Genomic DNA, 72,089 nt, shown 5'->3' with positions numbered 1-72,089 from the left:
AGCAAATCATGGGACTATCAGCTGATCTGTTGTTCTCCCTTCATTCTGCCCTGTCACATCTCTCAGATTATTTTTCCATTCACTCAAATTCCGACAGAAGCCTGGACAACAAATTCTCTCATTGAATAATAATCACTAGGGAAGACTGGCTTTCAAATAATCATTTCCAAAAGTGTTTATCTTTTTTTTAAATTCTTTTTCAGATTATTTTCCCATTTAGGTTATTACAGAATACTGAACCGAGTTCCCTATGCTATACAGTAGGTCCTTGTTGATTATCTATTTTAAATATAGTGGTGTGTACATGTCAATCCCAAACTCCCAATCTATCTCTCCACCCCACATTTCCGCCCTGGTAACCATAAGTTAGTTCTCTAAGTCTGTGAGTCTGTTTCTGTTTTGTAAATAAGTTCATTTGTACATTTTTTTTAGATTTCACATATAAGTGATATCATATGATATTTGTCTTTGTCTGACTTTCCTCACTTAGTATGATAATCTCCAGGTCCATCCATGTTGCTGCCAATGGCATTATTTCCTTCTTTTTACTGGCTGAGTAATATTTCATTGTATATATGTACCACATCTTCTTTATCCATTCATCTGTCAATGAACATCTCAGTTGCTTCCATGTCTTGGCTATTGTAAACAATGCTGCAATGAATACTGGGGTTCATGTATCCTTTCAAACAATGTTCTTCTCTGGGTATTTGCCCAGGAGTGGGATTGCTGGATCATAACACAGCTCTAGTTTTAGTTTTTTAAGGAACCTCCTTACTGTTCTCCATAGTGGCTGTACCAATTTACATTTCCACCAACAGTGCAGGAGGATTTTTCAGGGGTACAGCAAAGTGAAATTTCAATCTTTTACATGTAACTGTCCAGTTTTCCCAGCACCACTTGTTGAAAAGATTGTGTTTTCCATTGTATATTCTTGCCTCTTTTGTTGTAGATTAATCAGCCATAGTACGTGAGTTTATTTCTATCCTGTTCCATTGATCTATGTGTCTGTTTTTGTGTCAGTACCATACTGTTTTGATAACTGTTGCTTTGTAGTATAGTCTGAAGTCAGGGGGCCTAATTCCTGCAGCTCAGTTTTTCTTTCTCAGAGTTGCTTTGGCTATTTGGGGTCTTTTGCATTTCCATACAAATTTTAAAATTATTTGTCCTAGTTCTGTGAAAAATGCCATTGGTAATTTGATAGGGATTGCATTGAACCTGTAGATTGCCTTGGGTAGTCTAGTCATTTTAACAGTATTGATTCTTCCAATCCAAGATCATGGTATATCTTTCCATCTGTTTGTGTCATCTTCAGTTTCATCATCAGCATCTTATAGTTCTCAGAGTAAAGGTCTTTTGCGTCTTTGGGATTTTCTATGTATAGTATCATGTCATCTGTAAACAGTGACAGTTTTACTTCTTTTCCAAGTTGGATTACTTTTATTTCTTTTTCTTCTGTGTTGCTGTGGCTACAACTTCTAAAATGTTGAATAAAACTGGTGGCATCATTGTCTTGTCCCTGATCTTAAAGGAAATACTTTCACCTTTTCACCTTTGAGTATGAGGTTTGTTGTGGGTTTGTCATATGTAGTCTTTATTATGTTGAGGTGTCTTATCCCTACACCCATGTTCTGGGGAGTTTTTATCATAAATAGATGTTGAATTTTATCAAAAGCTTTTTCTTTGTCTATTAAAATGATCATATGGTTTTTATCCTTCAGTTTGTTCATGTAGTGTATCACAATGATTGATTTGCAGATGTTGAAAAATACTTGCATCCCTGGGATAAATCCCGTTTTATCATGGTGTATGATCATTTTTAATGTATTGTAGGATTTGGTTTACTAGTATTCTGTTGAGTATTTTTGCGTCTATATTCATCAGTAATATTGGCCTGTAATTTTCTTTTCTTTGTGGTATCTTTGTCTGGTTTTGGTATCAGGGTGACAGTAGCCTCATAGAATGAGTTTAGAAGTGTTCCTCCCTCTACAATTTTTGGAATAGTTTCAGAAGGATAGGTTTTAACTCTTCACTAAATGTTGGGAGAATTTACCTGTGAAGCTCTCTCATCCTGGACTTCTGTTTGTTGTGACTTTTCGAATTACTGATTCAATTTCAGTACTGGTAACTTGTCTGTTCATATTTGGTATTTCTTCCACTATTATTGTGTAATTGTCAGTTTCTCCTTTTATGTCTGTTAACATTAGCCTTATATATTGAGGTGCTCCAATGTTGAGTGCATATATAATTGTTATATCTTCTTCTTGGATTGATCCCTTGATCATTATGTAGTGTCTTTCTTTGTCTCTTGTAACAGTCTTTATTTTAAAGTCTGTTTTGTCTGATATAAGTATTGCTACTGCAGCTTTCTTCTGATTGACATTTGCATGGATTACCTTTTTCCATCTCCTCACTTTCAGTCTGTATGTATCTCTAGATCTGAAGTGGGTCTCTTGCAGACAGCAAATATGCCAGTCTTGTTTTTGTGTCCGTTCAGGCAGTCTATGTCTTTCGGTTGAAGCATTTAGTCCATTTACTTTTAAGATAATTATAGATATGTATGTATGTATTACCATTTTGTTAACTGTTTTGGAGTTGTTTTTGTAGGTCTTTATTTTTCCTTGCCTCTTTTGTTCTCTTCAATTTTGATTTGATGAATATCTGCAGTGTTGTGTTGAGATTCCTTTTTCTTTTGTGTGTGTGTATTCATTATAGTTTTTGGTTTGTGGTTACCAAGAGATTTTTGGTATAGAATGCTGTATGTGTGTGTGTGTGTGTGTGTGTATGTGTATAGAGTGCTGTATATATGTGTGTGTGTGTGTGTGTGTGTGTATGTGTATAGAGTGCTGTATATATGTGTGTGTGTGTGTGTGTGTGTGTGTGTGTAAAATTGTTTTAAGTTGCTGATCTCTTAATTTCAAATGCATTTTAAATATCTTGCATTTGTACTGTCCTCCTCTCATGAATACTGGTTTTGATATCATATCTTTATATCTAATTGTTTTATGTATCCCTTAACTTCTTATTGTGGATAAAGATGATTTTATTACTTTTGTCTTTTAACCTACCTATTAGATTTTTTATTGATGATTTCCTACCTTTACTGGGTTTTTTTGCCTTTAATGATGGGCTTTTGCATTTTGTTATTTTATAGTTTCTAGTTGTGGCCTTTTCTTTTCTGCCTAGAGTTATTCCTTTAGCATTTGTTGTAAAGCTGGTTTGGTGTTGCTGACTTCTTTCTTTTAGCTTTTGCTTCTCTGTAAAGCTTTTGATTTCTCCATCAAATCTGAACAAGAGCCTCGCTAGGTAAAGTATTCTTGATTGCAGATTTTTCCTCTTTCATCACTTGAAATATATTATGTCACTTCCTTCTGGCCTGAAGAGTTTCTGCTGAAAAAATCAGCCAATAGCCTTATGGGAATTCCCTTGTACATTATTTGTTGCTTTTCTCTTGTTGCTTTTAATATTTTCTCTTCACCTTTGTCAATTTGATTACTATGTGTCTTGGCGTGTTCCTCCTTGGGTTAATCCTGCATGGGACTCTGTGTTTCTTCCTTTCCCATGTTAGGGAAGTTTTCAGCTATTTCTGTCTTGAAATATTTTCTCAGGCCCTTTCTCTCTCTCTTCTCCTTCTGGGACCTGTATAATGTGAATGTTAGTGCATTTGATGTTGTCCCAGAGGTCTCTTAAACTGTCCTCATTTCTTTTCATTCTTTTTTCTTTATTCTGTTCCATAGTAGTGATTTCCACCACTCTGTCTTCCAGCTCACTGATTCCTCTTCTGCCACATTTATTCTGATATTGATTCCTTCTAGTGTATTTTTCATTTCAGTTATTGTATTCTTCAACCCTTGGTTGTTGTTTATATTTTCTAACACTTTGTTAAAAACTTCTTGTAACTTCTTGCTCTGTGCAGCCATTCGTCTCCCAAGTTATTGAATCATATTTATGATCATTACTCTGAAATCTTTCTCACGTAGATTGACAATCTCCATGTCACTTTTTCTTCTTCTGGGGTTTTATCTTCTTCTTCTGTCTGGAACATATTCCTTTGCCATCTCATTTTTCTAAATTTCTATTTGTATTTTTATGAATGTGGTAGGTCAGTTACATATCTCGACCTTGGAGAAGTGACCCTCTGTAGGGGATGTTCTATGTGTCCCAACAGGACAGTCCCCTCTCGTCACCCAAGGGCCAGGGACCAGCTGGTCCCACGATAGGTTCTGACCTATGTTTGTGGACTCAGTTCCACAGGCTGTGGGCTCATAGTTTTCTTGCTTCTGGTGTCTGCCCCCTGGTAGGTGAGACTTGTTAGAGGCTTGTAAAGGCTTCCTGGCATTAGTGGCCAGTGCCTGCCCACTGGGAGGTGGAGCTTGGTCTAGGCCCTCTAGTGGGCAGGGCCATGCTAAGGGGAATGTCTAGAGGGGCTGTTTGCTCAGGAAGTTTTCAAGTAGCTTGTCTACTGATGGGTGGGGCAGTGTTCCTGCCCTGTTGGTTGTTTGGCTTGAGGTGTCCCAGCACTGGAGCCTACAGCCTCTTGAGTGGGGCCAGGTCTTGGTACTAGTGACCCCAGCAAGATGTCTGCCTCCAGCGCGAGTTCATGTAGATGAGTACTCCCCGATAGCTCTGCCACCAGTGTCTGTGTCTCCAGGGTGAGCCACAGCTGCCCCCCACCTCCTGAGGAGACACTCCAAGACCAGCAGGTTGTTCTTGTGCAGGCACCTGTGAAATCACTCCTTTTTCCCTGGTCCCAGTGCTTGCAAGACCTTCTGTATGCCGTCTAAGAGTGGAGTCTCTGTTTCTCCCAGTCCTGTGTAGCTCTTACAATCAAGCCCCTCTGGCCTTCAAAGCCAAATGCTCTGGGGGCTCCTCCTCCCAGTGCTAGACCACTAGGCTTGGGAGCCTGACTTGGGGCTCAGAACTCTCACTCCTGTGGGAGAACTTCTGTGATATAATTAATCTCCAGCTTGTGAGTTGCCCACCCAGATGGTATGGGGTTTGATTATATCACAAGTGTGCCCCTCCTACCATATTGTTGTGGTTTCTTTATGTCTTTGGATGTAGAATATATTTTTTGGTAGGTTCCAGTCTTTCTTTTTTATCAATGGTTGTTCAGCAGTTAGATGTGATTTTGGTGTGCTCATCAGAGGAGGTGAGCTCAAGGTCCTTCTACACCTCTTGGAGACAAGGTCCATGTTGTCTCTTCTCCTGTTCCTCTTTACTTTAAGGTCATAAAAATTTTTTTTTAATTTGAATTAAAAAGTATTTTAAACATTCAGCACAATAAATTTTCCTCAGTGTTCTTTGCTTTCTGGAAACTTTTTTGACAAGGGAGACAAAAAAACAAAACAAAAATAACAGATCTTGCTATGAAACATTCTTGTTGAGATATTATCATTTATAGAATTAATACCATACAACATAACTTACTTATTCTAAAATATCTCAGCTATGTTCATGTACATACTCATAGAAAGTAGTTTAATATACAGTTAAATAAAGATGAGCATTATAGGAATTTGATCTTTGATGGAAAGATTGAAGAAAATACAGTTTATCATAAATATATGAAAATAGATAACCAGTATGACTGATGTACAATACAATACAACTGCAAAAAGTTATTTCTGATCAAGGTGGGACTCAGGAGCATGTGAGAAGAATTGCACTACCATAGTGAGTGTTCTTTGGCTGTGACAGGCACACCTACCACAATACATATCAGAGCTAGGTAGAAAATGGAAGGTGTGGTCACCAATAATGATTTCATTGAAAAATTATAAACCCTTTAAAACAAAATACATACCATTGTAATTTTAGATTAAGATGGAGTATGTTAGACAACAATAACTATGGCAATAAATTAAGTCAGAAAAGTAGGGCAATAGGAGTTCTATGGAGAATAATTGGAAAATCTTTACTGAGAAGATCATATTTGGTAAAGATTTGTAGTATTCCAGATGGAGGGGACAGAAGAGCAAGTGTAAAGACCTTAGCAGGGATACCTGACTAATTAAAAAAAGGAAGGAGGTCGGGATTCCTAGAGCAGAGGGAATGAATGGGGAATAGTTAAGGTGAGATCAGAGAGATAAAAGAAAGATGTATCATAGGGGTTCCATTGAAAGAGCTTTGATTGTCATTATGAGGAAATTAGATACCACTGGAAGATTTTGAGAGGAGGAGAGACAAGATACATCTTTCAGGTAAATAGGTAAGAGTAACCTTGTGAGATGTGTAACCCAGGTGAAAGATAGGGTTGCAATCTGAGGCACCAATTAGAGTGCTCTTAGAGGAGATGGTTAGAAAGATTCAGGGACTTTTGAAGAAACAGCTAGCTGTGTTTGCAGATGAATTGCATGTGGGGTGTAACAATAAGAGGAATACAAAATGACTTAAAGTTTCTTGCTCAGACCAGTGGTTGAATTCTATCTTTGATTAACTATGGAGAGGAAGGCTGTAGGAGGAGCAGGTTTGGTGGGACATGGGAGAGATAAATCCCAGAAGTATGGTTTTCAATATATTATATTTCATGAAGAATATTTTAAGTGGGCTTAATGATAATGAATGAAATTAAACTTGAGATTCTCTTTAAAGAATCATGTATTTTCAGGGACTTCATTTTAGCATTAGGGCTGCCTTAAATGTATATACTTTCCTATATCAAAGATCACACTTTTCTAATTTATGGGTTTCCTATATCACCTGAAAATATAAATATACTTTGCTGGATATTTTAGACAATGATTTCATATTATCTACATTAGTTTTCTATTGCTGCATGACATAAAGACAATACAGGCATAAAACAACACTCATTAATTATCTCACAGTTTTCATGGATCATGAGTCCAGGCCTTGGTTAACTGGATCTTCTGCTCAAGGTCTCACAAGGCTGCATTAAATGTGTTGGCCATGTTTTCAATCTCATTTAGAAGATCTTACTGTTCTTGGAACAGTCTATTTCCAAGCTCATTCATGGTCTTGGCAGGATTCAGTTCCTTGAGGTTGTAGGACTGTTTTCTTTTTATCAGTCAGCAAGCAACCACTCGCAGCTCTTAGAGGCTGCCCACCGTTACTTGGCATGTGCCCCCCATAGTCAGTTCCCAACACAAATATTGCTTTCTTTCAGGCCAGCTGGAGCACATCTGATGCTTCACCTTCTTTCAAAGGCTCCTCTAATTAAACCTGGACCACGATAATCTCCATTTTGATTAACTCACTCCACTGATTAGTAACCTAATCACAGGAGTGATAGTCCCTCATATTCACAGGTAATGCCCACATTCAAGGGAAGGTGATCACATAGGAGTTACACACAGGAGCTGTAATCTTAGTGGTCTTCTTAGAATCCTGACTCCCACATCTACCTTAAAAGTCCTCATCTTCTTAATGATAGTACCTGTAGAATAATGCTACTGGTAACATCAATGTATCACATGAGTCTATGGATCATGATTTCCTTCATTTGATTCAATCCATCTGCAATATTTCTGTTGGTATTAAGCAGTGATTCAATAAATATACTTAGTAATGGGATTGAGTAAAATAGGCAATTATTAGACATCAGAGAAAAACTTGATCTTTGTATAATTTCCATTGCTGAATAACATTAAGTAACATTTAGGACATAATGCATCATTGGTTCAAACTTTTCCTTGAAAGAAAGTTAAAATCAGGAAATAATTTTTTTTATTGAAATCCAATATGCACTTATATTTTTCCTATAACCTAAAATTAATGAGCATATGAAATTTTGATAAATGGCCTATTAAAACAGAAAAATTTATAGAAAGAATGAATGACAGCCAGTACTTGAACAAGCAGATGTTTTCTTTTCATATTATACCTCAGACTTTCATCAGACACTCCTAATTATAGTCAGTACACTGGTATTCCTGCAATTCAAACCATTAGCCTTCATCTGAAGCAATAATGTCTGCACAAGGTACATTGTCACTACAGTGCTCTTTCTGTGTGAAAGCGGACGCTTGCTTGCAGAATGAAAAGACTGTTGAATGGAGTTAGGGTTCGTTTTCTGTTCCAGTACAAAAAATAAAAATCCTAATTCTCCCTCCCCAACAGCTCAGAATGAGGCATAAGCTATTTAGCCATTTTCAAGGAGAAACACAAATCTCTTAATTACAGCATCAGTAATGATGTATTGCTGAGAAATAGTTTGGCTAAAAATGAAGAGAAATACAAAAAGAATTAGAGGAATAATTAAGCAGTTCCAAAAGGAATGATGTGTAATTATAATGTACAATTAGTTCAAGACTATTCTTCACAAAAAAAAAAAAAAAAAGGAAAATGGCATGCCCAAGTATCAGATGCTTTGTTTACAATGTAGTTTTGGTTTTCTTAATTACCACTTAAGTGGCAGATTTTCCATTTAGGGTTATAAGAGCAAATAATCACTAGTTCCTCTCAATTCTATAATGTAAGCTTAATAAGATGGTATAATACTGCATATCACAGTTTATTTCTACTAGATAAGTCTAAATAAAAGCTTAAGCAGAAAAATTACTTGATTCATGTCTTCTCTAAATTAACCCTTTAAATGCTATAAGGAAAGAATGATGACAATGAGATCAAGGCATATTTAGAAAGTTTTCTAGCTAAAAAATGTATATATCTATTCTGATAGTACCCATAGAGGAAAAAATTTTAATATATGTAAATGACAAAATATCTTCTCTATGATGAACCTGATGCAACCTATTTAGTATATTTTTTCATGAAATGGAAATAGTTTCATTTGTAATAGGTTTCTTTCAACGTGTTCAAGGCGAAATTCTTTCAGACACATTTACCTCAAATATCACAAACCAATTCCTCAGATAATAAAGTATATTTGGAAAATACAAAGTAGAATTTAGAACTTAAAGGGACCTCAAGAATCATCTAAGACCATTCTTTCATTTAAATTATGAGCTTAGTTAGCCTCTAAATATGTTGAGTAATTCTTTTTTACATTTATTTATTTATAATTGAAGTATAGTTGATTTATAATATGTTAGTTTCAGGCATATAGTACACTGATTCAGATATATATATATTTTATATATATATATAATTAATTTATATATATACATTCTTCTTCAGATTCTTTTCCCTTATAGGTTATTACAACATATTGAGTATAGTTCCCTGTGCTATAAAGTGGATCCTTGTTGGTTACCTATTTTATATATAGTAGTGTGTATGTGTTAATTTCAAACTCCTAATTTATCCTTCCCCCCACCTTTCCCCTTTGGTAACCGTAAGTTTGTTTTCTATGTCTGTGGTTCTCTTTCTGTTTCGTAAGTAAATTCATTTGTATCTTTTTATTAAGATTCCACATATATGTGATATCATATGATATTTGTCTTTCTCTGCGTGGCTTATTTCACTTAGTATGATAAATTCTAAGTCCATCCATGTTGCTGCAAATGGCATTATTTCATTCTTTTTTATGGCTAAGTAATATTCCAGTGTGTGTGTGTGTGTGTGTGTGTGTGTGTGTGTGTGTATATATATATATATATATATGTATATATATATATATATATACACCACATCTTCATACCACATCTTTGTTATCCATTCACCTGTCGATGGACCTTTAGGTTGCTTCCATGTCTTGGCTATTGTAAATAGTGCTGCAATGAACAATGGGGTGCATTTATCTTTTTGAAGTATAGTTTTCTCTGGATATATGCCAAGGAATGGGATTGCAGGATCCTAAACTCTAATTTTTAGTTTTTTAAGGAACCTCCATACTATTTTCCATAGTGATGGTACCGTTCCCACCAACAGTGTAGGAGGGTTCCTTTTTCCCCACAGCATCTTCAGCATTTATTGTTTGCAGACTTTTTAATGCTGGCCATTCTGACTTTTGTGAGGTGATACCTCATTCTAGATTTCATTTGCATTTCTCTAATAATTAGCAATCTTGAGCATTTTTCATGTGCCTGTATGTCTTCTTTGGAGAAATGTCTACTTAGATCTCTTTTCCATGTTTTGATTGAGTTGTTTGGGTTTTTGTTGTTGTTGTTGCTCTTGAGCTGTTTGAGCTGTTTGTATATTTTGGAAATTAATCCCTTGTCGGTCACATCATTTGCAAATATTTTCTCCCATCCTATAGGTTGTCTTTTCATTTTATTTATGGTTTCCTTTGCTGCGCAAATGCTTTTAAGTTAATCAGGTCCCATTTATTTTTGTTTTTATTTCTATTATACTAGGAGACAGGTCCAAAATATTATTGCTGTAATTTATGTCAAAGAGTATTCTGCCAATGCTTTCCTCTAGGAGTTTTATAGTATCCAGTCTTATATTTAGGTGTTTAATCCATTTTGAGTGTATTTTTGTGTGTAATTTTAGAGAATGTTCTAATTTTACTCTTTTACATGTAGTTGTCCAGTTTTCCCATAATCAGTTATTGAAGAGACTTTCTTTTCCCCACTGTATATTCTTGCCTCCTTTGTCATAGATTAATTGACCATAAGTGTGTGGGTTTATTTCTTTCTATCCTGTTCCATTGATCTGTGTGTCTGTTTTTGTACAAGTACCATACTGTTTTCATTACTGTAGCTTTGTAGTACAGCCTGAGGTCAGGGAGCCTGATTCCTCCAGCTCTGTTTTTCTTTCTCAAGATTGATTTTTATAACAATTGATTGACTTTTATAACAATTATCAAAATAAGTAAATAAAATAAAATAAACTGATTTAAAGCCCCTAATTAGCTAATGAACAAGTAGAGATTTCACAATAACACAGTTTCTGGATACCAAGTCCAGTATTTTTAATGTTAATGTTAAATGTTAAATTCCATTAAGAACTTGCTCTGTGACTATTTTCTATAAACTCGATATATTTTATTTAGAAAATGAATTTTTTATTGAAGTTTAATTGGCATACAATATCATACTGGTTTCAGATGTACATCATAGTGATTAGATATTTATATACATTTCAAAATGGTCACCATAATAGGTCTAGTTACTGTCTGTAACTACAAAGTTATTACAATATTATCGACTATATTCCTTATGTTGTACATTACATCAGCAGGACTTATTTATTTTGTAACTGGAAGTTTGTACCTCTTAATGCCCTTCTTTGCACTTTTAATGCATTTTTAATGTGAAAATTTCAGTGGTGTGTTTTTGGGCAAAAGTTAAACTTGATAGTTTATTTCTCAGTGGAATTTGGAAATTTGGGACCCTAATTTCATTGAAGTTATTGAGAAGCCACCATTACCTTACATTGGAATACATAATCTCAATAATGTTGCTATAAAATTATTTCTTTGTTACCTCAAATTCTCTTCTCCATATCCTAAAGCATGAGTGAGTTTGAGTTTCCTAGAAATGTTCAATAGCTATCACATACTTCCCCCCTCCCCCAGATTGTATTAGTCCAAAAAAACTAAATGAGGGTATTGTGCTTGACTGAAATGGTAATTATAACACTCACTATTAAGATTGGTGGACTAACAATGAGAAAAAGAAATGTGTATGTGACAGCTATTGAACAAGCTTTAGATAAACTTTGAGTATTAGGAATATTTGGTTCCAACTATTAGTATAGTGAATAATGTTACTCTTTTTGACTTTACAGCATTTAATATTTTACTCTAAATTTCAAATTGTAAACTATTCCTTTATATACTTAATAATTATATTTATATCTCATTTTTGAACTCGTCATTTGCATTTTGTAACAAATATCTGCTCATCATTTACTGGTTTTTAGCACTATGTGGGCAAAATGGAGATGACAGAGCAGTTTTAAAACAGTAATTCTCAACTACTTTACATTGTAGCCAGGGTATATATAGGAAAAGAATCATAAACAGTAAAGTAATACAATTTTAGATTTTTAAACTGGGTCAGTAGTAGAGTCTTCTCCAAAGATGGCTGTGAGTATTAAGTGAATTAATACATGAAAGTAATTTAGCTCAATTCCTTGCATAAAGCAAGCAATCATATCATGTCTTATAGCAATTAAGTCTGATAATATGGAAAGTTATTCTGAATTGGAATATTCAGTTCTCCAAGTCTTTTACTGTGTGAATGTACTTATTAGTCCATCAGTCTTGAAAACTAATAGATTCAAAACCAAACCAGCTTTATGTAAGTAAATTTAGGTTTTTTTAAATCAAAGACTAAATGTTGTCAATATATCCAGCCACTTTTACAGTAATGTGTCAATATACAGAATCCATTTTTTAAGATAAATGAGGCAAAAATTCAGTTTCTTCAGAGTGATGGAATTTTCTCACTTCTGTGAGTCATGGACATGTCACAGATCTTGTACTTACTGTATTGAGCAATTTTTGTATCACAAAGCATGAGTCATAGCACATACTTTTAAAGACGCTTTCATACCACTTGGTACAGTGTATGTTAGCAGCACTACCACTAGCATAATACTAAGATCTAATTACTTAATAAATGTGTAAAAATGAATGATAATTGAGTGTAAATATGTAAATGAAAATAAGCATTGTATGTGTCAACACAATGAAACATGATAGAATGAATGAAAAGAATAAAGCATTTTAATACAGCAAACATTTTGGTAATATCAAAAAGTTGAAAAGAAGTGAATTTTGTGGACAGTGAACTGACAGTTTCTAGAGCAGAGCACTACTGTGCCATAACTTGCTTCCATGCTGTCCTGTCCCCCAAACTTAGAACAACAGTGAACACTCATATAGCTCTTGCTCTAAGTGTTTTGCATATATTAACTTAGTTGGTGTTGTAACAACCTATGAGACACATACTATTAATAATGCTCCATTTTACAAATGACAAATACCTAGGGCCACAGAGCTCAGAGTTAGCAGAACTAGATTTAAACTTGAGCATCTACCTCACAGTTTGAGATTGTAATAACCACAGTCCTCTTCCTCTCTAACATTTCTTCCTTCTCTGTCTGATTCCAACCATTTTACAAGATCCTGTGCATTAATTAGTTCTTCTTAACTCCAGTCTATGAATTCAAGACCCAAATCAACACTGAGTTCCATGATTGTGGTTTTTTTTTTAATTTATTCTTTGACATTCTCTCCTATACCTAGCTATTTACCTACCTATCTGTCATCTATCTATCATTTCTATCACCATCATCATCATCACATTATCATCATCATCCACATACAGTTACATCTTCAACTAGCCTGGAAGTTATAAGGGAAAACGCTGTCCTAAATTTTTTTTCGGACATGTATTTTTGTCATACATTATGCTAGCTATTTTAGATAGATCATTTTGGCTCACAGCAACCAAATAAAAAGGCCATTTAAAAATCACTTTTAGCGGAAGATAATAATCCCATTTATCTTACTTAGGAAAATTTGCATAGACTGATACAGATCACACTATGGAAATATTTACATTGAGGTTTCAGACATAGCTCAGTTGTGCTTTACTCATTCTCTGTTATAATAGGTCGAAATAAAATTATTTTGCGCCATCTAGCTTTCAGCTTTCAATTCAGTATTACTCAATTTGACAAAAACATTAAGCAATTACTAAATTTAAGATATAAATGCTGCAAATTAAGTTATTTTAATATCAGAGTCAGATTAATACTCACTGATAACCTTTTGTGAAGACTTCTCATATAGTAGTAGTGCAAAATTAGAAATAAATAGAAAGTCATGAAACTGCATCTCCTACAACAGTTTATTTTCAATATGTGTAGAGTCCTTTCCCAAAGTAGATAGCAATTATTATACCCTGTTTAATACACTTATAGTGGTTACTTTAACATTATATCTCTTTTAAGTAAACCTTTACTTATATAGTTTCCATATATTCAATAACTACGAAATGTGACCATAAAACTCCATTACATTTCTGAGAAAACAAGTATTCATCAAATTGATGTTAGAATTTTAATTTTCTCCCTGAATTATAAAAAAATACATTTCATTCATAAATGTTTTGAACCCTTACTACTTACATATGCAAAAAAACAAAAGAATATACATAAATTTGACATACATCCAGAGAACACAATTTATGTGCTATTTCTATCTATTACATTAATTTAAATTTAGGGTATGTGCTGATCAAAATGACGAACTGTTTGCAAATATATAGATGTCCTCCCATTTTTTGGAGTCTTTTCTACCCATTCTTAGTGCTCCATTATCCCATTCCAGAAGCAAGAATTGCCTTCCATTCCTCTTAGGGTGTTATTTCCAATTAGTGGTCAGTCAATTCCCTTAAAATTCTAGATGAAATTGATTTGAAATCTATCTTTTTACTATTATTTTCAATTTCATAATGCTCCTGAAACCTAAATGATATAGACCCAGTAGAAGGGGACTTTACTCTCAAATGTTTAAAATTTCTGATATACAGATGCGAAATACATGAGTGATATACAGATACTTTAGACAGAGATTTCTGTGTTTCTGGAATTATATATCATAAGTGATGACCAGCTCCATCTACTCATAATATCGCTGTTGTAGGCAAAATTAAAACAGCACCAACAAAACACATTTGAAATAACCAGGTTTTAAATAAGCTACCTGAAAAGACAAAAACATATAACAAGAATTACATTGCAATAACTTAAAGGAAGTTAAAGAGATTAATAAGAAAAATAATCTGTGTAAGAGGAATTTGTACTAATGGTTTTATTTTTTATTGTGATTCCAATTATCTTTTACCTTTCCAATGGTAAGGTTTTTTTTTTTTTCTCCATGGGTCTTTGTTTCAAAAAGGCAAAGCAAAGCAAATCCAAACAAACAAAAATGCCCCAGAACAATACACTTTAAGTGCTGGATATGCCTTCTTAGAAGGTTATGCTGGATATTTTTCCCCACGTGACTCTCTTGCCTGGGTTTTTTTCTCCAATAGCAAAATGCTGTTTAAATCTTCAAGTGCTTTAGGGAAGAGAAGCACTACAGGAGTGCTCAGTTTAGAGTTAATGAACATAATGTTACAAGTTATACTCTTTTTTTTTTAACATCTGTATTGGAGTATAATTGCTTTACAATATTGTGTTTGTTTCTGCTGTATAACAAAGTGAATCACCTGTATGTATACATATATCCCCATATCCCCTCCCTCTTGCGTCTCCCTCCCACCCTCCCTATCCCACCCCTCTAGTTGGTCACACCAAGCTGATCTCCCTGTGCTATGCAGCTGCTTCCCGCTAGCTATCTATTTTACATTTGGTAGTGTATATATGTCCATGCCACTCTCTCACTTCATCCCAGCTTCCCCCCCGCTCCCCGCATCCTCAAGTCCATTCTCTACGTCTGCGTCTTTATTCCTGTCCTGCCCCTAGGTTCATCAGAACCTTTTTTTTAGATTCCATATATACGTGTTAGCATACGGTATTTGTTTTTCTCTTTCCGGCTTACTTCACTCTGTATGACAGACTCTAGGTCCATCCGCCTCACTACAAATAACTCAGTTTCGTTTCTTTTTATGGCTGAGTAAGATTCCGTTGTATATATGTGCCCCATCTTCTTTATCCATTCACCTGTCAATGGACACTTAGGTTGCTTCCATGTCCTGGCTATTGTAAATAGAGCTGCAATGAACATTGTGGTACATGACTCTTTTTGAATTATGGTTTTCTCAGGGTATATTCCCACTAGTGGGATTGCTGGGTCGTATGGTAGTTCTATTTTTAGTTTTCTAAGGAACCTCCATACTGTTCTCCATAGTGGCTGTACCAATTTACATTCCCACCAACAGTGCAAGAGGGTTCCCTTTTCTCCACACCCTCTCCAGCATTTACTGTTTGTAGAATTTTTGATGATGGTGCTTCTGACTGGTGTGAGGTAATACCTTATTGTGGTTTTGATTTGCATTTCTCTAGCAATTAGTGATGTTGAGCATCCTTTCATGTGTTTGTTGTCTATCTGTATATCTTCTTTGGAGAAATGTCTATTTAGGTCTCCTGCCCATTTTTGGATTGGGTTGTTTGTTTTTTTGATATGGAGCTGTATGAGCTACTTGTATATTTTGGAGATTAATCCTTTGTCAGTTGCTTCATTTGCAAATATTTTCTCCCATTCTGAGTGTTGTCTTTTCATCTTGTTTCTGTTTTCCTTTGCTGTGTAAAAGCTTTTAAGTTTCATTAGGTCCCATTTGTTTATTTTTGTTTTTATTTCTATTACTCTAGGAGGTGGGTCAAAAGGATCCTGCTGTGATTTATGTCATAAAGTGTTCTGCCTATGTTTTCCTCTATGGGTTTTACAGGATAGAAAGCCCAGAGATAAACCCACGCACATATGGTCACCTTATTTTTGACAAAAGAGGCAAGAATATACAGTGGAGAAAAGACAGCCTCTTCAATAAGTGGTGCTGGGAAAACTGGACAGCTGCATGTGAAAGAATGAAATTAGAACACTTCCTAACACTGTATACAAAAATAAACTCAAAATGGATTAAAGACCTAAATGTAAGGCCAGACACTAGTTATACTCTTGACTTTACATCTTAGCCTGGACATGTATTAGAGGAGAAAATATAGGGAATGAGGCCAAGTGGGAAATAGAATTTCAAAGGAATAAAAGATACAGCTATTCCCAACAAAAAATAGTGCCCTTAATCCACAAGTAGAAAAGCATGGAGTTCAGGGCTGAATATTATAAACAACATAAACAGAACTTCTGGAAAGACAAAAGATTTACTGAATTTAAATTATCTGAAAACTTTCAATCCACATTTTAAAATGAAAAGCTTAAAGTAATTCTTATGATGAGTAAGTGGTGAAAACGTGCAAAATACCAGACAATGATATTTACTTGTTTAAAAAGGTTGCATAAACAAACTTCAGATTTTAATATGCAGTTTATAAACATTGAACACCTTATCTTGGTGTGTGTGAGAACACACAGACCAGAAAAATAAATGTTGCCTTGGTTTACTTCTGAGAAAAAATGCTGAGTTGGGGAAAAATAATGAGTAAAATTTATATACGTAGAATTCAATGTTTTGCATATTTAAAATTTTTTCAATATGTTTACACATTTTCTGTTAATACAATATAATCTACAATGTCCGGCATTACATTTTTTATTGTTATTGTTTTTTTGTGTTGTAAAATAGAGTTAGTTCCTATATATTTTTCTCAAATTAATTCAATACACAAAAAATCAAAATTTATAATATTTCTCTTCAAATACTGTAGGAAAACTAACCTTATGAGGAAAATATTAGGTGTATCTGTATGTGTTATCTTTGTTAGAAGTAGTACATAAAAAATTAGGCAATTAACAGTATGTTTTCAAGAGAAATTGTTGTTCCAACTATAGGTATTTAAAATTGTCCCGTAATACCAATAAAATTTCAAATTTTCATCCCAGAATATTATGAAAAACTGAAACCAAATATAATAAACACTGTATGCTCCCTAGAAATGAAAAAAAACTATGTTTTTGACAGAAATAATGCTTCCCAATAGATTTAGCACAAAAATATAAAATAACCCACATTATGTATTTCTTCTTAAGAATACTTTTCATTGAGTCCATATTTCCCTCCAGCTACTGCTCCATTTCTCTGTTCCTCTATGTAGCAAAACGTCTTGAGTAATTATGCTATCTCCATCCCCTCTCAACTTATTCTTTCTTGAACCTACTCTCTTCATTGCCAATACTCAAGTGAAATTTTTCTCATTAAATTTCTTAATGAAATCTATATTGCTAAAGCCAGTGGAGAACTCTTAGTCCTTATCTTACTAACCTCTTAGCAGCATGAATTATAGTGGTTTACTCCATCCTTCTGTATGTGCTCTCTTTATTTGGTTTAGAGATGACAGCCTATAATAAATTCCACATTAACTTTTCTAGACATGTAAAGTTCTAACTATAGTGTTCTTTCTGTATTGAACAATTTTTATCACAGTCTTCTTTAGTAGTTTCTTCCTTTGTTCCTGATCAGCACATAAGGCATTCCATTTAATATTCTTTTCACTTCTCTTTGTAATCTTATCTCACTCACATGCCCTCTGTCTGCTGTGTTTTCCATATATGTCGCATGCCTTGATTTTCTTCTCCGAAACCTAAACCAATTTATCCATCTTCTACTCCACCTCTTTATTTGGATTATATATGTATATATATAATATAATATATATGATATACACTAGGTATGAAACATATATAATAGATACACTATTATATATAGATGTAGATCTAGAGATCCAGCCTCAAGGACAGAAGAATATTTTTACCACTTAGATTTTTTTCACCAGGAGTTAGAAGTGCTTACAGATTCTAGGGTAACTAATGGAATTCAATTAGTTCTCAATGGGGAAAACCAACTAGAACTGAAGATAAAAACAAGAACAGATTAGGACAATTGAAAAAACAGAGCATATGCCAAATGACATTTTTATCCATGGTGAATAACTTAATACTTTAATAATTTTTGTAATTTTTCTTCCCTAATTTTTAAAGTTAATTAAAAAAACAATTTCAACTAAGTATTTATTTGTTCCTTAACATCAACAAGTTTTTTTCCAAATTATTTAATGCTCATAGATATTACTTTCTTTTCTTATTTAAATTTCATTGATGTACTTATTATTGAATTAAGTTACAATAATATTGACACAGAGAGGCAGGAGGTCAATGATATGTCAAACTTATAAGTGCATACCTCAAATAGTGGAAAAAGGATTACCTGGGAATTCTAGAATGTATACTATTAGATACAAACATTTATTTTTCTGTAGATGTCCATCAGTATACTTCATATAAGGATTAATGACTTGTCAGGCAAAACACTTAAGTGTAAAGAACTTCTACAATGTTGTAGTTCTCAATATTGAGGCAGTTATCAAATTATATATGATATTCCGTACCTTTAAATTATTGTGGAACAATACAAAAGAAGGAGAAAATGGAAAAGGGGGAGGAGGAAGAGAGAAAAAGAAGAAAACTTAGCAAAACACAGATCTGCAACCTGTCCTCTTTAGCATAATGCAAATAACAGTTGTATATATGATTGCTTAAATTTCCAATTAAAATACTGCCTGATTTTATCTTCTAAAATAAAAGCTATGATTTTGAAATGTCTTTAAAATATTCTAAAGTACACTTTATTTCTTATTAGTAGAAAATATAATTAGGGTTGATCAAGTATACTTGCAAACGACTTAAAACAGTTTGTATATAGGTCATTTCTTTGGCAGACTTTTGGTTTGTTTAAACAGAAGAAAAATGTTTGAGTAGAAACTGTCACAGATCAATATTCAGTTGGCCAAGTAAACCAAGATTCATTCATGGGCAATATTAATGTTATAATGATACGACTTCTGATTCTTACACCTTAACAGAGCTCACAGGGATACTGTGAATATTAGAGAATTCTGATTTCTTCCATCTAACTTTCCAGATCATCTTGTGTTGAATTTCAAATCCACTGAAATTAGTCTTGCTATGTTTTTCTTCTGTCATACAGATTTTGAAACAAATGCCTTTGTGTTTATTAGAAATAGATCACGTTTTTTCTTTATATTTCTGACATATAATTCATGTGCATTATTATTGGCAGAAATCAGTTTTTAATGTTTCACATTTTATGTAATCAAGAGTCAGAGCTTCTACTCCTAAATTAAGTCTCTATAGACAACCAGAAATAAAATATACCCCTCACAAAAATGTCAGTGCTGTTCGTTGAGGTTGATAAATAAGACTAAAATATGAAGTTGTTCTAATCTACCTTTTTGTTCATTGCTCTTTCCAAAAGTATAAAACAATAACCAAAAAAAGGGCAAAAATTGTGAAAACATACATATTCTCCTTGTAGAAAACTGGGGATGTGAAGTTTTGTTTGTTTTTTGGTACATGGGCCTCTCACTGTTGTGGCCTCTCCCATTGCGGAGCACAGGCTCCGGATGCACAGGCTCAGCGGCCATGGCTCACGGGCCCAGCCACTCCACGGCATGTGGGATCTTCCCAGACCGGGGCATGAACCCGTGTCCCCTGCATCGGCAGGCGGACTCTCAACCACTGCGTCACCAGGGAAGCCCGGGATGTAAAGTTTTAAGGCCAACTTTTACCTAATATTATGTCTTCTGAATCTCACTGTGTGATCTAACAAGAGCTTTTTTACATTACTTCTGTGTTTTTCTTGCAACCTTGTTTTTTTCTCTTAAGGCATTAAAATGTTATGGATAATGCTTTATCTTTCAGAAGCCCCAGAAGAGGAAAATGAGCTGAAGTGCACTTTAGAGCCTCAGAACTTCCTCTAGGAAGAATAAGGTGAGCTTCTTTGTGTGCGTTTTATCTATTCTGCACTATGGAGCTATATTTCACTTTAGAATATAAATGTGATATCATTGCAAAATCACAATGGAAAAAGGTAAGTTTTTCTATGTATAATGATTATAAATGACAAATGAGGACACAAAATATAAATAATTTATTTAAATGAGTAAAAGTAATTCTGGTATTCTTTCTTAAAATCAACATAGGATAATGTCTAAAAGTCTTTCCCTCCAAATTAAATAAATATGTACATAAACTTTAGCAATTTTATGAAATATCAGTAATATTTCAGCCAGAAAAATTATATCAAGAACTGATTTCTTAGTTAAATTACTGAGATAACTAAGGGCTTCTTTAAAGTCTAAGGTTATAATAATGTGCTACTATATTAAAATTGAATATTTTATTTAACCAGTTTAAGCAAAGTTCTGTTAAGTTTAATACAGTAACATATTAACTCAATGTTGTTTCTCCTTCCCTTTCCCAAATAAGAATGTCTGCATTTTTCTCTTCTGTGCTTACTTGGTTTTTTATCCACCATTTTTATTTAAGGTGTTTTCAAGTAAACTCATTATGTAGCCTTAGGAACCTCATCAAGACCCAACAGAAAGACATGTCAAATTATTTGGGATCCAGAATTTGGATCTGGACTCAGTAGATGGATGAGATCTTTTTTCATACCCTTTGGCAAAAAAGACAAGTGATTTTAGACATGTATGCAGTGTCATTGAATTATGAAAATGAGGTGTTTCTAACATATTGCATAAGAAGAAACATGAGTGGAGTTGGGGATCCACTGCCTCTCATCTTCTAATAATACCATTCTAAACATATGCACTTCCTTATTCTTGCTCCAATGGCCTAAATAAGGAAACAAATCTGTGATTCTCGGTGTTACCGGTGATATTGACCAAAACCACACACGGTATTACATTTTCCTGAGCCAAAGTAATATCTTTAGGGAAGGACTTATGATCCAGGTAGAGGGAAAGATATTCCTTAAAGACTTTTCTTGGGAATACTAGTTCAGACCTTGCTTCTGACCTTGTTACTGGACATGAAAGATCTTGTTCTGCTGCCACACCTTAACACAGTGTAAAGCCTAAAAATGAAGGAAAACAGAAGTAAGATAACCTGACTGATGTATAGTTATAGGGCTACATGAACATTATTTGAACGTTGAATCAAGTTGTATCAAAGTCTAGGGTATATACCCATGGACTTTGTGGTTTTATAAGTCCCTAGATCTGTTTCTTTCCCCTACATACTGCCCCTCCCCCCACTATTTTTCTTAAGTTTTTGTTGACTTTTGTGTCATTTGGGATTTATAAAAGTCCCAGTTGATCAAGAGAGATAAGGTAACTGCCCAGTGGTATTTCCTTCTTTGGGGGACTACACCTCTTCTTTCTGACCATGTTGTTCACATTTGGCTGCCGGTACAACTAGACATTGTTGACTTGCCTAGAGATGGGGGTTTCCTGGCTCATTTGAAACCAGTAACACCCTTTCCCCAGACCTTTTAAATTATAACCAAGGAAGTCAAATATCTCTGATGCAAAGAGTCATAAATTATAAACAATGGAAACAGTTGTGTTTCCTAAGTTGTTTTGAAAGCCTACTTCCAATGAGATATTTGCTATGAGAAAATGGGATTGTGAATGCTAAAAAAAAAACTTATAATGGTACATGGATTTAACTTTATAATATTCAGAAGTGGAGCCAAATAAGACTATTTTTAAGTGCTCAAAGGTCAGATAATAGGATTAATTAATTTCTTTAAAATAGTGGGTGGTGTGATTCGATTCATATTTTATTTTTATTTTATTGGAGTATAGTTGATTTACAGTGTTTTGTTAGTTTCAGGTGTACAGCATAGTGATACAGTTATTCATATACATATATTCATTCTTTTTCAGATTTTTTCCCGTATAGGTTATTACAGAATATTGACTAAAGTTCCCTGTGCTATACAGTAGGTCCTTGTTGGTTATATATTTTATGTATAGTAGTGCATGTATGTTAATCACAAGCTCCTAATTTATCCCTCCCTCCATGTTTCCCCTTTGGTAACCCTAAGTGTCTTTTCAAAATCTCTGAGTCTCTTTCTGTTTTGTAAATAAGTTCATTTGTATCATTTTTTAAATTAGATTCTACATATGAGTGATATCATATGATATTTATCTTTCCTTGTCTGACTTACTTCATTTAGTATGATAATCTCTAGGTCCATCTATGTAGCTGCAAATGGCATTATTTCATTATTTTTTTGGCTGAGTAACATTCTGTTGTATATATGTACCACTTCTTCTTTATCCATTCCTCTGTCAGGGACATTTAGGTAGCTTGCATGTCTTGGCTATTGTAAACAGTGCTGCAATGAACACTGGGGTGCATGTATCTTTAAGAATTATGATGTTCTCCAGATATATGCCCAGAAGTGAGACTGCTGGATCATATGGTAGTTCTATTTTTTAGTTTATTAAGGAACCTCCATACTATTCTCCATAGTGGTTGTAACAATTTATATTAGCAACAACAGTGTAGGAGGGTTCCCTTTTCTCCACACCCTTTCCAGCATTTATTGTTTCTAGACTTTTTGATGATGGCCATTCTGACCAGTGTGAGTGATACCTCATTGTAGTTTTGATTTGCATTTCTCTGATAATTAGTGATGTTGAGCATATTTTCCTGTGCTTTTTGGCCATGTGTATGTCTTCTTTGGAGAAATGTCTGTTTAGATATTTTGCCCATTTTTTGATTGGGTTGTTTACTTTCTTGACAGAGCTGCATGAGCTGTTTGTGTATTTTGGAGATTAATCCCTTGTTGGTTGATTCATTTGCAAATATTTTCTCCCATTCTGAGTTTTGTCATTTCATTTTGTTTATGGTTTACTTTGCTGCACAAAAGCTTTTATGTTTAATTAGGTCCCAGTGTTTGTTTTTGTTTTTATTTTCATTACTCTAGGAGGTGGATCAAAAAAGATATTCCAGGGACTTATGTCAAAGAGTGTTCTGCTTATGTTTTCCTCAAAGAGTTCTACAGTGTCTAAATCAAAGATTTAGATCTTTGATCCATTTTGAGTTTTTGTATATGGTGTTAGGGAGTGTTCTAATTTCAGTCTTTTACATGTAGCTGTCCAGTTTTCCCAGCACCACTTATTGAAGAGACTGTCTTTTCTTGATTGTATATTCTTCCCTCCTTTGCATTAGATTAATTGACCATAGGTGCATAGGTTTATTTCTGGGCTTTCTATCCTGTTCCACTGATCTACATTTCTGATTTTGCACCAGTACCATACTGTTTTGATGCTCTGTAGTACAGCCTGAGGTCAGGGAGCCTGATTCCTCCAGCTCAGTTTTTCTTTCTCAGAATTGCTTTGGCTATTTGAGGTCCTTTGTGTTTCTATACAAATTTTAAGATTTTTTTTATCCTAATTCTGTGAAAAGTGCCATTGATAATTTGATAGGGATTGCACTGAATCTGTAGATTGCCTTGGGTAGGATAGTGATTTTGACAATATTGATTCTTCTAATCCAAGAACATGGTATATCTCTCCATCTGTTTTTGTCATCTTTGATTTTTTTCATCAGCATCTGATACAGGTCTGATACCATCTTCAGATTATAGGTCTTTTGTCTCCTTAGGTAGGTTTATTACTAGGTATTTTATTCTTTTTGATATGATGGTAAATGTGATTGTTTCCTTAATTCTCTTTCTGATCTTAGTGTATAGGAATGTAAGAGATTTCTGTGTATTAATATTGTACCCTGCTACTTTAAGAAATTCATTGATTAGCTCTAGTAGTTTTCTGGTAGCAACTCTAGGATTTTCTATGTATTGTATCATGTCATCTGCAAACGGTCACAGTTTTACTTCTTTTCCAATTTGGATTACTTTTATTTCTTTTTCTTCTCTGATTGCCATGGCTAGGACTTCGAAAACTATGTTGAATAAAAGTGGTGACACTGGACATCCTTGTCTTGTTCCTGATCTTAGAGGGAATGCTTTAAGCTTTTCAGCATTGAGAATGATGTTAGCTGTGTGTTTGTTATTATACATGGCCTTTATTATGTTGAGGTAAGTTCCTTTTATGCCCACTTTCTAGAGAGTTTTTATCATAAATGGGTTTTGAATTTTGTCAAAAGCTTTTTCTGCATCTACTGAGATGATCATATGGTTTTTAATATACAGTTTGTTTATGTGGTGTATCACATTGATTGATTTGTGGATACTGAAAAATCCTTGCATCCCTGGCATAAATCCCACCATATCATGGTGTATGATCCTTTTAATGTATTATTGGATTTGGTTTGCTAGTATTTTGTTGATTATTATTGAGCATATGTTCATCAGTGATATTGGCCTGTAATTTTCTGTTTTTTTGGGGTATCTTTGTTTGGTTTTGGTATCAAGGTGATTGTGGCCTCAAAGAATGAACTAGGGAGTGTTCCTCCTCAGCAGTTTTTTGGAAGAGCTTCAGGAAGGTGTTAACTTTTCTCTAAATATTGATAGAATTTGCCTGTGAAGACTTCTGTTCCTGGACTTTAGTTTGTTGGAAGATTTTTTTTTTTTTTTTTTGCAGTACACGGGCCTCTCACTGTTGTGGCCTCTCCCGTTGCGGAGCACAGGCTCCAGACGCGCAGGCTCAACGGCCATGGCTCATGGGCCCAGCCGCTCTGTGGCATGTGGGATCTTCCCGGACTGGGGCATGAACCTGCATCCCCTGCATCGGCAGGTGGACTCTCAACCACTGCGCCACCAGGGAAGCCCTGTGGGAAGATTTTTAATCACAGTTTTAATTTCAGTACTTGTGATTGGTCTGTTCGTATTTTCTGTTTCTTCCTGGTTCAGTCTCAGAAGGTTGTACCTTTCTAAGAATTTCTCCCTTTCTTCTAGGTTCTCCATTTTATTGGCATGTAGTTGTTTGTAGTAATCTCTTATGATCCTTTATATTTCTGTCATTTGTAACTTTTCCTTTTTTATTTCTAATTTTATTGATTTGAGCCCTCTCCCACTTTTTCTTGATGAGACTGGCTAAAGCTTTATCAATTTTATTTATCTTCTCAAAGAATCAGCTTTTAGTTTCATTCATCTTGTGTATTGTTTTCTTTGTCTCTATTTCATTTATTTCTCCTCTGATCTTTATGATTTCTTTTCTTCTACTAACTTTAGGTTTTGTTTTTTCATCTTTCTCTTGTTGGTTTAGGTGTAAGGTTAGTTTGTTTATTTGAGCTTTTTCTTGTTTCCTGAGTTAAGCTTGTATTGTTATAGGCTTCCCTCTTAGAACTGCTTTGGCTGCTTTCCATAAATTTTGAATTGTGTTTCCATTTTCATTTGTCTCCAGGTGTTTTTTATTTCCTCTTTGATTTCTTCAGTGACCCATTGGTTGTTCAGTAGCAGTTTGTTTAGTCTCTACATGTGTGTTTTTTACAGTTTTTTTCTTGTAGTTAATTTGTAGTTTCATAGTGTTGTGATTGGAAATGATGCTTGATATGAGTTCAATGTTCTTAAATTTATTGAGGCTTGTTTTATGGCCTAGCATGTGATCTAGCCTGAAGAATTTTCCATGTGTACTTGAAAATAATGTGTATTTTGCTGTTTTGGGGTGGAATGTTATATATAGCTATAAAGTCTTTCTAGTCTAGTGTGTCATTTAAGTTCAGTGTTTCCTTTTTGGTTTTCTGTCTGGATGATCTGTCCATTGATGAGAATGGGGTGTTAAAATCTCCCACTATTATTGTGATTGTGTTGATGTGTTGATTTCTCCTTTTATAGCTGTTAGTATTTGCCTTATATATTGAAGTGCTCCTACGTTGAGTGCATAAATATTTTTTTTAATTAATAATTAATTTACTTATTTTTGGCTGCATTGGGTCTTCGTTGTGGTGTGTGGGCTTCTCACTGCAGTGGCTTCTCTTGTTGCAGAGCACAGGCTGTAGGTGAGCAGGCTTCAGTAGTTGTGGCACACAGGCTTAGTTGCTCCTCGGCATGTGGGATCTTCCCAGACTAGGGCTCAAACCCACGTCCTCTGCATTGGCAGGTGGATTCTTAACCACTGCACCACCAGGCAAATCCCTGGGTGCATAAATATTTACAAATGTTGTCTCTTCTTCTTGGATTGATCCTTTTGTAGTTTCCTTCCTTGTCTCTTGTAATAGTCTTTATTCTAAAGTCTATTTTGTCTGATATGAGAATTGCTACTCCAGCTTTCTTTTGATTTCCATTTGCACAGAATATCTTTTTCCATCCCCTCACTTTCATTCTGTATGTGTCCCTAGGTCTGAAGTGGGTCTCTTGTAGACAGCATATATACGGTTCTTGTTTTTATATCCATTCAGCTGGTCTGTGTCTTTTGGTTGGAGCATTTCATCCATTTACATTTAAGGTAACTATCAATATGTATGTTCTCATTGCCATTTTGTTCATTGGTTTAGATTTGTTTTTGTAGGTCTTTTTTATTCCTTTCCCTTTTTGTTCACTTCTCTTGTGATTTGATGACTAACTTTAGTGCTGTGTTTGGATTCCTTTTTCTTTTTTGTGTATCTATTGTAGATTTTTGGTTTGTTGTTCCCATGAGGTTTTTTTTTTTTTTTTTTTTTTTTTTTTTTTTTTTTTTTTCGGTATGAGGGCCTCTCACTGTTGTGGCCTCCCCCTTTGCGGAGCACAGGCTCCGGACGCGCAGGCTCCGGACGCGCAGGCTCAGCGGCCATGGCTCACGGGCCCAGCCGCTCCGCGGCACATGGGATCCTCCCAGACCGGGGCACGAACCCGCATCCCCTGCATCGGCAGGCGGACTCCCAACCACTTGCGCCACCAGGGAGGCCCTCCCATGAGGTTTTGATACAGCAGTCTATACACACACACACGCATTTGTTTTAAGTTGCTGGTCTCTTCATTTCCAATGCATTTCCAATATCCTGCATTTGTGCTCTCCTCACGATTGCTGTTTTTGATATCATATTTGTGTGTGGATGATTACCTACCTTTACTCTATGTTTTTCTTTACCGGTGAGCTTTCCCATTCATAATTTTCTTGTTTCTAGTTGTGGTCTTTTCTTTTTCCCCTAGAGAATTTCCTTTAGGATTTGTTGTAAAGTTGGTTTCACAGAGCTGAATTCTCTTAGGTTTTCCTTGTCTGTAAAGCTTTTGATTTCTTTGTCAAATCTGTATGAGAGCTTTGCTGGGTATTCTTTGTTGTAGGTTTTTCCCTTTCATCTCTTTAAATATATCATGCCACTCCCTTCTGGCCTTCAGAGTTTCTCTGAAAAATCAGCTGATAACATTATGGGGATTCTCTTGTATATTAATTATTGCTTTTCCCTTGTTGCTTTTAATATTTTTTCTTTGTCTTTAATTTTTATCAGTTTGAGTAATATGCATCTCTGCATGTTCCTCCTTGAGTTTATTGTGCATGGGACTCTCTGTGCTTCCTGTACTTGGATGACTATTTCCTTTCTCATGTTAGGGACGTTTTCAGCTATAATCTCTATTTTCTCAAGCCCTTTCTCTCCTTTCCTTCTGGGACCACTATAATGTGGATGTTGGTGCATTTAATGTTGTCCCAGAGGTCTCTGAGACTGTCCTCATCTTTTTTCGTTCTTTTTTTTTATTCTGTTCCACTGAAGTGATTTCCACCACTGTCTTCCAGCTCTCTTATTTGTTCTTCTGCCTCATTTATTCTGCTATTTATTCCTTCTTGTATATTTTTAATTTCAATTATTGTATTATTCATCTCTGTTCTTTAAATCTTCTAACTCTGTTAAACATTTCTTGTATCCTCTTGGCCTATGCCTCCATTGTTTTTCTGAGATCTTGGATCATCTTTACTATCATTACTCTAAATTCTTTTTCAGGTAGATTGCCTATCTCCACTTCATTTAGTAGTTATCGTGGGTTGTTATCTTGTTCCTCTGTCTGAAACATATTTCTCTGCCATCTCATTTTGTCTAACTTTCTGTGTTTGTGGTCTCTTTTCTGCAGGCTGCAGCATTGTAGTTCCTCTTGATTCTGGTGTCTACCCCCTGGTGGGTGAGGTTGGTTCAGGGACTTGTGCAGGCTTCCTGATGGGAGGGACTGGTGCCTGCCCACTGGTGGTTGGAGCTGGGTCTTGTTCCTCTAGTGGGCAGGATTATGTCAAGGGGCATGTTTAAAGGTGGTTGTTGTCTCAGTATAGATTTAGGAAGCCTATCTGCTGATGGGTGGGGCTGTATTCGTATCTTGCTGGTTGTTTGACCTGAGGAATTCCAGCACTGGAGCTTGTATGCTGTTGGGTAAGGCCAGGTCTTGGTGCCAAAATGGCAATGTCACTTTTTGGCCTCACTGCACAGCATGCAGGATCCTAGTTCCCTGACCAGGGATCAAACCCACGGCCCCCTGCAGTGGAAGCACAGAGTCTTAACCACCGGACTGCCAGGGAAGTCCCAATCCTACTTTGAAAACAAATGAGCTATGCAGATAAACACATTGTAAGAAATTTACATTTCTTCCCAGGTAAATTGAAATACATGAGAAACTAGAATTCTGAAAAATCATTTATGTTTCTTAGCATATCTTTTTTTTTTCTTAAATAGGAAATTCAGCAAAAATTTTAGTCTCAGATTTGAGAGCTCATATTCAATACAAGGGAAATTAAGAGAAAAGCTTATGATTGGGCTCATTTTTTTTTTTCAAACAATGGAATTATTGCCTCTAGTCATAACGTTATAGTTAAGTTTACCACAGTACCCTAGCAGAAAGAGTAAAGCAATTTAGAGACTCCTTTTTCCCAAAGAGAGCTCAAAGCTAGCTTGGACTGCTGTCCCCTATGACACTCTAAACTCCGTTTCCTATTGGAGAATGTGACAGTTGAAGATGTGACAATTGCAAGGCCAACATTGTTGGGGAAAAAGCAATAGCAGTTTGTAAAACAAACATAAATTTAATCAAGTTTTATTCTAAAGATACTGTTGCCAGAATTTAAAATACTTTCCCACTGGCCTACTAGGCCTTCAATTATACTTGCTTTAGGATTTAGACTTAATTCCCCATTAATGGAACAAAATATTTGTATTAATTTCTTTTTTCAGATGTAGAGTCAACACAAATAATGTCATTTGTTTCTTTTTCCTCCTTTCCACCTTCCCTTCCTGTCTTTTCATGTGTATTTTGGCATATAATTAAAATACTGTTGGTATAATCAGCAGACTTAAAAATGCTGTTTGGTTTATACATTTTAAAGATGGTTTTCCTACTTTTGGATTTACTTAACAGAAGTGTTTATTGTCTAATTTTCCTTTACTTTTAATATTTTCACACTACTATGACATCTCCAATACTTTGCCTTGGCTTCTCTTATAAAAATATAAACAATTTTGATCATACAATCAAACCGTCATATGTTTACATGTAAGAAAAAGAGTTACTTGATTTATACTGCTGTTGTTAGAAAGCTCTGAAAAGACTCCACTAAAATACATAATTAATGAAATAGAACTCAATACTAATATTTGCTGGAAGAATGTATAACTCTGCCAAACTTCTGTAATGTCTAACTTATAATTATCACTCACAAAAGGTAAATTTATAGCACTTAAAGTCAGTAAAGCATTTATAAACTTAAATACATCACTGTAGTACTTTGACATTGAGTATCGTAGTCAGCTTCTTAAAAATGCCCTGCACAATTTAAAGCAGGATATGTCACCTCAGCACTTTATATTGATTGAACAAAATTTCACTAACTGGAAACTGAAGCATTTCATCAGGCAAAGATTGTCCCTACCATGCACATTCAACAGACTCACCTGGGCCTCTAATGATAATAAAAAGGCATTCCACCACCTCCATTGTGATGAGAATAATAAATGGGGAGCACTGCCTGGCGTCTAAAACCTGTTTCTTAGAATAAAAGAAGGATTATATTAAGGAGGAAAATTGATCATGGAAAATCCTAACCCATAAAGTAAATAAGGATCATAGAAATAGTTGAGCAAAACATAGTATTGATAATGTTTTTAAATGCTAAAAGGCTAATATTCCACAGTTCTAGAATTTTAACAAAGGGTATAAAATGTTCCAATTACATAGAATGATTTAATCCCAAGATAAGACTATTATTTAGCATGTAAGGAGACGTTTACAAGCTAAGTTTTAAAAAATCTTTATATTTCACAGTGCAATTTCTAACTGGCATTATTTCCACATTTCTGATGCAATGGCTCTAGTATCATTTATAATAGTGGAGGATGGTTAAAGACTGGAAAGAAATAAAAACATATACAGAGAATATTGTGCTTCAGTTATTGCACTCCCTTGTGTACTGCAAGAAATGGGTAAATGAGTAACCCAGAAATATGTATAAATTTATTTTTAAAATTTGAATTAACACAGACTTTCTAATTGGAATGATTATTTTATTTTATAGTATTTATTTTATACTGTAAATATTTAGATTTGATTTAAAATAATACCATATTCTGGTCATTTTTTGACAGTGCTTTTGCCTGCTTTTCTCTATCAGTAACAGATACACAAATCAGATTTCTCATCATATCCTCCTAACTTGACTCTCCACTTCTCCTCCTCCCACCTGGTCCACTCCCTGTTGAATACCTTGAGTATTTTCTTTTTCTAATGTAAATTGGACCACTTGCTACTTAAAACCTTTTAGAAACTTCCATTACACTTATGACAGCATCTGAATTCCTATGTTTGACCTACATTACCCTTGAATATTCCTTTAACCTCACTCAACATTCCTTTCTGTAGCTCACAAAGCTCCACTCACCTTGTGCTTTCTAGGTCCTCAAACACACTAGCCTCTATCCTGCCTCAGCTTTTACCTTACCTGAAGCCTCATGCAGCTCACTCCTTCTCAGCCTCTGTGTCCAGACCTCAGATTAATCACCTACTCAGGGAAGCCTCCAAAGACATTAAGTATACAGTGTTTTACTGCATTAATCTTCATATTATTACTTATTGTTCCTTTGATTATACAACTAGAAGTTTTATTTTTATTTCTTTATGCATTTATACTTTTTGTTTCTGGGCCTCTATCTGACTACAAACTCTTTGGTCTCGAAATATGCCTATCCCATTCACATACATAGGATATGTTTACTTCACCATACTTCCATGTGTATGGATTCCAAACATAACCAACATATGGATATGTTGTATCCATATCAACCAGCCTCATGGCTTATACATATTAAATGTTCAATAGCTGCTTATTGAATCAATGAGTGAGTGGTTGGTCAATCAACTCAGTGCAATAGTGAAGACAAAGTTTATGAATTTTCATGCACAAATACACTCTCTTGAACTCTAGTGGTGTTTTGTAACCATAATTTTGATTGTTTGTATTCAAAGATGATGCATGTTATAATCTCTGTTTGATTTAAAGCCTCCTGTGTTGTCAAGGATTCTTCCCATATTGTGAAAATAGGAAGCTCATTTTTACTGTTGTTATTCAGACATTCTTATATTTCTTATTAGGTTACTAAGCAACCCACTGACTCTCACACCTGTAGCTAACATACTCGAAATTAACAGTCATATTTTCATAGTTTCTCATGTCTAATCAAGGCCTCATGTTAATTTTCCTACCTTAGAATTTCAGTTTTTCTACATTATATGAAATTAGGAGATTTACTTTTGACCTAACCTAGTCTTAGGTCTATATTAAGACTTGAGTTCAAAATCAGGTCCTGCAACTTTCTTGCTAAAGGAATTTAGGCAAGTCTCCTATCCTCCCAGAGTCCACATTTCTAAGAGCAGGATTAAATCTACTTTGTGAAATTGTAGCAAGGGCTAAAATATTTTATTACACTGCTTAAAGAGGGTCAGCCAAATAGCACTTTCCTGGTTAAATAACAGCTTTATCCTAACAGCTAGATCTTCTTCACTCTCCATTTACTTTCAGAATTCTTCCTCTCCCTCTGGCCTGTCCAAGTTGTCTTTCCACAGGTTTCCCACAGGGTAGCTAGATTTTTTTATATGGAATCTCACGGTTCACAAAAGCACAAAAGTGGAAGCTGCCAGACTTTTTAGACCCGGACTCAGACGTCATCACATTCTACTGGATAAATTGAATAATAGGATCAGGCCAGTTTCAAAAATAAGAAAAGGCCTCACAGAGTGTGAATCTTGGAAGCCATAGTTCTTTTTATACTAGCAATGACAAATCATAGTCAATTAAAAGCACAAGCTTTGGTCCACATAGTCTTAAGTTGTAACCCTGGCTCTGACATGTTTCCTTGGGCAAGTTACTCTACCTTTTTGCCCTTTAGTTTCTTTATGTCTCAACTGGTAATGATAATAGAATAAAATTCAAAAGTTTTGTTTTAAGATAACAGATGTAAACCACCTAGGAGTATATCTGGCACTATAGTTAATGTTCAGCAAATGTAAGTTGTGCTTATTATTTTTGTTATTCACCAGTTACAGGCTTACATTTGACTAAGATACTTAACCCTTTTCAGCATTAATTTCCTTTATTTTTTTAATGAGGGTAAAAATCCCCACCTACAAGTGCTGTTCAAAAATTCAATGAGATATGGTCTGGCTTCCTGGTACAGAGTAGTTAGATAGATAGTCAAAAAATCTAGTACTTTCCTCCCCAGGAGTAAAAGTCATGATGGAAGCTTTAAAAAAATTCATTTCAAAGTGCAACCAGCACGGTACTGAAAATATGTAGTAATTTAATTATCAGTTAATATTAGCTAGTTAAAATATTTTTGAAATTTTTTATTTATACATAAGGTAATAGACAAAATATGTAAATTATCTGTTATTATTTATCAATAAAAAGAACTTCCATTTCAATAACTCAGAAGTTCCCTGTGACTACTATGGCTATCGATATACATTATCCTTAAATTATTGGGAAAATGTAAATTTCAAATTATTAATAATTGTGTCTTAGATACTGTCACCAAAGTACAATATAAAAGACTGGAATATTTGCATGGGTTGCTTTGTCAGTTGGGTTGAACACGGAAAATGAGTACAAGGCTACACTAAGTAAAATCTTAATGAAACTTAAAATATCATTTACAATATAGAACTTAAGGAAAAGAAGCAAAATTGCTTTGAATGCTCCTACCTACCTTAAAAAGTAATATTTAAGCAATGAATCAATAAAAAGAACTCTAAATTATAGCAAATGATTATGCTATTTCAAGTAACTACTTTCCAAGTGAGCTAATTATTCAATAAACATTACATATATATTCTAAACTTACAAAGTACATATTTAAAGAGCTCTTTGTGCCTCAAAAAAGACAGAAAGAAACTAGCCTGAAGCTTCTTTGAAAATAACATTGGCTATGGAGCCTGAGGTATACTTGGGATGGAAATAGCATTTTGATATTAGCACCATTGTGAAACCAAAGCATACCACACCTGTCTCAGGCAAACTTTCTCTAATAATCTCAGTGTTTTTGTCAACCTGTCTTGAAACCTAATGCTGGTTATAGAGAGCATTTCTAATAAAGAAATTAAATCTGTAAATATCTTGGAATAATTTTTTTTAAATCTCATACATATACAAGATAAAGATAGCTCAATAGGAGTTAAAAAATTATTTCCCTTATGTTGCTTATACCAGCTCCTTATAGACTAATTACATTCAATTTCTCTAACATGGGCATTTATTTTACCTCTATTCTCAACCAAAAAAACTGTTGGACCTAGTCAATGAATTCTGTAAGTCTAAGAATATAAAATCAACATACAGAAATCAGTTGTTTCTAAAAAAAAAAAATCTGAAAAAGAAGTACAGAAAACAAGCCCATTCACAATAGCATCAAATAATAAAATACTTTAGAATAAATCTAACCAAGGAAGTGAAAGATCTGTATACTCTTTCTGTACAAGACTTTAATGAAAGAAATTGAAGAAGACACAAATGGAAAGATAGCTCATATTCATGAATTAGAAGAATTAATATTGTTAAAATGCCCATAGTATCAAAGTCGTCTATAGATTCAGTGCTATCTCTATCAAAGGTCCAATGGCACTATTTCACAGAAACAGAAAAAGTGATCCAAAATTTGTATGGAACCACAAAGGACCCCAAATATTCAAAGCAATCTGAGAAAGAAGATCAATGTTGGAGGCATCACATTTCCTGATTTCAAACTATACTATAAAGCTACAGTAATTAAAACAATATAGTATTGGCATGAAAATAGACACACAGACCAATGGAACAGAGTAGAATGCCCAGAAACACATAATATCAACTAATATTAGGTAAGGGAGTCAAGAATATTTAATAGGAAAAGCATAGTTTCAACAAATGTTGTTGGAGAAATTGGACAACTGTATGAAGATATTGAACCCCTATCTTAAACTACTCACAAAAAATAACTCAAAATGGATGAAAGATTTAACATAAGACCTGAAACCATGAAACTCCTAGAAGAAAACAGTAGGGAAAAACCACCTTGACATTGGTCTTGACAACAATTATTTTGATATTACACCAAAAATATAAGCAAAAAAGCAAAAAACAACAAGCAGGAATACAACAAATTGAAAAGCTTCTTGTAGTCCAAGAAACAATCAACAAAATGGAAAGGCAAAGTATGAAATGGGAAAAATATTTGCAAGCCATGTATTATATAAGGGATTAATATCTAAAATATATTTTTTAAAAACTCATACAACTCAATAACAACAATAAAATCCAATTAAAAAATGGGCAGAGAAACTGAAGAGATATTTTTTTCCAGAGACATTCAAATGTCCAACAGATACATGAAAAGATACTTAGCATCACTAATCATCAGGGAAATGCAAATCATAACCACAATGAAATATCATCTCACACCTGTTAGAATGGCTGTCATCAAGAAGATAAGAGATAACAAGCATTGGGGAGGATGTGGAGAAGAAGGAACCCTTGTTCACTGTTGGTGAGAATGTAAATTGGATTGGACACTATGGAAAACAGTATGGCAAAAATAAAAATAGATCTCTCAAAAAACAAAAATAGAACTACCATATAATATAGGAATTCCACTTCTGGGTGTATATCCAAAAGAAATGAAAATAGAATATCAAAAAGGTATCTGTACTCCCATGTTAACTGCAGCATTATTCACAAAACCAAAATATGGAAACAACCTAAGTGTCCATCAACAGATGAATGGACAAAGAAAATGTGTCTCATATATGTATGTATGTGTGTGTGTGTGTGTAGTTCAGCCATGAGAAAGAAGGAATCCTTCCATTGGCAGTAATATGGATGTACCTTTGTATCTTGAGGGCATTATGCTAAGTGAGATAAGTCAGAGAAAGACAAATGCTATATGATATCATTTACATGTGGAATCTATAAAAAGCAAACTCATAGAAACATAGAGTAGAATGGTGGTTATCAGGGGATGAGGGGTGGGGGAACTAGGGAGATGTTGGTCAAAGGACACAAATGTGCAGTTAGAAGATGATTAAGTTCTAGAAATCTTATGCACAGCATTGTGATTATAGTCAACAATATTGTGTTATATACTTGAAAGTTGCTAAGTGACTAGATCTTAAATTAAAGATCATTTCACAAAAAAGAAATGATAATTATGTGACCTGAGAGAGTTGTTAGCTAATGTTATGGTGATAATCATATTGTAATATATAAATGTATCAAATCTACACATTGCACACCTTAAACTTATACAATGTTATATTGTATATGTTGATTATATCTTAACTAAACAGAACTGAAATTAATAGCATGTACTAGTCAAATTCTAGAGCCAAATTTTACTTCATGTGAATTGTGTAAGTAAAATTACTACAATGGAGTGGTAACTCAGCAAGGAGTTAATGAGCATCGGTTCTGAAGTTATACGTAATAGAGTTCAAATCTGGCTTCACCACTTACTGTCTATATATCTTTATACCATTTTTCCCAATGGTATGTCTCAATTTTACGCAACCACACCATTTTTCAACAATTTGCTTGGAAACAAAATAGCTTGTTCATTAATTCCACGGTTAGTTTTCGATCTTCTTCTACAGCACTATCCAAGAGAAATGACACTGAAGTGAATCACATAGGTGATTTTTAATTTTCTAGTAGCCACTTTTAAAATGTTTTTTAGAAAGTGAACTTAATCTTGATTGTACTTTTTTTTTTTTTTTTTTTTTTTTTTGAGGTACGCGGGCCTCTCACTGTTGTGGCCTCTCCCATTGCAGAGCACAGGCTCCGGATGCACAGGCTCAGCGGCCATGGCTCATGGGCCCAGCCACTCCACGGCATGTGGGATCTTCCTGGACCGGGGCACAAACCCATGTCCCCTGCATCAGCAGGCGGACTCTCAACCACTGTGCCACCAGGGAAGCCCTTGATTGTACATTTTTAACATGAAATATTATCATTTCAATATGTATTCAGTACAAAAATTAATGAAATATTTTAGATTATTTATTTTACTACTCAGTCTTTGAAATCTAATAGACATTTTACACTAACAGCACATCTTAATGTGGACTAGATATATTTCAAGTAGCTGACACATGCCCTATGGGACAGAGTGGATTTACTATTATTTAGATTTGCTTTCAGAGAGTAAGATTTCAGCAATGAACAACAAAATTTGGGAGGAGGCATATATTCTAGAAACAGAAAATCACTGCTTGCATTAAGAGTATAGTGTTCATGCTGAGGAGGAATACTGTAGCAGTTATAGCAGTTATAGCAGGTACTTACTGTGTCATCAGACTGCTGTATTTAATCCAGCTCTACAACTTCTGAGTTATGAGACCTTGACCAGTTTTCTTACCCACTCTGACACTCAGTTATCACAGAAATTTTTAAAAAGACATCACAATAGGACTTATCTCAAAGGGATAGTCATGAGGACTTGTAAAGCGTTAGAATAGTGTCTGCTATATAGTAAATATTGAACGAGTGTTATGTGTCGTATTGCTAGTATGATTGGTTTGGGAGATCAAAAACTTAAGCATAGAGTAGAAGTATGGAGGATGGGTATGTTGTTTCAATTTTAATTAAGGTATCCAGGGAAGGCACGACTAAGCAGGTAACATTTCGATGAGGTCCTGAATGGGTTAAAGGAGTGAACCATGTAGACACCTGGAGTAAGAACAATCTAGGTAATAGAAACATTAATTACAAAGCCCCCTAAGGCAGCAGCATGTCTGACATGTTTATGAATTATCAAGGAAGACTGTGAGGGAACACAACAGAGTAAGCAAGGGCTAGAATTGTAATAGATGAGTTCAGGTAAGTCATGGAGAACAGAGCAAAGGACCACGTATTCCAGATACTAGCCTCATAACTTAATCAGTTGACTCCTGATAAGGAAATATGGCTCACTTCTCCCCTTACAACATTTCTCAGCTTTCCTGGAAGTGGGGTGTAGCCCTGTGATTATATGCTGGCCAATACAGTACAAGTAGAAATGGCACGCTTAACTTCTGCGCTGTGTCTTTGGTGAGCTGGCAGGGGATGTGGCATTATTCTTTTCAGTTGTCTTGCTGGCTGAAATGTGGATATATTTGCTGGAACCTGAGAACCTATTTTAGATGGAAGTTTCATTTGAGGTTGAATGAGGAGTCCCATCCTCAACGATCTTGCTCTCATCATATCTATCCATAAGAGACAAAGCCACTCAACGTTTTTAAAAAACATTGTAATGGAGTAATGGGGGAAGGTATTTTTTTAATTATGGTTTTTCTTAATCTTATCTAAACATCCTTCTAAGGGCATTTACATTTAAAGTTTAGCTAATATTTATTGACTGTTATGTTCCAGCTACAAGGCTTAGTACCTTGCATAAATTGTCTACTTAATCCCTACCACAAACCTATGAGGCTAATAAAGTTAATATTTGCATTCACTGACAGGAAACTGAGACTTAAAAGATGTCAAGTAATGTGTCAAAAGCTGTATAGCTAGAAGCTAACGGGTGGATTTAATTCAAGGATATCAAGAGATCTCGAATGGTTTGTAATTATTACACTACAGTGTGTATAGAAGGCTTCCAGAGAAGCAATGCCTTAAGTCAAGTAGGAGCTTTCTGGTGGTACTATTTAAGGCATTAAAGAGGTCTGAAAAAGCTGAAATTGTGGGGCAGGATGAATTTAATGGTTCTGAGTATTCAACTTTATAGACTTTTGCATATTAACCAAGAACAATTCTAAGTGATCTGAGAATAATTGCAGGCCACTCTATTGATTAAGACTCTTAAAGGATAAAAAAATTAAGTGTAAAATATATTTTTCAAGTTTGAATAGATGATACTCTACATGAATGTTATGTGTGTATATGAACACTGTATAGGTAAAAGTGATAACCACTATGAGAAACTGGATCAACTTCTCAAGGAATTATACATTGGAATGTATTTTGGAAGAGCTTATAATTGCTTTAATTGCAACCATATAAAAGCATCAGAGGCTACAGATATGTGACCATATATCAAGAGTGATGCATCTACAACATACGTCTACATAGAGCTATGTGACCACATCATTAGGTAGCACATTCAGGTATGGACACTTTCTTTTTTTCTTTCCCCTATTGATGGTTCTATTGATCATTTTAAATATTCTTGACCAAAAATTATGAAATTTATTTGCAAGGAGAATTCCTTTTATTCTAGATATAATCACTTATAGTCAAATTTTAATCTAATGCTCAAATATATTAATTTATGCATATGTCCAACTAGTCATTCTATCATGGCAAAAAATTTTTAAACCATTAAAACAAATTTACAGACATCATTTTAATTGTCATGGGCCTCCCTGGTGGCGCAAGTGGTTGAGAGTCCGCCTGCCGATGCAGGGGATACGGGTTCGTGCCCCGGTCTGGGAGGATCCCATATGCCGCGGAGCGGCTGGGCCCGTGAGCCATGGCCGCTGAGCCTGCGCGTCCGGAGCCTGTGCTCCGCAACGGGGGAGGCCACAACAGTGAGAGGCCCGCATACCGCAAAAAAAAAAAAAAAAAAAATAATAATAATAATAATTGTCATGTATTCAGGTTATATAAACCATTAATAAGAATTATTTATTTCAGGTCAAAAGTTATTACCTATAAATTATATTTTAATTTAATTTTATATATACGATGACATATTTTCTTTCTCCCTTTCCTGCTTTATTTTAGTTTTAGATATCCATGTGAAGAGGCTCTATGCATGTATTAGCATCCAAATAGTTTGCACTGTTTTTTAAATAATCTTGATCTCATTCCTCATTATACAATAGAGCTTCCACACAGGGCTTCATGTAGTAAGCTTAATCTTTGCTGACTGGTGAATTTTAAAAAAATACTGTAAAAAGAAGAACTTAAAAATAGGACTATTATAATTGTAAAAGAAAATGAATGCGTGTTACAGTACAATTATTTTGCATGTTGGAAATGAGATGCTGACTTTAATTAATTAAAGGAAAATTAATCTAGCATGTACCAGGAATAATTGGAGATGCTGGGATACAATGTTGACTAAGACAAAGTCTGTGTCCAGACTAGTAGAAGACAGCCTGGTAGGAGGTTACTATAAACAGACAAAAACATGCACGAGGCAGTACTCTATTTGAAGAAAAAGAATTCAGAAAAATTTCTAAAGTAATTTAGGAAGAAAGAAAAGAGAGGCCTGTAGAGGTGGTGAGAGAATGGTGTTAGTGCAGTGTGGTCATGGACTGCTTTTTGAGTATGCAACATATTAGCTAAGCTGAGTATTAGCTGAGGAATTAGAGTGAGAATGAGAATAGAGGGAGGGAACAATGAGATGACCTGAAAGAAGTTTATCTCAGGCAAAGGGGTAAGTCCAAAGTCCATACAGCAGAACTGAGCTAGGCATGTTCACAGAATAGCACAGGCAGCTCTGGTTGCAGCAGAGTGAACAGAAAGAAGGTGGGTGGAGGAAGAGATGAGCACGGCGGGGCGGCCAGGGGCTGGCTCAGGTAGAGTCCTGTGGATCATCGTAAGGTGTTTGAGTTTTATTCTGAATGTGACAAGTAAATATTGGCAGGTATAGGGCAGAGAACTGCCAGAATGATATGATTACTCTGTCATGTGTATGGGTGACTACAGGTAGAGGATTGTAAATACAAAGGCAAAGAAATCAGTCAGAAAGTTATTGATATAATAGAGTTGAGAGATGACTGTGGCTTCAAAATGATATGACATTTTAAGATTTCAGCTACATTTATAAATTAAAATTCTCAGTTTTAATATTGACAGAAAAAATATAGTCTCTTCTGCCTTCACACATAGAATGCAACTGTTCCAAAGACTTAATAACACTCCTTATTTTGAGAATTGTTTCTTTTCAGTTAACTACCTATTCTCATTTTAGCAGCTTAGAAAAACCCACATAAAATATCAAATTCAGAATTTTATACATAAGCCCTATAAAAATGGACATACACATAGATAACTGGTACTAAAATATAATTTAGTAGCCATATATTTTTTATGGATATATGGCAAAAGATGTTTAGAAAGGTAAGTAAAATGGATTAATATTCTAAAATATTTTACTAAACCTATATACATGTTGTACATACCAATGTTAAATATTACTGCAACTTGTTACATCAATATGCATTTAATGTATATCTTATTTTCAAATTAAGCATACAAACTGGGGAAAGATTAACCTAGATCACTCTCCTGGTTTTCCTACACAAACACTATTCAAATGCTTAGCTCTTCCTATAATTGATTCCAAACGAATTAGTCCACAAAACATGAATTTGAATCCCAGTTGTAATACATAATAATAATGAATGTTCTAACAAACATCTAATAGAATTACCGTTGACCTTTGAATGACATGGGGGTTGCAGTGCCAACCCTATGCACAGTAGGAAATTCACATATAACTTATAATGGGCCTTCTGTAGATGTGGTTCCTCTGTATTCACAGTTTCACATCCAAGGATTTGACCAACCACAGACTGTGCAGTACTGTAATATTTACTATTGAAAAAAGTGAACCCATGCAGTTCAAATGCGTGCTGTTTATGGGTCAAATGTATATGGTATAGAGATAAAGCATATAAAAGAAGAGGCTTGGAACATAATATTTTTATCATAATGATATTAATCATCAAATTAAATAATATATAATTGACTAGTGTAATACAAGTAGAGTAATATGGAGAAAATGAAAAATAAAAAATTTACTACAGAGTACTATATAAAATAATAAATAATTGACTAGTGCATAATGTGGAGAAAAAACATCTTAGAGTTAACAGTTGACCATATCATTTTGGTCTATAGGAACTGAAGATATAATGCTACAATGGTGATTTTATGTGTTGACTAAATCACAGAAGTGCCCAGATTGTTTAAAAATTATTTCTGCGAGTGTCTATCAGGGAGTCTCTGGATTAAACAGATTTCCCTCCTCAATGGAGTAGGCCTCATTCAATCTGTTAAGGACCTGAATAAAAAGGTAGAGGAAAGGGGAATTCACCCTCCCTGCCTAAACTTGTGCTAGGACATTGGTCCTTTCCTACTCTTCCACTGTGACTTACACCATCAGTGCTCCTGGTTCTCAGGCCTTTAGACTCGGACAAGAATACCACCGCTGGTTTTCCTGAGTCTGCAGCTTGCGGATGGCAGACTGCAGGACTTCTCAGCCTCCATAATTGCATGAACTTATTCCTTGTAATATTCTTTTTATAGATAGACAGGTGATATACAGATATATATGTGTATACGTATAATCTAAATATTTTCTGTAGAAAAAAAGAACCTCTTGAGGAACAGAATTATATAATTATATATGGGTAGATAATTTACACATATTCCATAATTACACACATGTATGTAATTAATATTTGAACATATATGCCTGCATTTTTCTCAAAATGTACAAATATTCATATATGTGTAGCTTTGGAAGTTCTTCTCCAGAAGAGTTACAAAATATTCCAGTAGAAACTCTTCTTGATTCATTAAACTAACAAGCAATAGACTTTTCTGGGCATTATGCCAAAAAAGTATGATAATGCTGACTTGAAACATGAAGCCCTCTTGTGGAAAGTCAGCTATATGCTCATATTTTTCCCAGAGCCTCATTGAGAGGGAAAAACACCCTAAATATATCTCTTACTGTACTCATTAAATACCATGAAATCATTAGGGCAAAACATCATTCACACTGCACCTCACTTTGTTTGGCTTTATTTATAGAATCTATTTAGAAGCACTTGGAGAAAACATTTGCCAGATTTTTAATCACTTATCAAATTCCTAGTAAGTAGAGTGCTTTCAAACACTAACAATCTATAAACACAGTTATAAAATCAAGCAACATGATATAGAATCAAACTGACAACTAGATAAGCACTTCAGCTGTATTTGCTGGAATTATTCCTACCCTCAAATGCTTTCAGCTATAAAAAAAAAAAAAGAAAAAAAAGCGATTTCCTTTTATTAAGCTACTGAGCTAGAAAGGGCAGTTGAATTAAACAAGATCTTAAAGACTGAAGAATGATGGTAAACAAAATGGTAAATAAAATATACAGAAAATAATATTTCTTACAATGTGCTTTATTAACCAATTGCTACAGAAACAGTAGTTTTAGAATGAACATATACAAATCTGAACTTTGGTAATTGAAAAGAGTACACACAATTAAGCACTCACTATAAAGTAAATGCTTACATATAATGTCCTCCATTTTAATTTATAGATTTGTTTCATAATTCTAACCATGTAAGTGTTGTATAGGTACATTGCAATAAAAGCAAAACAAGCAAAGAACAATCTTCTATGCTGTGCATGAACTTGGAAACAGAGAAATAGGTGTGTAATGGAATTTTACATTTTTTCTATTTTGCATGATTATGTGTTCATCACCTATTTCTTTCATTCCCAGAAGATCTTGATGAAGAATTTTACCCTGAGTTACACTATATTTTACAATATACAGGATCATTTAATCAGGATAATTTTGAATAAAGATAGAAGTAAAGGTGGTAACAGTGTATTGCAAAGAAGAGATAATTATGATTAAAAGAAGTCCATGACCACTCTCCTTGGAAAATGAGAAATTTGTAGGTGTAAATAATGTTCCTAAAAATGTGTACCCTCTTATCAAAATGAAAACGTTTCAGAGAGCAGCTGTTCCAATTATGAAAGATATTGCTTAAGAACTTAATAAAGATTAAACTTGTAATCAAATACAGTAAAAATAGATATGGAACATTATAGAAAACTTTACATACATTTAATAAAATCCTCAAAAACTATGATATATGTGTATCATAATAACAAATACATGCATCAAACAAATTCTGATTGAATACTTAACTGTGGCCAAGGGGTAGTTATAGTCTGGGGAAACGTTAGTGAATTTAGGATTTGAAACACCAAGATCTTACTGTATGTTTAACATCTATGTTTTTACTCTGTTGCAGTCATGCCCTTTAATAGCTGAAGAACATTAGACTTAGGCTAGGACCCAAAAGGCCAGTTTTTAGTCAGAGCTGTATCAAAATGCACTTCGTGCTCAAAAGATAGTACAAAATTTTATTTACTCTTTCATTCATATCAGAATTAGTTTAGATCAAGTCTGAGACCCCTTTGAATCAGTATCCAAAAGTCCCTCTCTCTTTTGTCACCTACTTTCCCTTCTCACTACTTCAGATACCTGGACCCTCCTGCTGCCCAGCTGTTTTAGTGTTTAAACAGGTAGAATCAGTTTCATGCTGCTATCTCATAAGCACACACCAGTAAGTCTCCAAGTAAATTTGAACAAAATGACGAATTAGCTCAATCAAATGCTATCATAATTATGTCTAAAATAATTATATATACATTGTGTCATAAATATATAACATGCTATCTAATGATGAGCATATCTGAAAATCAAATGCAATATTCATATTATCTGAAACAAATAAAAGAGGCTAAATATATAAAGAAATCAATATATTCCTAGAAACCTTATAGTCCTTGAATTGCCATTCCTGTTGTATATTTTATCTATATATAATATAAAAAGGTGTATATATATTTAATATATAATAAAATATATATTATAAAATATAAAAATATATATACAATATAAAAATATATTCTTTTATATATAATATAAATATATATATAATATAAAAAAGATATATAGCTTCCAAAATTTTCAAGATAAAGCTTTTATATTTTATCTTTTAAGTTTTTACTAGATTTTTTATAGGCATCGTGATGAGGAATTAAATGCTATAACTATATTGATACGTGGAATCGTATTTCTTGATACTGTACAAATATACATTATCTAAATAGATACATTTCCACTGATCTTAAATTTACTACCAGCTGCTCCAGTCTTTCTAGTTTTGGCACCCTTAGGAGATTCAAAGTGATTAAAGAGAGGAGCACTTTATTTCCTGAAATGTGTTGAGGATAAGGATTGGCACCGGACAGCAGGAGAGCCTTGATAACACCACAGTGAGTGTTTTTAAATGGGACCTGTGGCATGTTAGATATAGTTGAGAGATTTTTGTTTTCCAGAATGAACAGATAGGAAAAAGTTTAAAACAAAACAACAACAAAAAACTTAGTGGAAGGGTAAAACACCTGCTCCCAATTCGGGGCAAATACTGAAATGGTAGTTATAAAGAGATGTATACATTTTTCTGCTATTTATTTTAGTATCTTCATTAGGATTTCATAGTAAAACCCTTGAACTGGTCCAAAGAACACGCTGACTACAAAATATTCTCTCAAATCTAGACTTTCCTATTCATATGAAATAACCCCTCTTATGAAATCCACAGATGTTCTTTCTATTGTGCTAGAGCACAATATGAAACTTTCTGCCTCTGCATGACTTCAGCTTATGCTTCACTCTGCAGTCGCTCCACTGAATTGTCAAGTCTTAGCACATTGGTAAAGAAGGAACAATCATTTGGAGATAGACTCAAATGCAAACCAGGAGATGATTTATCTGTAATACAATTTAGAAACAAGTGTAATAAAAAAAAGTGCCATACTGAAAATCTAGCCAGAGTTGTTAGGTGACATTAGAAATTAGATTGAGACGATGTTAAACTAAGAATTATTAGGCTTTCTATAGGCTCTGGGGATTCTCAAGTAGTAGTTGTTTTCAAACTGGGCAGTATAATTAGCTTCTGGTTGGATGATACATAATTACATTTTGCAACCAACCCTGACACTTATTATCCTATGCCTAGAATTGACACACCATTAGTAGCTTTGGGAATTGCTAAAATCATTTTATCTATGGATTTATGTAAGCAGTTTGGCAAATAGCCTTACATGAAAATTCAGCCAAAATGAAATTTGTGTATTGTATGTGATGTGAATGCTCAATAATATATCCTTTAGACTAGAGAAATGCATCTGTTTTGTTTGTTTTTTTTCCCCCAAAAGTCAGGTGAATGATTTATACAAACTTAGAGAATTTCCTCTAATTTTTATTAGTGACAGTGATTTTTAGTTAACACTACATAAACATCAGAAACAGTTTATGTTAGTGAGAGCAAAATTCACAGAGTTAAGCTATAGTGAATCTTGATGAATTCTAAACCAAGGTTTTAAAATTATATGGTCTAGAATACAAGGTCAGAATTTTCTTGTGAAAGAAATCATCTATTAGGAAAAAAACGTGTACAACTAAGAGATACTAAGTTATTTGGTAAACCCATAGAACAGTTTCATTTTATTATTATTTCCTCAATTTGTTCTAAAACTAATAAAATGTATATCTCAGACTTTCTTACTAAAATGCATTATTATTTCCAGTTTTGAAAATTCTTCCCTTTTCCAGACTTCACTAGGATATTCTATATTTGACATGAATGTATTATAAGACTTTAAAATGCATTTTAAAAAACTTGTAATGGATATTTGTGAAAATATGTCTGTGACATCTATATTTTAGGCTTTTTTTTTTTTGGTGGTAAAAGAAGCTCTGTAGAATACCTTATAGATTATTAACCCATTGTACAGTAAACTATCTCTTGGAAAGATCATCAAAATCTTACTTTAGTAAATAAGTTACAGACATTTAAAAGAAAGAGTGATGAGTGATGGAATGTAGTTTTAGTTTTTTTACTGCAGTAAAATATTAAGTATTTTTGAAGATTAAAAAATAGAGCAGGGCCTCCCTGGTGGCGCAGTGGTTGGGAGTCCGCCTGCCGATGCAGGGGACACGGGTTCGTGCCCCGGTCCCGGAGGATCCCGCATGCCGCGGAGCGGCTGGGCCCGCGAGCCATGGCCGCGGGGCCTGTGTGTCCGGAGCCTGTGCTCCGCAACGGGAGAGGCCACAGCAGTGAGAGGCCCGCGTACAGCAAAAAAAAAAAAAAAAAAAAAAAAAAAAAAAAAAAATAGAGCAAATGTGATAACTATTAAAAATTATTAAACATAATTTATTTATTTATTTATTTATTTATTTATTTATTTATTTTTTTCTTTTTGCGGTATGCGGGCCTCTCACTGTTGTGGCCTCTCCCGTTGCGGAGCACAGGCTCCGGATGCGCAGGCCCAGCGGCCATGGCTCACGGGCCCAGCCTCTCCGCGGCACATGGGATCCTCCCAGACCGGGGCACGAACCCGTATCCCCTGCATCGGCAGGCGGACTCTTAACCACTGCGCCACCAGGGAGGCCCTAAACATAATTTAAATAGCTATATATTGTACATGCATTCCATGTATGCTGAAATACATGCCAGGATGTTATTTTAAATATAGTATAATACTGTATTTAAATTACTATTACTATTTTCTGGATGAAACATATTTTCTTTCTGAGAGTTAAATCTGATTCTCTCTCTTGAACCAGCCATTTGTAAAATCTCGAGCTGAGTTTCCACTACTGTTAGAAAGACTTGAAAGTCTTTTATAGCTACATATTTAGTGACTAGAATAGTTGATGGAATCATCTTTTGCATATTCTTCTCATCCTTGAAATTAGAGTGTAATCTTACTTCACCTTTATTTTTTAGGAAATATAACAAAGGTATTTAATTCTTTTCAAATTTCATTTATTTTATCTTAAATGGGAAAGAATGCAAGATCATCTATGGGGCCATCAGGTACATTTCATCTGGTATGGAGTTATACGGAAGGTACCCCTGTTATTAGCTATAACAATCTAAGAAGAACAAATAGAATGTTTGTTGCTATGGGAGACCGAAGTCACCAACAAGTGAAAAAATAACCCAAAGTGAAACCGAGTCCCCCTAAAACCAAGTTTCTCTTCTGAGTTTATGATTAACCTCTCTATCCAAAACTTTATTCCCTTTCTTTTCCTGAACCTGTTCCCCTCAAGACTGAGGAGTATCAAACAAAAGGGGGGTGGATTGAAACTGTATACAAGCCCCTGTGTCTCTGTCTTTTGAAGTAAAAAGCTTTTGCTTTAACTTCCCTGGCCTCCCTTGAATCCCAAAAGGCTGGCTCAAGAGTCAATAATTTGGATATGAGAAGACGTAGAAACAAAGAATAGCTGTTGGTGTGGGAAACTGGTAATAATTTAGATTATAAACTTGCCACATAGCACAATCACCGAACTCCCAGTTCCCTGAAAGATACAGATAAAGGCCTGACACACATTTCTAAGTTGTTTTTACAGGAAGCAGACCCCACCAGATGAAAACTGCTGACCACAAGCACAGACCCTAGACTGGTTGAATCCAGAAGGCTGATGATGCTTGAAACTTCACCTTGATTCCAAAATCAATCCAAGAATTGTACACGAGCTGATCAACCCTGCAATCCCTCCCTCACACTGCCTTTAAAATCCCTTCCATGAAAGGCTTTAAGGAGTTCAGGTCTTTTGAGCAGGAGCTGCTCATTCTCCTTGCTTGGTGCCCTGCAATATATGCCGTACCTTCCGTCACCATAACCCAGTGTCAAATCGATTGGCTTTATTTCACGTGAGTGAGCAGACGCAAATTAGGTTCGATTACAAAAGGCAAGTTGACAATACACAGCTGTATGGTTGACAAGAAAAAACAGAAGAAAAGCACTTCTAATGGAAACTCAATAGGAATACTTGAATGATTCACAAATCCCAGAAAGAATTTAAAATCATGAGAGGTATCAGAGCTGTACATTAGAAACTGTAGAACAAACTGAAGCTGAGGTAAAATACTGCCATGGAATAAATATTCATATAAAATAATAAAGTAATCTAATTTTATTTAATAAATATTTTTACCTTGTATTAGGGAAAGGGATAAGAGATATTGGTCTCTAAAGTTCATTATGGAAAATTGGTAGAGAATTCATTAAAACATAAATCACAAAATATAGAAATAAACTATTTATGAATATGGAAATAAATGCAAGAATAAGAAGCAAAACTGCTGAAAATGATTATATCTAGATTGACAATTTGGGATGAGGATTGGGAAACCCAGAAAAGCATTTTCAAAATACAACAGCACAGCCAACATTGTTCTCAATGGTGAAAAACTGAAACCATTTCCACTAAGATCAGGAACAAGACAAGGTTGCCCACTCTCACCACTATTATTCAACATAGTTTTGGAAGTTTTAGCCACAGCAATCAGAGAAGAAATAGAAATAAAAGGAATCAAAATCAGAAAAGAAAAACTAAAACTGTCACTGTTTGCAGATGACATGATACTACACATACAGAATCCTAAAGACTCTACCAGAAAAACAACTAGAGCTAATCAATGAATTTGGTAAAGTAGCAGGATAAAAAACCAATGCACAGAAATCTCTTGCATTCCTATACACTAATGATGAAAAATCTGAAAGAGAAATTAAGGAAACACTCCTATTTACCACTGCAACAAAAAGAATAAAATACCTAGGAATAAACCTACCTAAGGAGACAAAAGACCTGTATGCAGAAAACTATAAGACACTGATGAAAGAAATTAAAGATGATACAAACAGATGGAGAGATACCATGTTCTTGGATTAAAAGAATCAACATTGTGTATATTACTATAGTACCCAAAGCAATCTACAAATTCAATGCAATCTCTAGTAAATGACAAATGGCATTTTTCACAGCACTAGAACAAAAAATTTCACAATTTACAGGGAAACACAAAAGACCCCGAATAGCCAAAGCAATCTTGAGAAAGAAAAATGGAGCTGGAGGAATCAGGCCCCCAGATTTCAGACTATACTACAACACTACAGTAATCAAGAGAGTATGGTACTGGCACAAAAACAGAAATATAGATCAATGGAACATGATACAAAGCCCAGAGATAAACCCAGGCACATATGGTCACCTTATTTTATTTTATTTATTTATTTTTAAAAAAATTATTTTATTTATTTATTTATTTATTTATGGCTGTTGGGTCTTTGTTTCTGTGCGAGGGCTTTCTCTAGTTGTGGCAAGTGGGGGCCACTCTTCATCGTGGTGCGCAGGCCTCTCACTATCGCGGCCTCTCATTGCGGAGCACAGGCTCCAGACGCGCAGGCTCAGTAACTGTGGCTCACAGGGCTAATTGCTCCGCGGCATGTGGGCTCTTCCCAGACCAGGGCTCGAACCCGTGTCCCCTGCATTGGCAGGCAGATTCTCAACCACTGCGCCACCAGGGAAGCCCCCTGGTCACCTTATTTTAGATAAAGGAGGCAAGAATATACAATGGAGAAAAGGCAGCCTCTTCAATAAATGGTGCTGGGCAAACTGGACACCTATATGTAAAAGAATGAAATTAGAACACTCCCTAACACCATACACAAAAGTAAACTCAAAATGGATTAAAGACCTAAATGTAAGGCCAGACACTATAAAACTCTTAACGGAAAACATAGGCAGAACCCTCTATGACATAAATTACAGCAAGATCCTTTTTGACCCACCTCCTGGAGACATGGAAAGAAAAACAAGAATAAACAACTGGGACCTAATGAAACTTAAAAGCTTTTGCACAGCAAAGGAAACCATAAACAAGACGAAAAGACAACCCTCAGAATGGGAGAAAATATTTGCAAATTGACAAAGGATTAATCTCCAAAATTTACATGCAGCTCATGCAGCTCAATATCCAAACAACAACGCAATCCAAAAATGGGCAGAAGACCTAAATAGACATTTCTCCAAAGAAGACATATTGCCAACAAACACATGGAAGACTGCTCAACATCACTAATCATTAGAGAAATGCAAATCAAAAGTACAATGAGGTATCACCTCACACCAATCAGAATGGCCATCAAAAAATCTACAAACAATAAATGCTGGAGAGGGTGTGGAGAAAAGGGAACCCTGTTGCACTGTTGGTGGGAATGTGGATTAATATAGCCACTGTGGAGAACAGTATGGAGGTTCCTTAAAAAACTAAAAATAGAACTACCATACGACCCAGAAATCCCACTACTGGGCATATACCCTGAGAAAACCATAATTCAGAAAGAGTCATGTACAACAATGTTCATAGCCACATTATTTACAATAGCCAGGACATGGAAGCAACCTAAGTGTCCATCGACAAATGAATGGATAAAGAAGATGTGACACATATATACAATGGAATATTACTTAGCCATAAAAAGCAACAAAATTGAGTTATTTGTAGTGAGGTGGATGGACCTTGAGTCTGTCATACAGAGTGAAGTAAGTCAGAAAGAGAAAAACAACTACTGTATACTAACACATATATATGGAGTTTAAAAAAAATGGTTATGAAGAACTTAGGGGCAGGACAGGAATAAAGATGCAGACGTAGAGAATGGACTTGCAGACACGGGGAGGGGAAGGGTAAGCTGGGACGAAGTGAGAGAGTGGCATGGACTTATATATAGTATCAAATATAAAATAGATAGCTAGTGGGAAGCAGCCACATAGCACAGGGATGTCAACTCGGTGCTTTGTGTCCACCTAGAGGGGTGGGATAAGGAGGGTGGTAGGGACATGCAAGCAGGAGGCGATATGGGGATATCTGTATATGTATAGCTGATTCACTTTGCTATAAAGCAGAAAGTGACACACCATTGTAAAGCAATTATACTCCAATAAAGATGTTAAAAAAATACAACAGTTACTAATTGATGCTTAAATGTCAAGTATGAATTGCATTGACAAAATAATTTTTAAGATGGGAATTCTTTTCTGTAGCTTCCTTTCCCACTTTAAGTGCAAGATCTACCATTCTAAAGTACATTTCAAGTTGTGTTTTTAAATAGTATTTCAACGTGTATATGTATAACTGAATAACTCTGCTGTACACCTGAAACTAACACAACATTGTAAATCAACTATACTCCAATATAAAATTTAAAAAGATTTTTTTAAATAAATAAATAGTATTTCATTCTTCTGCCATCTTGAAGCAGTGTATGCTGTTTGCAAAATCAAAATTTGGTGAAAAAAATAATTTGGTGAAAAAATGTAAAGATGAAATCTTAAAATTCAAGCATAAAATATTTCAAAACTAATTAACATGAGCCCCTATATATCTAATATAAATGTCATTAAAATTAAAATTATTTGTTTCTTTCAATATATTTGTGTCAATTTCTTCTTATCCTTGTTAAACACAATTATTAGAAATGGATATGGATGAGCTCTCATAAAGGGATTTATTCATCATTCAATCATTAATTAAATTTTAATCATCCACTGTTTAGATATAGTAGCCAGATTTTTTAAAATAAAAATAAACATTGTCTTTCTTGCTCATAAAGAGTTTCCATTCTTACTCAGGAGACAGAAAAATAAGCTAAAAACCACCATGCAGTATGAAAAATATTAAGATAGTGGAATATTCTAGGTTCTAGAGGAAGACAGGAGTAGGGGATCTAAATCACAAAAACTCTGTGTGACAAGCTAAATAGCATTAATATACATACATTAATTTTATTGCCTATATCCAAAATATTTTGCCATTTCAAACATTTTTTACGTGTACTCATGCAAAAAATACTAGTCAATGAGTGTTACCATCAACAATTAAAACCATTGAAAAATTGTAAAAAATGCAAACCACTTACAGACATATGCCTAATAAATAACGAGACCACAAAAAATTTTACAAGATGATTAAGGAAGTGATTTTAATGGTATTTTAACAAGTGGCGATCACTATCCAGTTCTAAGTATTTTAGATAATGCAGTTGTCACATGCAAGGCAAATGTTCATGCTGCAAATAGACCTAAGGCTCACAAAGACTATGAACTAAATTAAATAAACTATGTCCTCACAAAGACTGGCAGGGTCTTAAAGAAGAGCTAGGGTACTTCTAAAGAAAGAATTGAAGAAAAAATGATGTGGCCTAGAATATAAGTACCCTGCATTCCAAGACATGGCTTTCAAACTTCCTTTTGAATGTGTTTGACTTCACTGAAGGTGTTTCAGTAGGATAAAGTCAGAATCTCGGCTCTCCTGATAGAGGAGAGACATGCTGTTAAGATATTATAACAATAATCTAAGCAGAGGTTTCAGAATAAGCCAGATTTGGCCCACCTGTTTGTTCCTTCAGCAAACACACTATTTGGATGTGGTTTGTAATACAGTCAATACTTAAAATTGGGGAGATTTCACACAAAAACTCCAGCTTTCATGTTTCTCAGGAGGAAATTTAAGTTCTAACCATACTATGCCCACAGTCTAGCTTGTCCACTGTCTTAATCATTTTTTATTGGCTCTGTAATCCTGAGTCAAAGTCTCAGTTTCTGTGCTGGGTATCAATTTATTGCCTCTCGGCTCCAAATTCACTCTTTTTGATTGCTCTGTAAAAATGGAACAGAGACCTTTTAAATATGTTTTCCTTTGCCAGATGGCACTGACATATTAGACAAATATTTCACTCTACTCATGTCTTTATCAAAAGTGGAAACATGAAATTTAGATGGACTTGATATTTTCAAAATGAGAGGGCATATTTTCCAATGGAAAGGCAGTATATTCCCATGTTTCATGAAAAACATGTAACTGTTGCAAAAAAAAAAAAAAGTGTGCCTATGATTTCAATATAACTCGACCTGTCAGGAAATGTGATTTTTTTTTTTCTTTTTTTTTTTTTGGATGCTGGAAATCTGGAGGCAGGGGCACTGCTCAGAGATGCCTGGACTCTGACTCTGCTTTCACCCCTGCCTCCCCATGTTGATACTGTGGCCTCATTGCCACTGATTTTGAGTCAATAAATTTACTTGTTTATTTAAAGTATTTCCAGAAATACTTTTCTTAATGAAAGAAGTAAAAGAAAATTGTTAGTTTAAGTTTCCCCTAATATGTATGTAAGCTGCAAGGTTTCACCCCATCATAAAATACAATTTCTTACATCTAACAAGATCCACCATGAACAGGATTTGTCACCACCATGAGGAACCCCATTAAGTGACTTATGAGGCTCATGGAGTCTTAGATGAGCTATGAGACATGTATTTTTTCTGTTTGAATTTCTCTTGCCATGATTTTTATTTTATTTTAACATCTTTATTGGAGTATAATTGCTTTACAATGGTGTGTTAGTTTCTGCTTTATAACAAAGTGAATCAGCTATACATATACATATATCCCCATATCTCCTCCCTCTTGCCATGATTTAAAAAAAAATTTTTTTTATTAAACAGGAAATTTGATCCAACATTATAATGTGTGTACACTTTTTTCTGTGTGGGTTTCTTCCTACCATCAGTTAGCCTGTATGCAATACTGCAATATCATAATAAGAACCATAACAAGTTTATAGAAACAAGAAATGGTGGAAAGCATAATAAGCTGAAGAAAAATCCATAAATGTTTAGCATTTTAATGTGAATTACTGGAAACAAATTATGAATATAGTGATATATAAAGTATAAAAATTATACTGTAATTGGCTATAAAAAAATAAATAAATTTTGGCTCTAAAAATTATAGCCAAATCATTATACTGATGGTGGATTTAAAAAATCTGTTGATTAAAATATAAATTAAATGTTCTAAACCAAAACAAACATTTTCAAAAGTAATCTAGCTGGAAATAATTTTTCTTAGTTTGGTGAAGATTTGGCTGAGAACTTATAGGATGACAGATCTATAATCATCTGAATTAGGATAGCAGCCAAGACAATGGGGTAGAAGGACCCTAAGGTCACCTCTTCTCACAAGCACACAAAAATCACAACAATCTGCACAACCACCATCACTGAAAAAGACTGAAACCTACCAGAAAAGATCCTCTACAGCTAAAGACATAAAGATGGAACAATGAAACTGGTAGGAGGGGTAGACTTGCGATATAATCAAATCCCATACACCCTGTGTGGGCGACCCACAAACAGGAAAATAATTGTATTGAATAGGCTGTTCCACAAGAGTGAGAGTTCTGATCCCTATGTAAGGCTCTTCAACCCAGGGGTCCAGCACCAGGAAGAGGAGCCCCAGAGCATTTGGTTTCAAAGGTGAATATTTCAATTTCCCCAAATCAATCAATGTGATACACCACATTAACAAGCTGAAGAATAAAAAACATGATCATCTCAATAGATACAGAAAAAGATTTAGATAAAATTCAACATTCATTTATGATAAAAACTTTTCAGGAAGTGGTAACAAGAAAGATACCTCAACATAATAAAGGCCATATATGACAAACCCACAGCTAACATCATACGCAACAGTGAAAAGCTGAAAGCATTTCCTCTAAGATCAGGAACACAACAAGCATGCACATTCTTGTCAGTTTTATTCCACATAGTTTTGGAAGTCCTAGCCATGGTAATCAGAGAGGAAAAAGAAATAAAAGAGATCCAAATTGGAAAAGAAGAAGCAAAACTGTCACTGTTTGCAGATGACATGATGCTATACATAGAAAATCCTAAAGACACCACCAGAAAACTACTAGATCTCATCAGTGAATTTGGTAAAGTTATTGGATACAAAATTAATATACAGAAATCTGTTGCATTTCCATATACTAACAACAAAATCTCAGAAAGAGAAATTAAGGAAACAATCCCATTTACCATTGTGTCCAAACAATACCTCAAAATAAACCTACCTAAGGCAGCAAAAGACCTGTATCCCAAAAATTTTAAGACACTGATGAAAGAAATTGAAGACCACACAAACAGATGGAAAGATATACCATTTTCTTGGATTGGAAGAACCAATATTTTCAAAATGACCATACTATCCAAGGCAATGTACAGATTTAATGTAATCCCTATCCAATTACCAATGGCATTTTTTCACAGAACTAGAATAAAATTTTTTTTAATTTGTATGGAAATACAAAAGACCTCAAATAACCAAAACAATCTTGAGAAATAATGGAATTCAAGGAATTATGCACCCCGACTTCAAACTATACTACAAAGCTATAGTAATCAAAACAGTATGGTACTAGCACAAAAACAGACATATAGATCAATGGAATAGTGTAGAAAGCCCAGAAATAAGCCCACGCACTTATGGTCAATTAATCTATGACAATGGAGGCAAGCATATACAAGGGAGATAAGACAGTCTCTTCAATAAGTGGTGCTGGGAAAATTGAACAGCTGTTAAAGCATGAAATTAGAACACTCCCTAATACCATGTAAAAAATAAACTCAAAATGCATTAAAGACCTAAATGTAAGTCTGGATACTATAAAACTCCTAGGGGTAAATATAGGCAGAACACTCTTTGACATAAATCTCAGCAATATTTTTTTGCAGCTTCCTTCTACAGTAATGGGAATAAAACTAAACAAATGGGACCTAATTAAACTTAAAAGCTTTTGCACAGCAAAGGAAACCATAAACAAGACAAAAAGACAACCTACAGACTGAGAGAAAGTATTTGCAAATGATGCAACTGACAAGGGCTTAATTTCCAAAATATACAAACAGCTCATACAGCTCAATATCAAAACAAACAACTCAATCAAAAAATGGGCAGAAGACCTAAATAGACATTTCTCCAAAGAAGACATACAGATGGTCAATAGGCACATGAAAAGATGCTCAACATTGCTAATTATTTGAGAAATGCAAATCAAAACTACAATATAGTATCACCTCAGACCAATCAGGATGGCCATCATTAGAAAGTCTACAGATAATGAATTCTGGAGAGGGTGTGGAGAAAAGGGACCCTCCTACACTGCTGGTGGAAATGTAAATTGGTGCAGCCACTATGGGAAATAGTATGGAGGTTCCCCAAAAAACTAAAGAGTTGATGTATGATCCAGCAATCCCACTCCTGGGCATATATCCAGACAAAACTATAAATCATAAAGATACATGCACCCCAATGTTCATAGCAGCAGTATTTACAATAGCCAAGACATGGAAACAACCTGAATGTCCATCAGCAGATGAATGGATAAAGAATATGTGAGATATATATATATATATATATATATATATATATATACACACACACACACAATGGAATAATACTCAGCCACAGAAAAGAATGAAATAATGCCATTTGCAGCAACATAGATGGACCTAGAGATTATCATACTAAGTGAAGTAAGCCAGACAAAGACAAATATATGATACCACTTATATGTGGAATCTAAAAAAAACAAGATACAAATGAACTTATTTACAAAACAGAAATAGACCCACAGACAGAAAACAAACTTATGGTTACCAAAGGGGAAGGGAGTTAGGGATAAATTAGGAGTTTGGGGTAAACATATACACACTACTATGTATAAAATAGGTAACCAACAAGGACCTACTATATAGCACAGGGAACTATACTCAGTGTATCATAATAATCTATAATGGAAAAGAATCCAAAAAAGAATAAATGTATATGTATTACTGGATCACTTTGCTGTACACTTGAAACTAACATTGCATTGTAAATTAACTATATTTAAATTTTAAAAAAGTGGAAATTTAGAAATTGCATTTGGAATGAACACTCCAAAAATAATTAAAATTTTAAAAATATAAATTATATGTATCTTCTTCTATTATAAATGTCAAGAGGACAGATATGCATAAATATCACCCAGTTGTCTATATGAGACTACCCATTGGAATGAGTACATTTTCACGTGGTATCTATGAGAAGAATTTGTGTGTGTGTGTGTGTGCGCGCACTGAGAAAAGTTTGAGAGATTTATTACAGATGGGTCAAAATTAGAAACTACAAAACAAGGCTACCAATGTGCTCTTTTATATTAATATTATATTTGTAAAATTGTGTAAAAAATATAATGGCACCACACTAGCTGAATTTCAGGAAAAGTGCCCTCCAGAACTTTCCAGAAATCTGATCACTAGGGTGCAGTGGAGGTGTCTAACCTATGGCATCCTGGTCAGAAAGCACACAAGCAAGAGCCAGGGGAAGCTGTGGCCAAAGTGTACTTCTGTTATGTGCTCCAGGGTCTAGACACTGGAGAAATTATGAGCCTGGCAGGAGCTTGGTGCTAGAGAAAACTGAAGGAATTGAGCCCTGGGGGGCCGCATGTCTGCAGGAATAGGATGCTGGAGAACAGGTTCATTGCTGCAAGAGCCTGCCAGATGAGCACACCAGAACCAGAAAGCCATCCTTTCTCCTCCTTCAATATCTTTAGCGCGCCCTCTACTGACTAAAGTTAACATCATGCCAGCAGCAAAGAAAAAATATTTCAAGGAGCCATATCGATTTTCACAGAGAAGGAAGTAAGGAAGGAAGGGAAGGAGGGAGGGAGGAAAAAAGTGAGGGGGCAGGAGAAAGGCACATAAAAGATCCCCACTTTTTAGATCACATTTCAATTTCTTTCTTTGATTTCCCTTCATAGTCAAATTATGAGCCCTAAAAAGAATCCATTCTCATTGTTTACAAAATGATCTCACCCTAGATTGGATTAGTATTGGTTGATAAGCTTTTGGTTCAATTGCATGTGTCTATGTGTGTGTGCTTGTGAACATGTCATACATTATTCTTTCAGTCAAAATCAAAAAGTAAGTTTGAAAGCCACAGTTGAAGGTAATGGTCTTCAAGAAATCAAATAACAGAAAAACCCTCTTGGATGTGTACATTGTGGTCATTTTAAATACTACTATTTTTTAGTCATATCTATTACATCTGATTTTACTAATCTTTACTTTTTTTGATTGTTGTTGATTAGGTTAACTCATGAAAAAAATTCACTGCTTATTGTTGAGCAATATTTTTACACACATATATTAAATGACCATTAGCAAATGAATAATCAAATGTATAAGAGTAAAAGCTTATATATAAACAAAAAATGAAAGAAAATATAAAAACTTTATATTGGGGCTACAAAATAGATACTTCTAGTAGACATAAGTATTCACATACAGATTCACAAATGGCTGCTGGATTATTCATACTAAATTTTTAAATTTATTTTGTTTTCTTTCTATTTAAAAAAATTTTTTTTTCTTTTGAAATTGCAATAAACATATTTCTGTAAAGTCAGGTTTAGGAGAAAAATGCTTTGACTATTTGATAATACAAGATAATTTAAAGTGGCCTACCCTTAATACTACATTCCAAAGCTCCTTATGAATCCTAGAAATGGAAATGTCTTTTACAGATTTACATGGAGTTTCCTCAATAAAAGCTGTTTATTAATATCAACTGAATGAAAAAAATCATGCAAACTTGAATTTTGGAATATTTAGAGCTGAATGCTACCTGGTTGTTTGTAAAACAATGCAATAATTTAAAGTAAAACTACTGGGCTTCCCTGGTGGCACAGTGGTTGAGAGTCCGCCTGCCAATGCAGGAGACACGGGTTCGTGCCCCGGTCCGGGAAGATCCCACGTGCCGCGGAGCGGCTGGGCCCGTGAGCCATGGCCGCTGAGCCTGCGCATCCGGAGCCTGTGCTCCACAATGGGAGAGGCCACAACAGTGAGAGGCCCGCATACCGCAAAAAAAAAAAAAAAAAAAAAAGTAAAACTACTTAATGCTATCAAATTGGAAACTCTAGAAGATCTCTCTGAATTAGTATATAAGCAGGGTTCATAGTTAAATTACTAAATTTTGCATATTTTAATAGGTCTATCTAAAGATTTTTTAAAAAATGTTTAGGTCAAATTCATAGAGAAGTTCAATTTGAAAAAGTCATGGTTGGACAATAAGATGCATCTGAAAGGGAAGTGTATATTGAGTTGTGACATGGAGCCCTGACTGGTTTCATGATCAAAAGTTGCCGAGAGCAGAGAGAGAGCTAAGTATTAACTAAAACTGTCAGATGAATATGAGATAAAGAGAAATAAGACTCTATAAAATAACCAAGAGGGCCTGCATTTTTTGACAAGTGTGTCAATATTATTTCTTCATAAACAAGGCAATTGATTCCTCTAGAAAATTTAATAAACAAATATATCTTGTAAAAATAGCTTTTTTCACAGATATTTCAAAAAAGTCATACTTAACACTGTCTAAATTAAAGAAATTCTGAATTAGGAGAAAGACCTTAATGGCAAAATAACATATAGAAAAGATACAAATTTATATTTATAGATATATGCTAGATAAATGCTGTCTACATAAGTATATAGCTAGAAGGTATTAAATATATATGATAATTTATAATATCTAACATAAGCATGATAGATTACTGATATAAATTATCTAGCACCCATGGCTAAGTTTTGCTAAGAAGAGCAGCAGTGCTTTATATTAATTAAGTAATCCTATCCTCATGACAATTGTCTGAGGCTGCTGCTATTATGTTGTCAAATGACAAAACCAAAAAAATTTAGTAATAAGTTTGATGCCCTTTATTCAAGGGAAAACAATTCAGGGTTTGGGGCAGTATTTTGCCCCACAGAAGTATAGCACTCTTCCCGAGGAAATTTGGGCAAGAGTAAGTTTTGTAGAACATTGGAGAAGGCAACACAGAAATAGGACATGAATAGCTAGGAGGTCTGGAATTTCCTATAAGGCTAGCAAGTCCTCTTTTCTAAGATGAGGTGAGATGGCTAAAGCTGAGGTGCTGGATTGCGATTGGTGTGTGTTAGGTTTCCTTGAGAGTGAGGTGTTTCCCACAAGTGCAGGCTGACTTAGGTTTAGATTTGTGATGTGGGCCAGGCCCCTAGGGTGGCCTCCATATTTTGGATGCTGATATATGAATTAATTTTATCAATACCCCCTTTTGATCAAACTCTCAGTTGTACTGAGAGTACTGACCAAAGTTTCAGGTATTAGCACCTCTCTGAGCTTCCACTTTTTGCTGATTTTGGAGTGAGTTTGGGTCTCTAACTGAAATTTGTAGGCTAGGGTATCAAAGTCCCTTAGTTGGCCATTTTCTTTATCCCATTTTTGGTGTTCCAGGTGAAGGGAGGTCATTTGTCTGGTTGCCAGCTGCTCCAGGCATGCATTTAAAGCTTTTGAAACAACATAGTACACCAGGTAGACTATTAGAATGACTGTAAGCAGGATAATACCAAACATTTGGAGAGTGCTCTGAAGCCATGGTCCCCAGGACTCAAACCAACTTATATAGATCAAAGGAAGACCTTGTTTAAGGAGTCAATTTCTGAAGCCAAGTGATCAGTGATTTTAGGTAGCTGAGTCCCTACTTCCCCAGACGTATTAATCCAAGTGCAGCAAGTAATATTGACCACAACAGAGACATCTCCTAGCTCAGTGAAAAGATAATTGACAGCCATCTTATATCAAAGAACATCTTTGACCAGAGAGTCTAGGGATTTTGTTGGAAAGCTTTTGCTTCAGCAGTAGATTCTGCAATATCTTCAAGATTTAAGGAGAGTTTCCTGATCCTAGCCTCATTTATACTTACTCCTAGCCAAGGAAGTAGATCTGCCAAGAGAAGCAAATTTTGAAACATGAATGTCTTCTGGTAATTCCCGCTTCAGTATGTACTGTAAGATGAGAAGTGCAGCCCAACGTGAAGCCTTGGTTTGGTTGTGGCTAGTCAGGGACTTAACTAGGTAGCTCAGACGATAGCTTCCCACTATTTTTAGTCTATTTAAACATGGAGTTGCCCATGCATGAGGGGGTGCTGGTCCTTCACAGTAAACCTGGGAGGAGCCCAGGCAGACCTGCCAAAAGAAGTATTCCCATGGTGATGGCTACCTGCATTGTGATCGGCCAAGGCTCCAAGTTGGAAAGATTATAGCCCTGTAGACCAATAAGATTTAGGGATCTGCAGACCATACAGAGAGTATCGTTCTGATTTCTCTTTAACTGATAAAGTTAACTTGTATATTGGGACCCACAAAATAGAAGCTGCCCCAGTGGCCTGGCCCATGTCACAAATCTAAACCTAAGTCAGCCTGCACTTATGGGAAATACCCCAGAAACCTAACACCAATCATGATCTTCCAACTCAGCTTTAGCCAGCTAACCTCCTCTGAAAAAATAGGACCACCTAGCTTTACAGAAAATGCCCAGCCTCCTAGCCAATCATGCCCTGTTTCTGCGTTGCCTCTTCTAACTTTCTATAAAACTCACTCTTGCCCAAACTCCTAGGAAGAGAGCTTCACTACAGTGTGAGGCACTGTACTCCCGATTCAATGGATTGTTTTCCCTTGAATAAAAGACATCAAACTAGTTACTAAATTGTTTTAGTTCTGTCTTTTGACAGTGTCTATCTTACAGGTGAGGAAAGCATGTTATTTTGAGATTATCTAGCTACTGAGAGGCACAGGAGGGATTATAACCCATTCTGACCTGTAGCATATAAATTGACCTCAGTATTTCAGCTGGGAAAAGGACATTTGGGTATAAACCATAAAGCAAGCATTAATTACACACCTGTGTCTCTAGTTGTAGTAATTCCTAATATTTACTAAATTTTAAGAGTCACAATTAAATTAACAATGAGAGTAAATATGCCTGCAATTCATTATCCATATTGTTGCTCTTATCAGGTAAAATCATGAGACTATAAACTGCCACAGAAATTATTTCAATAAAAACATCTTCAAAATTCATGCAATACCATTATGTATCAAATAGGTTAAATTGTAATCTGTGAAAATTGTTAATGATAGTAAGGGAAATAATGTTATGGTTGTTTTTCCTCTAATATATCTCAAGAAAAGTATAACCTTTAAAGAAGAATGCACTGAATACTTTTTATATTAAACTGACAATGTATCTCTCACACATTGTTAATTTAGTTGTCAATTTCCATTTAAACTAATCTTTGTTTTTGAAAATGGTATGTTAAAAAAATTAGTGTCATGACAAAAAATGAGAATTTCTCTAATTTTTGTGATCTGAGAGTTTTAGGTCGTGCTAAATAAAATAATGGATGCAATAAAACAACTGCTTTTGTTTCTAGCCTCTTGCAAATCAAGGAAAGACAAATATCCATTTAAAGTGGAAAATTCTCAGTTTCTAAACAAAATATATAACCTTTATTTTTTTCTCTTTTCAACTTAACTTATGTTTTTTATGATTAATATTTTTTAAAAAACCTGAAGCATTGTGCAAGTGAAGGGATGGTGAACATTTGTTTACAAAAGGCCTTCACAGCAGCAAGATATCTCATGTATTTCATGTTGTTACATTTAAAACCTGACTCTTATCTAATCACATTTAAGTTGCCAGAAAAATATAGGCAAACAACTCTTGAGACATTCCCTTAATTGTTTTCTTGTGGTAGTGTGCAAAATGCTGGAAATAATTGCAAACAAATTGTATCTGTCTGAGCAAAAGAAACAATCTGTATGCACTTAAATATGGCAATTGAAGGCTAATTATTTCCATCAGAAACAAATATATGTACGTGGACATCTTGGGTAATGAATTTGGCCAGTTCATATGACATTTTATAGCTACCAAACAAAGGGAAGAATTTATGTACAAAATTTTCACTTATATTCACCAGGGAATATAATGTTGCATATAATCCTTAATAGAAAACAATATACAAAATCATTTTCAACCTCATTAATAATCACAAATGCAATTTAAAATATTACTTTTCCATTTATAATTGGTAACTTTTAAAAATGGTAATACCCTGGGCAGTGACATAATATTATATATTTCTTGTTGCAACTCATACATCTTTATTTCTTTTTAGAAAGTAGTTTAATGATATGTATCAGGGTCATTTTTTGTTCACCTCTACTCTACCATAAATTTTTATTAAAGTAGTACATGCAGAGAACCACACAAATTATGACTATCCAGCTTGATGAATTTTCAAAAAGTGAACACATCTAAATGTGAACAGTGAAAAATATTAGTAAATTAATACAATGGCCCAGCTATAATCCCCCCAAAGTAACTAATATCCTTGCATTTAGCACCATGAACACTGCCAAACAACTAAAATATTTATATTTCCAACAATAATGTATAAGAGGTCCCATCCTCCATATCATTGCTAACACTTGATATAATCCAGTTTTCTTTTTAAAAAATTTAGCCATTCCATTAGGTGTGTGTAGTTGAAGTTTTCATTTGTATTATTTCATTGCAAACTAATAATGCCAAATACTGATTCATACATTTGTGAATTAGTAGGATTTCTTTCCCTAGTCTCTCTATATGTATGAATTATATATGTATAACCAAATTTTTATATATAACCAATTCTATATATACATACATATATGAAACCAAGCATGGTGTATGATAAAATTTTCCTTTCCTGATGCTTTGTAAGGTACATTTCTCATAAATAAATTAAGCTCTGCAAATGTGGATCTCTTTCCAAGAGTTTATAATGATTCTTGACTAGTTTTTTAATAATGTACTTTATGGACATAGAATGTCAATGCAGTAAAATGCTCCCACTTCAGGCATGTGCTTTGATGACTTGTCACAAATATATAAACATAAGTCACTACTACAACCAAGATATAAAACACTTCCATCACACCCAAAAGATTCATCTGTATCCCTTCCCAGTCAGTTCTCACCCCTGGAGTCACTGGTGTGCTTCTCACCAAGATTCCATTTTAAAGCAATACTACAGCAAAGGTCCTGAGGAGAGACCAGTGAGGTAGGAGGAAACCAACCAAATGAGGAAAGGGATTCTAAGAGGAAGAAGTAAGCAACCGTCAAATGGGGTTGATCATTTATGCTAGATGAAACATGAGTTAGAACTAACCTATGGCTTTATCAAGGCAGAGGTCATGTCTTAATTTGACAGGAGCAGTTTCTGTGGGGTAGTGGAAGATAAGTCCAAACTGAAATGGTTATAGGTGAAAATGAGAAGAAAAAGAATGGGACATAGTGAGCATAATGATGCATGTCTTGCAGAGTTTTGTGACCAAGGCAGAGCAAAGGAAGGAGACAGTAGCATACTTCTCAGAACTCATCCTACTGCTCTTCCACTCATTCATTCTCTATGTGTCTCCAATGTTGGGTCTTTCTCAGAATGCCTTCCCTCACATCTCCTCTTGCCTAACTGTCTTCAATTTTGCTTAAATATCGTCTTCAAAACTTGGCTTTCCCTGTCCATTCGGACGTTAACTGCCTCTCTCCCTCCACCTTCATTCTGTTAATCCCGCTCAACCTGCTTCAATTTTTATTTGTTTCCTAAGCACTCAGTACTTTCTAACATACTACACAATTAATTTATTTATGATGTTTATTGTTTACGGCCTGTCTTCACTAGAAGGTAGCAGGAATCTTTGTTTTGTTCACAGATGTATTAGAAGCACCTAGAAGACAGTCTGTCACGGAGTAGGTACTCAAAAAATATTTGTTGCATACATAAATCACATTGTGGTGGAAAATAATGGCTTTGAACAGACCAGTAGAAGTCTAGTATCAAACAAACAGGAAATAATGACAAAATGTCTTGTTTGGGGGTGGAAAGAATAGTGGTGAAGTGAAGCTGTAGTAAGGCTGTTACACTTTTCCCTCTGGAGGATTAGCAGAAGGAAGGAGCTCCAAAAGAGTAACTGCGGAGGCGAGAGGCTAAACTCATTAAATCATGTTCATCTAGTTAGAATATTTTTCCCAGTTAGTAGGTGAAATTTAATTCAAGGGAGGGGGAAACATGAATTTTAAGAAGGGAGACCAGGTACAGATTCGTTAACAGGATTCGGGCCATGGCTCAGATGTGTTGATTCTGTACCAATGCTTATAACACAAGGGGTGTTGATGGCATTAAACACATAGATGATATAATAGAAAATAGTGTGAGGTAGCAAAAATGCTAGGGAATAATACTATATTAAAAAAATAAAGAAGTCTGGTAAAAGTACAAAAGAAAACATGAACAGCAAACTTCAACCCAGCAGCAAATAATTGCACATTAGCAGTATCAGGATTTCAAAAAGAGATATTTAAGGTGCATATGTAAATGACATATTTTCACATGCAATGGGTATTTAGATTTGCATTTATCCCTTTTTATGTATCTGTTTGTGTATACAAATAAGTTATTTGCATGCATAATGTGGACACTCCTTCTTAATATTGGACTTGTTAGAAGATGGGTCATGGTAGCAGAAGGAGTTTACCTTCTGAGAACTGCAAGCATCAAACATTCAATGTGTTTAGTATAGGTTCACGAGAGAGAAATTTTCAGTTTTTAAAATCAAGAATATGTCCCCCCTTTGGTATAAATTAATTATCTTTTAAACTGTGCTAAAATACATATAATATTTACCATCTTAACCATTTTGAAGCATACAGTTCAGTGGTATTAAATATATTCACTTTGTTGTGGAGCCATTGCCACCATCCATCCCCTTAACACTTGTCATCTTGTACATCTGAAACTCTATACCTATCAAACCATAACTCAGTCTTCCCTGCTTCCAGTCCCTGGCAACCACTATTATACTTTCTGCCTTTATGATTTTGATTAACTAGCTCTTATAAGTGGAATCAGACAGTATTTGGCTTTTTTGTGGCTGGCTTATTTAACTTAGCATGATGTCCTCAAGGTCCAGCAATGTTTGAATATACTGAAGAGTTTCCTTTCTTTTTAAGGCAAATATACTATTGTATGCATATACCACATTTTGCTTATCCACTCATTATTTGATGGGCACATGGGTTGCTTCCATGTTTTAGCAATGTAATAATGCTGCTTTGAACATGGAGTACAAATACCTCTTCAAAAGCCTACTCTCAGTTCTTTTGGGTATATACCCAGATGTATTAATAGAATTGCTGGATCTTGTGGTAATTCAGTTTTTAATTTTTTGAGGAATTTCCATACTGTTTTCCACAGTGGCTGTACCACATCATATTCCCACCAACAGTGCACAAGTTTCCAATTTCTTCACTTCCTTGACAACACTTGTTGTTTTCTGGGGTTTTTTTGATGGTAGCTCTTCTAATGCGTGAGGTGGTATTTCATTTTAGTTTTTATTTGTATTTCTGTACACTCTCACATATATGGTCAAATAATTTTTAACAAGGGTGCCAAGACTATTCATGGGAAAAGGACAGTCTTTTCAACAAAAAGTATTGGGAAAACTGGACATTGGCATTCAAAAGAATGAAGTTGTACCTTACTTAACACCATATACAAAAAACAATTAAAAATCAATTAAAAATCAAGGACCTAAATATAAGACCTAAAACAATAAAACTCTTAGTAGAAAACATAGGATAAAATCTTCATAACACTGGATTTGGCAATGAGTTCTTAGATATGACATCAACGGTACAGACAACAAATGAAGAAACAGAAAAATTGGACTTCATATGGTTTTTTTTAAAAAATATGCATCAAAGGACACTATCCCATTAAAGATGATGTGATATATATATACATATATATGTATATATTTATACACATACACACAATGAAATAGTACTCAACCATAAAAAGTATGAAATAATGCCATTTGCAGCAACATTGGTGGACCTAGAGATTATCATACTAAATCAGTAAGTCAGACAGAGAAAGACAAATGTCATATGATATCATTTATATGTGGAATTTAAAAAATGATACAAGTGAACTTGTTTACAAAACAGAAACAGACTCACAGGCATGGAAAACAAACTTATGGTTACCAAGGGGAAGGGAGGAGTAAGGGATAAATTAGGAGTTCGGGATTAGCAGATACAAACTACTGTATATGAAATAGATAAATAACAGGGTCCTACTGTATAGCATAGGGAACTATATTCAATATCTTGTAATAAACTCTAATAGAAAAAAAAACTGAAAAAAAAATATATACACTATATATATGTACAGCAAAGTGATTCTATATATATGTTTCTGGTGTACACCAGAAACTAACACAACACTGTAAATCAACTATACTTCAATTGAAAAAAAAAGACACCATCCACAAAGTAAAATTTATTTTGAAGGAAGAAATTAATTGATCTATGATTAAGATAGCCCATCATAAGTTGTGGTAATTATAAATCAAAACAGATCAAATAAGTCAAATATATATATAATTAGCCAGAAGGCAAGTCATATTTTCCAGAAATTAGTAAGAAATTATGTATATTATTTCCACTCCATATACTGTATCCAACACAATTTTTGTTTAGTTTTATTACCTTAGCAAAAACATTTAAAAGAAAGTCCTCTTCATTTTATGTATACAAATTATCTATAGGATATTTTGTAGGCATGATTATCCAATGAAAACTTTTGAGTGCCTAATATGTACAAAAATTCTCATAAACATTGAGTTCAATCCTAAGAGTAACTTATTTCTGCCACCAAAAGGTTTACCATCAAATGAAAAGATCAAGGAATTAAATTATGTTGTAAAACACTTATGTACCCAACAAACACTAAAATATAGGCATAATGAGGAAGTCCACATAAGAGATTTTTATGTGATTAGGAAGATTATTCAGAATTAGTATTTAAACTGAGTCTTGAAGATGCAGATGTTGTTTAGAAAATACTGCTTTTAAAAAATGATTTTCAGAAATAGATGTTTGCAAACCATGAAAGGAAACATTTCATAAGAAAACCTATTCATAAGTGATTAGCAAAATGGTATCAAGCCAGTAGACATCAAATAAGTAGACTAATGAATATCCCATTAACAAAGAGTATATAAAAATCCCAAATTGAAGAAAAAGGAATTACCTAATTTTAAAATAATTATTTTTAAAATTCTGAATCTTTCAGTATTTTTAAATGATGTAAAAATCATCTATTTAGAGATACTATGTCTGTTAAATTTTCATTATTATCTTTTTTACATTGTAATGCTTCTTAAGCTATAAAAGTCCAAAATAAAAATTTTGTAATTTTTGTTCAGTTTCAAAACAAAGAATTCATATCAAGTACATTAAGAAATATTCAATACAAAACACTAAAAACACAGCCACTTTGAAAGACAGTTTGAGAGTTTCTCACAAAACTAAACATATTTGAACCAAAGTCCAAAGTTTACACAAGTGTTTATTCTGAATGTTGTACTTTCTATGGGTTTTGACAGATGTATAATGACATGTATCAATGATTAATGTATTATACAGAGTATTTTCACTGCTGTAAAAATTTTCTGGGCTCTATGTATTCATTCCTCTCTACTCCAACACCTGGCAACCAATGTTCTTTTTATTGTCTCCATAGTTTTGCTTTTTCCAGAATGTCAGGTGGGATCACACACTATGTAAGCTTATTTCTTTTAATAATATGCATTTAACGTTCCCCCATGTTTTTTTGATGGCTTGATAGCTCATTTCTTTTTAGCAGTGAATACTATTCCATTATCAGGAAGTACCACAATTTATTTGTCCTATCATCTACTGAAGGACATCTTGGTTTTTTCCAAGTTCTGGAAATTAAGAATAAAACTGCTATAAACATCACATGCAGGTTTTTCTGTGGACAAACATTTTCAACTCATTTGGGTAAATACCAAGGGGCATGATTGTGGATCAATAAAAACAGAAATTGGTTTTCTGAAGTCTAAGAAAACTTAAGAATCTCTGGCAAGACTGAATGAAGAAGAAAATGAAGAAAAACTACGTTTATAAGAAAAAAAACAAAAATAATAAAGATTTAAGATCCCCACATTTTAAAAACATAATATTAAGGTAATATTATAAGTACTTTTATATTGATATGTGAAAATTTAGAGGAAGAAGATTCATGTTCAAACACAACTTTAAAAACTGATACAAGAAGATATAGAAAATGGAACACTCTTAAATTTACCTAAATTAATTATTCATAAATAAATTTTGAATTCTTCCAAATGTATATGGCAAAATTTATACCAAACTAATATAAACTATTCCAGAATATAGAAATAGCACCAAAATCTCCTTAAATCTTGTAAACAATGGATCACATATTGCTGTATAAGTCCTGTAGAGTGTTTTTTTCCACAATTCTTAAAACTGAAGTATCGTTGATATACAATATTATATTAGTTAAAGGGTATGGCATAGTGATTCGACATATAAGTCTAGTAACCATCCATCAAGCAAAACTATTACAGTATTACTGATTATACAACTTAGTCTGTATAGCACATCCCTGTGATTTATTAATTTTATAACTGAAAGTTTCTGTTTCTTAATCCCCTTCACCTATTTCACCCAATCCCCCACTTACCTCCCCTCTGGCAACCACCAGTTTGCTCTCTGTATCTATAAGTCTGTTTCTATTTTGTTGTTTGTGTGTTTGTTTTGTTTTTGAGATTCCACATATAAGTGAGATCATTTGGTACTTGTCTTTCTCTGTTTGATTTTTTCACTTAGCCTAATACTCTCTAGGTAGATCTATGTTGTTACAGAAGGCAAGACTTCATTCTCTTCTACAACTAGGTAATAGTCCATATTATAGATATAGATTATCCCAAATTGAGGCGGTGGACTTTGGGAGCAAAGATATGTATTATTTTTACCTTTTTCTCTTTTTGTGAGTGTGTACGTGTATGCTTCTGTGTGTGATTTTTGTCTGTATAGTTTTGCTTGTACCATTTCTCCTAGGGTTCTGTCTGTCTGGTTTTTTTTTTGTTTGTTTTAGTATAGTTCTTAGCACTTATAATCACTGGTGGATTTGTTTTTGGGTTTAGTTACTCTCTTCTTTCTTTCTTTCTTTTTTTTATTACTTTTTAATTTGTTCATTTTTAATAATTTTATTTTTTATTTTAATAACTTTTTTATTTTATTCTATTTTTTCTTTCTTTCTTTCTTTTTTTCTCCCTTTTATTCTGAGCCATGTGGATGACAGGGTCTTGATGCTCTGGCTGGGTGTCAGGCCTGTGCCTCTGAGGAGGGAGAGCTAAGTTCAGGACATTAGTCCACCAGAGACCTCCCAGCTCCACATAATATCAAATGGCAAAAATCTCCCAGAGATCCCCATCTCAACACCAAGAACCAGCTCCACTAAACGATCAGCAAGCTACAGTGCAGGACATCCTATGCCAAACAACTAGCAAGACAGGAACACAACTCCACCCATTAGCAGAGAGGCTGCCTAAAATCATAATAAGTTCAGAGACATGCCAACACGCACCATAGGATGCGGTCCTGCCTACCAAAAAGACTAGATCCAGCCTCATCCACCAGAACACAGGCAGCAGTCCCCTACACCAGGAAGCCTACACAACCAACTAAACCAAACTTAGCCACTGAGGGCAGACACCAAAAACAACGGGAACTATGAACCTACAGCCTGTGAAAAGGAGACCCTGAACACAGTAAGTTAAGTAAAATGAGAAGACAGAGAAACACACAGCAGATGAAGGAGCAAGGTGAAAGTGCACCAGACCAAACAAATGAAGAGGAAATAGGCATTCTACCTGAAACAGAATTCAGAGAAATGATAGTAAAGATGATCCAAAATCTTGGAAATAGAATGGAGAAAATACGAATGTTTAACAAGGACCAAGAACAACTAAAGTGCAAACAAACAATGATGCACAACACAATAAATGAAATTTAAAATTCTGTAGAATGAATCATTAGAATAACTATTGCCAGAATAACTCAGGCAGAAGAAAGGATAAGTCACCTGGAAGAAAAAAAGAGTGGAAATAACTACCACAGAGCAGAATAAAGAAAAAAGAATGAAAGGAATTGAGGACAGTCTCAGAGACCTCTGGGACAACATTAAATGCACCAACATTAGAATTATAGGGGTCCCAGAAGAAGAAGAGAAAAAGAAAGGGACTGAGAAAATATCTGAAGAGATTTTAGTTGAAACTTCTCTAATATGGGAAAGGAAGTAGTTAATCAAGTCCAGGAAGCACAGAGAGTCCCATACAGGATGAGTCCAAGGAGAAACATGCCAAGACACATAATAATCACACTATCAAAAATTAAACACAAAGAAAAATTAAAAGCAGCAAGGGAAAAACCACAAACAACATACAAGGGAATCCCCATAAGGATAACAGCTGATCTTTCAGCAGAAACTCTGCAAGCCAAAGGGAGTGGAAGAACATATTTAAAGTGATAAAAGGGAAAAACCTACAACCAAGATTACTCTACCCAGCAAGGATCTCATTCAGATTCGAAAGAGAAATTAAAACCTTTACAGAAAAGCAAAACCTAAGAGAATTCAGCACCACCAAACCAGCTTTCCAGCAAATGCGAAAGGAACTTCTCTAGGCTGGTAACACAAGAGAAGGAAAAGACCTATAATAACAAACCCAAAACAATTAAGAAAATGGTAACAGGAACATACATATTGATAATTACCTTAAATGTAAATGAGTTAAATGTTCCAACCAAAAGACATAGACTGGCTGAATGGATACAAAAACAAGACCCATGTATATATGCTATCTACAAGAGACCCACTTCAGACCTAGGGACACATACAGACTGAAAGTGAGGGCATGGAAAGACATATTCAATGCAAATGCAAATCAGAAGAAAGCTGGAAGGCAATTCTCGTATAAGACAAAATATACTTTAAAACAAAGACTATTACAAGAGACACAGAAGGACACTACATAATGATCAAGGAATCAATCCAAGAAGAAGATATAAGAATTGTAAATATTTATGCACCCAACATAGGAGCACCTCAATACATAAGGCAAATGCTAGCAGCCATAAAACGGGAAATCGAAATTAACACAATCATAGTAGGGGACGTTAAGACCCCACTTTCTCCAGTGGACAGATCATCCAAAATG

This window comes from Mesoplodon densirostris, chromosome 2, assembly GCF_025265405.1.
Source record: "Mesoplodon densirostris isolate mMesDen1 chromosome 2, mMesDen1 primary haplotype, whole genome shotgun sequence".
Classification (NCBI taxonomy): domain Eukaryota; kingdom Metazoa; phylum Chordata; class Mammalia; order Artiodactyla; family Ziphiidae; genus Mesoplodon; species Mesoplodon densirostris.
This window is presented reverse-complemented; position numbering follows the sequence as displayed.